The sequence below is a fragment of the Pseudopipra pipra genome, chromosome 1, assembly GCF_036250125.1.
Source record: "Pseudopipra pipra isolate bDixPip1 chromosome 1, bDixPip1.hap1, whole genome shotgun sequence".
In the NCBI taxonomy this organism is placed as follows: domain Eukaryota; kingdom Metazoa; phylum Chordata; class Aves; order Passeriformes; family Pipridae; genus Pseudopipra; species Pseudopipra pipra.
Window position 1 is genome coordinate 11,879,430 of NC_087549.1, and position 71,376 is coordinate 11,950,805.

Sequence of the window (71,376 nt, forward strand, 5' to 3'; positions counted from 1 at the left end):
CTCCTGTAAAGGCAGCCTGAAGACAAACTCACAGAGCACTTCAATTACAGATCTTGCCATATGTTTGATAATGGATTTCAGATGCGTCCACACTGAAGAGTAGGGATGAAAATGCAGTATCTCCTTCCCCCTTCTGAAATATTATCACACGTGTGTTACCATGGATAAACCTTTGGTTTTGTCACTGACATCTATTCAGTCCCCTTGCGACACATTCTGCTTAGCTGTAACATCAACTCTCTAGGAAGAAGGCAAGAAATTTTCATCTAATGAAGCATTTGAGCCAACAAAAGCACACTTCTGAGCCAAAGAAACTAGTAATTTAGAAACCGCCATTTTGAAATTCAGCTCATAATACTTTCTTGGACTGCAGTGGAAGCCAAGTGCCAAGCAGAAGAGCTCTTCAGTAATTCACAAGGTCAGAAACACAGAGACAGCCTACACAAATTGCTGGCCAGGATCAATGGAGAGCAAGAAATGCAAGGAATGCTACAAAACTGAGCTTCATCAGTCTTCCAAATACAAATCCCAAATGTATTTCTGAATCAAATGGCTACACTAACACCATCAGATTTGCCAGGCAGCTGGCTGAGGACCAAGTCCAAGGGAGAAGATGCTCCATGTCAATTTTCTTGCTATGCATTAAAAAAATGTTTCAATTCACTCTACCATCCTTCAAACCACAATTATAAAATAAATCTCATGTAAACAGCACTGGGCAAAATCACATTCCTTCTCCTGCTTCTAAGGTGTGTCAGACCCAGGTTCTCCAGGTTGCTCAGACACTCGAGTCACACACATTTACTCAGAGCTGAGTCACCTTTCCAGATCTGGACTCCAATACTAGGAAAGCTCGGGTACAGTAAGCCTGCCCTTGTTGGTTTACAGCACACAAACAAATGTGAATATGAACCAGTTGCATGTAAGAAGTAACAAAGTCCTATGTACCATCCCGAGGTCCATGACTCTGTTTCAAAAGTCGGAACTCTGCCAACCTGAAGCTAATGCTTAACCCAAGAGATGCTGTCACATATGGCAATGCACATGGAATCAGCAAGCTCATTACAACTGATGAATGTTATTCATATAAGTATTTGCCAAAGGCTTAGTCCTCTTGTTTAGATAGGTTTATAAACAGCTACATGATATCCTGTAAGTAACATTTTAACCAAGTTTATTTTCCAAAGCCTCTTTATACAGTAAGAAGAGTCCTGCCTGTTAATTACATAAACTGCCTTACTTCAGTAGTGCTCACTAGCAAAGAACATGCACTTGAATAATACTTTTAATTTAAAAAAGAACAAAAACAAAAACCCAAATCCACTGTTTTTTTCCTGATGCTGCCTATTGTTAGAAGTCGGGACAATAGCAAGAGAAGTGCTGACACCTACAGGGCAAGACACTTCTGTGTCTAGAAACCTCTATCTGGTTTAGTCCTATTACATAACTCACACTGTGCAGTACAATTAAACAAACATATGGCTTCAGAGTATGACAGCTACTTGATCTGATTTTATTTACAAATTACTGGAGTAATACCTCGTGCATTTTTGGAACAGGTTTTTGGTTTTTTTAATACATCTAGTGAACATACAATCCAGGCCAATTCATGCTGCTTGAAGCTCAGAAAGATGAAAAAATAAGCCATGAGAGTACTTTCCAATTCCACTTCTACTTCCCAGTCTGGTCACACCCTTGGAACTTCTCATTTCTGTGCCTAGCTTCTTTCCATTTTTTTTTTTTGGGGGGGGGAGTGGTGTAGGAATGGTCCCTGAGGACTTGTAATTAAGAGGTCGGTTTCCTTTTCTCTATTCTGCTAAGAGTGAACTCTAGGACATAACAGGTTGAACAGATGCTTCCCTTCTCCCAGCATTTTTTCTAGACTATTATTCCTGCCCCCTTCTCATCATTAGGTTCTTCTCATTTCTTTTTGTTTCCCCCAGCTGAATATATATATTTAATATATAAAAGCTGTTGTAAACTAGTGTTTCCATCACTCTACTCTCAGTGGTACTTTTGATTCACTTCCATGCAGCTCTGCAGAATCAAAAGGCTCAGAACACGAGGAGTTCCCTGCAGCCCCACAGCCTGTGCTGCTGAGAGCAGCTACTCAAGTTCACACAACTGAGCGAGCACATGGTGCCACATCACTCAGCACTGTGTGCAAGGTGGAACCCTGAGCTGTGCACACCACTGCAGCTCCAGAACTACTTTTATGTTCCGTGCCCAGTCCAACTCATATGGCCTGCCCTATTCCAGCTCACCAGAAGGCCCATTTCCAAAAGGCATCTTGCACCAAGTAGCTCCTAGGCAACTGATCTTGATTATCAGTCACCCTTTTCAAGAAGCATTAAGAAGCCTGGCTTTGTACCAGAGGATGGGGGGGGAGGATTAATTTCAAGTGCTGAGCAATAAAACCAGATACATTTCATCTGTGGTCCAAAAGGAGCCTTCAGCACTATCGTGATGACAAAGGTAGGCACATGGATTAGGAGTTTTTCAAGGGGAACAAATAGACTTGGGATCAAGGGAAGAGGGGAAAAAAGAGAAAAAGGTAGTTACATACACATTCTCAAGAAAATCCAGGATAGAATAAAGGAAGATTTAAACACAAGGAGGAGGTTATTAGGGATCTTTCACCATCTCGGTCTGTATTTCTTTTTTATATTGTCATCACACGCTACAGTTATACTGCTAAAATGAATCCTCAGCCTGCATTACTTCATATAAACGATTTTGGACTCATTTCTTCCAAGTTCCCAGTCAAAAATGTCTTTAACCAAAGCAAACAGATAAGACACCACAAGTGCCTTCAAATATCCAGTATCCAATATTACAAGTATAGATTGCGGCTGAAGGAGGTAGAGCAGACATCATCATCTGGTACTTTCCCTTCTCCTCAGAGGTTAAGATACTTTGATGACATTTGGTGGCTTGAGCACTATACTGACAGAGTGATATTTTAGTGCTGTGTCCAAGAATAAAACTACTGCATGAGAAGGATTCTGCACATGGTTTGACCTACACCACAGTTTATTTGTAAACATTTGTTACATGTGTCAATAATTTAATTGAACACAGACTTTGTACAATTCAATTTATAATATTAACAATGTCACACTAGAAGAGCACAACTGTATTCGGTTACAGTTGTACTTTAAAACTTTCAAAATACAAAACATTTGAAACACTGAACAAGAAAGTAAGGGAAAATTTGAGAACAATGAAGGAAAAGAAAAAAAGAACTGTGCAATAATAAGTCATGATCAAAAAACTGAAAATAAACATAACACACTTCCTAACTGGCTCCTGAACATCTTCAGGTATATCCATCTGGCTTCAGTACTACTTGGGTTGTGTCAGAGCACAAAGCCAAGCTCTCTTCTGCAAAGTAAAAAGCTTGCTGAAACAGAAACTTAAAATGGGTTTACAATGTGTAATGCATATGATTTTCTCCACAGTCAATAAAACTACCTGAAGAAAAGAAATTGATTTAATTTGTCTTTATTTGCAATACAATATAAAATAGATTCTTTTGGTATGAAGATCTTTGAGATCTTTTGGGTTTTTACACCATATTTAAAACAAAAGTCACATAGTTTGAAGCCTCTTGACCATCCCAAGCACTGGTGCTGTAGTAGAGTTTCAGGTATTTCAGTGGACTTCTTTGGTTGCAATCTATTCAGTAAACTTCAGATATGCAGACTTGAATATTTAAGCTCTAAACTAGAGTTGAAGCCCCTAAATTAGAGTGGCTTGAGTTCTAAAAAACTGAAACGTATCTGGAATTCTCACCAGAAGACTTATGGGTATTAAACAACTCTACTTTTATTTAGAAACTTTACTTTAGACCACCTAAATAACAAAGGGCATCCTTCACTTAGCAACACTGAAGAATATGCAGTGAGAACAATAAGTTTTCATCTATTTTCAAACTTCCATAAAACTGGCACTATCATCACTTTACATACTAGTATAGACAGTGCATGGCAAAATTCAATACAAAACAGCAAACTAGCTCACCTACTGCAGCTTACTGTAGCACTTAAAGTAACATCTATAGTCCTGAAAGTGTAAGCCATCACCTACTGCTTAATTACTCTGCAGTGCTAGGTATTGGCTTAATCTCCCTGTAACAGTTCTCACAGTAAATGTTTGCCATTTCTAGCAGACTGACATCCAATTCCTCCTCAATTTCATTTGAAGGAAATAAGGCAACTTAAAAACCACTATGGAGAATATGCATGTCCAGTACAGAAGTCACTGTAGTATAAATGATCAACTTCATATGGATAATGTAACTGTAATATATGCAGAATTGTAAGTTCAGCTGTTGTTGGTAAAATTCCAGAAAAAAACAGATGTAAGAAAGCAGCACTGAGTAAACCGAAGTACTACAGACTTCCAGTTTTTTAGAGCACAAGTCCTACGCTTACACTAGGAATGTACATAAAGCAAAGGAAAGAGAATGGAATTTTCACAGTTGTAACTGAAGTCACTGCACTATCCTATTGTGGTGCATTTGTCCTTTTCCAGCTTCTGTCCTGATTTTTCTTATAGCCATGCAGAACAGGATACAAACCCAAATGTTGCCATTTTCCTCCTTGCTGCTGTCCAGCATCATCTGTACCACAGATCCTTGGCCATTATGTATTGCAGGCTAGTAGTGACAGGATGGTTAAGTCCCATTTTTAATTATGACTATTTAAAACAAGGCAGCTCTAGTAAAGAAGGGAGTTGGCAAAGAAGTCTTTAACATACTACATTCTCTTGTTCTCCTTGTGTGCTAAACGGGACAGACTTTTTTAAGCTGGCAAGAAGTTATTACCTAATATAAACAAAGTAAAATCTTGTTACATAAAATCATCCCCTACAAACAGAGCTAGAACATGATTTTAGCTGAAACAGCTTACTGTTAGTTTTTGTCATAATCAATAGTTAACGGTTCAAGGAACACAGATTCAGAGAAGTCTCTGCCTATACATCCTCTGCTGTTACCTTTCTTTGCTAATGACTGACATGAAAAATCAAGAGCTCTGTTCTTTCAAACATTAATCAATAAGACAGAACTAGTTATATCCCTTAAACTCAACTTATGACAACAAGAGTTTGCCCACAAACAGAAATCATCAACAGCTTCAAGTTACAGCAGACTAACTCCCAGTGTGATCAAATCTCATACACTCCTGGTTTCATACAAAGAGCAGGATGAGTCTATTATCACTATGAACTCTGCAAACAGAGATGACCACCTCAGACCTTCCCCAATTCCATACCTCCATCAAATTCTGCCAGAGATGAAAGTGCAGCATCTTCAAAGCGGCCTTAGGTCATCAGCAGGACTTTGAGTCTGCACTAACTCAGTCTCCTCTTGCCATTGTACTGATTTGTCAAGATCCCACTGTTAAGCTGAATTCAACAATTCTTAATGCCCCATATCACCATGATACTTTTTTTTTAATCACTTGGTATCACTGAGCTTTCAGAGGAAGAGACAAATCTCTTACTTTTATACAGAAAGATTTTCAGTAATACAGTACAAAACTAAACAGAATTCATGTCTGAGTAACGAACATAGAAAACTACTATTGCAATTTTGTGGTGACAGCATAGAAATTTAACAATCATCAGAAAGCCTAGAAAGGGCATGTTTAATTATAAAAGAAAGATTGTCTCGAGATAAAAATAGTGCTGACAGCTAAAAAGCTCTCTGTTGCAGCAAGATATGCAGTAATGAGTAACAAGTTCTAGACAGTTTAAGTACTTCCCCAATACTGCAACACAACACATTTTTGTAACACTAGTTTTACATGGGTTATGCTGCAGCAGCAGTACAACTTCTTAGTGGTTGGCACTAGGAATTAACCATAATAGAAGAAAGGCATTTAGTGATCAATGCACAAGAACCTCTGTTTGACTTGTTCCTTAAGTGTGGTTGAAAAAAACTGAGGAAGGGGCCCATCCGTTCCATTCAGATAATACACCTTCCTTGAACATGAGATTCTTGGCAGGAAGAGGAACACCCACGTCTGCAGAAATTGGCTGCAAAAGTGAACTTGAAGAACCAGCATCATGGAGCTGATCCAGTGTTGAAATACCTTCCTAAAAGCAAAAGGAAGAAAACCGTGTCTTAAAAACAAATGAAAGACTTAATAGGAAAAATATGACAGGCTAATCTAATCTGCAAATACACTTCAAGTTTCTGAAGTATGTTACTTTAATCCAGTAAATTCCAAATAATTATGGAAGTAAAAACAAACAAAATTAAATAAGCATACAGTTGCCTCAGCTGCACCTGTGCATATATTATTTGGCTTCCAATGAACCTTCAGGGAACTCTGAGGCTTAAAAATTAAGACCTAAAAAGAAATGAATTGAAAGCTCTAAAATCTTCAGGACATCTTTTGAACTGCTATTTATCCCATACCGTGCTAAGATGTACACAAGTATTTGGAGGCAACAACTTGATCATACACTGGGGTATTATTTCCCAGAAGTTTCGTTTGCTCAACTTACAACTCACTTCAGCACGTTTTTTTTTAACTCTGTGATCATCAGCTAGAAAAGTGTTATCTCAGACATAACACCTAACACATTAGGGCAGGAGTCCCTTGAGACTGACAGATGAGGGCTTCAAACCTACTAGGAATCACCAACATTCTTATCAGGACACAATTCCAGGATCACACTATCCATCCCTGGTTAAGTAACCTGCAAATTTGTTACCTTACTGAAAAGATAAGAATTTTACAGGAAAGTGCCATAAGACAGAGCAGCTAAGCAGAGTCCATGTTACGGGTGGACATGCCTTGCTTGGATACACTCGCATGCAGAATTAGAGTAGGCTGCAGACCTGGCATTCCTCTTGGCTTGCTACACAAGACCCTATTCTCTATCTAAACTCTTGAAAAATCCTCCCAGAGTATGTAGTTTTACATATTTATTACATATTTATACTCATTGAACACCAAGGTCTAGGAGCAACCACAACAGAATTGAGTCAAGTATTAAATCAGGCTAGGAAAGGGACAGGGAAGTACTTTTTTTTTTTGCTGCCAGCAACATTTTAGGTTGATAGTGCTCTTAATGCAGTTATCATTTAAAGAAAAGGCAAATAAAACAAACCATATGTTTCCATACACTAAAGAAAGGCAAGTAAGAGGGCAGAAAGGGATGACAGACTATACAGAAGGATTAACATCTGGATTATTGCTCCTTACCTGGAATGAATGAACAAAATTAAGGACCTGAAGAGACAGCTTTCTACTGGAATGTAAGAGTTTTTGAAGGCTGTAAAAAAAAAAAAAAAAAGAAAAGAAGCAATGTTCAAGGTGCACAAATTTTTACTGAAGTATCCCCATAGTAACTTGATCCCAAATAACTCTAGTAGTACCTAACATCATATAACAAAGTTAAAAGACTTCACACAGAAGGCTTGGTAATTCTGTCATCACTGAAGAGGTGCTTGACTTATCTGCTCTTGAGTCTAGTCAGGTAAATGCTATTTTCCCTATCATTTACACTGCATAAAGTGGAATCGTTGCAATTGAGAAATACTATTTTACATAAGACATTAATATATTAGACATTATCATGTCTCATTCTTATCTAGGACAGTCTGGTAACATGACTTTTAAGAAGTTACATTAGTGAAACTCTGTTAAAAAGCAGAGGATTTACTAGAATAAAATCCTTAAGCCATATTTTCAAGCAGCCTCATTTTTGGTCTCCAGAACCATGCCTTAGGAAAAAAAAAACAACAAACCCGCAAAAATAATCTACAAAAAAACCCAAAGGAAAGAAACCCAGAAATCCCATTGCTGAAAGTATACTCCTTCATAAAAAAAAAGCTCCAGTAAAAAGCATTAGACAGCTTGATCATAAGCCATGACTAAATTTATCAAGTATGATACAAATACTTGAAAATTTCCACAAGAACTTAATGCATTTTACATCAAAGCATCACCAGCAAGCTTTCCTCCTGCACTCCAGAACACTTTAGAGGAGGAAAAAAAGCCTGTACTAGGCTAGGAAGGGAAAATGTGTAGAAAGGAACCCAAATTTACTTTTTTCCTGATCTGCTCGCAGACAGTTTACAACAAAGAATTAATTTTTGCCTAAAAGAAACTGTAAAAAAGTTTAATCTTACCACAACTAAGGACTAGTTCTACATATCTAGGACCCAAAACCCAACCCCCTTACATACTAGAATTAGGTATTGAGCTGAAACACAGCTCAGGTCTGCTTTATAGTCATTAAATTGTGGGTATCTCTTCTTGCAGAAGCTCCAGACATAACACATACCACCTGTTAAACCTGCAGCTGATAAGTTACAGCTCACCTTTCTTTTCTACATAATCCATGAGTGGCGATTTTTCTGCAGACCTTCTGATTCAATTCAGAGCTGAATAGTGGAATGCCAAAGCATAATTCCAGTGGAACCCATTCCAGTTCATTTGTGGGTACTTCAGAAAGAAAAACAAGAGATAACCAAACTGTAAGAAAAAGCAAGAATGTTGACCCCAGAATCAGCTATCTTAGATCAGGATCCACCAGACAGTTCATACTTTTTCAGACAGCTCATTTACTGAACTGCTCAAATATTTAAGGGAATCTAAAGAGGAAGTTAGCATTGCACTTGTCCCAGAAAATAATCAATCAACTGGACTGAAAATGTTTAGTATAAGCCATTTGTCATGTTTTCACCTTCAAGGCTTTGCTTGACTGCAGAATCCACTGAGGTTTCTTCTATTACCATCTCAAATGATTCTGTGCTCCCATTTACATCAGATCCTGATGTTAGTTCAGTCTCTCCTAAAGGAAAAGTAAACTCTTAAATAAACATGTACATGAATATAAGTTTAGCTACCTTTGCCCAAGGACTAAACAGCCATAAAACTGGAGGAAGGGATATGGAGAAACATAGGGCCTGACTAACTTCAGGCCTAAAGAGTTATTTAGGGAACCTCAACACTTATGAAAGATTATGTTCTGGAATAGAAAAATGACACAATTCATTTTTAATATTTTAAAGAGTATTCTTTTTTCTTCTGTTGACTGTTCTAGTTCAGTGATTTTTCGGTCTGTATTTGGTATTTCTGAGCTAGTCTCAAAGAAAAATTAGAAAGCCTACTGCCAATAGATCTACACTCAAAACAGGTTTGTATCTGTGTCGGACAGTATTTTGTAGAGTTACAAATCAAGGAATTTAATCCTTTGTTCACTTTTGCTCAAGTGATTATATGTGAAATTAAGGGGATGCAGACAAAAGAGAAATTACTGGTAACCAACCTCTTCCATCAGAAGTATCACTCAGCTTTCTGTTAGCACGTTGACTTGAAGGATTCAACATTGTGACATAGCCACAAAAATGCTGCAAGTCCACTTTGTTTCTCAATGTTTTTAAAGCCGTATGAATGCCCATGTTCACACGAGAGAAGTCTAGTAGGAAACAAAACATATTCCAGCTTATGTTATAAGAAGCCTCCCACATAACCATGTAGTTCAGCTGTAGGCCATGGTAAGTTTTTTATTTGGATTTTTCTCTCTTGTAATGCTCCATCTTAGTGATGACATTGTTAGATCTGGAATAATACCAGGTGCTAATTGGTATTTTATAGTACAGTAACAGAGCCAAGGAGAAAGAAAAATACAAACAGAAGACAATCTCTCTCTTGTGTATATTCAGACAGCAGAGGTGGCAAGGTTCAGCTAGGAATCAGATGTCCAGCTCTTTCAGTGCCAGAGTCTTCTATGACAAATTAATGCAAGATACATGTTTCACATATCTGAAATCCTGAAGAATTAGAATACAGTACTAGAAGTTAACAAGGAGTTTAAACACAGGAGTTTATTAATGTCAGAACTTAAAGAGATGCAGGATTTCTTCAAACTTAATGCTAGATGAAAAAACAGACGTGTGAGAGAGAGCGAATATAAAAGTAACTAATTTTGAACCTAGTAAAAACTAAATTAGGAAGTTAGCTTTATTTCTAGTTGTCCCAGATTCTTCTAAGTGGTAGCTTAAATAATTTCAGATTTCTGGAAATTCACGCTTTTATGACAGCTCTCATTTGGGGAGGTTAAGGCCTCAAAATCAGTTGAGGTAGGCAGACTTTGAAGGAATAGATTTTGCAAGCAAAGCTCTTCCTGGGGAAAAAAACCCCTCCATAATTGTTGCTAGTGCTAATAATCAAGGTAAGTTTATTCAGTTTTGGTCTCACCTGTCTTACAATTAAGAAATGCTGAATATAATATATGGAAGATTTATTTATGTACTTAATAAATACACTAGTTAATAACCTAGTATGCACAAAGAAAGATTTGAAAGTGTTTGTGGAAGTTATTGCTTTATATATGTCTTAGGAGAGAAGAGAGACCAGAAAACTCATCCTAGTTAGGTCAGAGAAGATAGAAAGAAGATGGTATCTCTAAGCTCAGTACAGAGTTGTCAACCATTTCCATTTTCTCATCTGACTCAGAAGCTCAACAAAATTTGTATTAAAAGGATTACTGCAACCTTACTGCTCAAGATAATGTGCAACAGATGTGTAACGTAGTGTAGAAATTGCATTAAAGACAATCAGTTACCTCCCTGTTGCTCAGCTTCATCAAATGGGAAAGGTATGTGCATTGTTTCTCCCATTCCATGCATGCCATGCCCCTGAACATCAAGAAATTAAATTAGGAACAGAAAAAATACTCATCAGCTTAGCTTAGTCCTACCTGTGCTCCCTTTTAAGGAGTACCAGCCAAGCTGATGAAACAAACAAATGGAAATATTTATACATTAAGGCTCTTGTTTAGCTGAAATAAAGTACCACACCTTTCCCCTTAAAATGCACGAGTAAACACCATGAAGTTAAACTTCAGTGAAGAGAAGCTATTTTTCTCTCCAATAACTGGTTAAAAAAGTATTTGAAAAAGGTTGAGCACTTCTGGAGCAAAATGGAGTTTCCACCCCTATGTACAGAACATTTTTATGCAGTCACAGGCTGCTCACAAGTTGGCCTCTGAGAATGGTAATTTTATGTTTGTTACAATATTAAACATCTATTTATTTGAATGATTAATTCTGAGAGTTTGTCTAAATGAAAGAAAGTGAAGAGAAACCTATTTTACTTCTCCCAAATGCAAAACCCCAATCTATTCTGCTGTTTGTGATAAACACCATTTTTTGCTCATACTTTACGGTATGTATGAGCTAAATACCAAGCACTTTTTCAAAGTGCATTTCTTGAATAACAGTTACCTCATATCACTGTCTAAAAAACTTGTGGGCTCTTCATTTTCACTCCAGTTTCCTATCTCCCCCACATATAACTAGGAAAACTCTGCTTGCCTATAATACCATAACACATGCATAATGTGCATTCAGTTCAAAACCCATTATCTTAACCACCACTGAATCACAGCAGCACTGGCTACAGAAGTTAAACATATTTTTCAGCTTTTGACAAAAGTGTAGCTCTCCTACATTGTTAATCTCCTCAACTCAAAAAATTATGCAGGTTTTCATCATTTATACAGAGCACTCTGTACCTGAATTAGAACAGCAGAATGTGTTAAAGCATCATTCAACATTGTGAGCACATTTGAAGTAGGAACTACTCCTGGGTCGTGACCCCAAGACGTTATTAGTAAGCGATCATAACCCTGGAAGAGAAAATTAGGAGTATTTATAGTAGTAATGAACTAGCTAAGCACATAAAGTGAAATAATAGAGTTATGCATTAGCATATTGTTACAACTCAGAAGTTATCAAAGGTAATTGCAGCTCCACACTGTTATACTCGGTACCAAGGATCACTTTTGTTCATATTCCTGGTAAAGACAGAAGTTTGCCAACCTCAAAGTTAAGATGCTATTTTGAACAAGAAGTATCTGTCACCAATTCCTGTAGAGCTGTGTGGCCATCACAGCAGACTCCTAGCAAATAGGAGATTAAAGTAATCCCACATAAATTTAAAAGCAAAATAAAAGATGGATAAACTAACGCTATCAGCAGAGAAAAAAGATTTATCAACCCGTAAAATACCTATCCAAGGGTGGGATGGGGAACAGGAAGACAACAACACTGAGTAATTTCCTAGTTTTTCAGTTTCCAAGATTGAACTCCCTAAAATTTCTAGAAATATCTTGACAGTTTCCTAATAAAATGACACTACAAAATAGCAATAAGAGAGAATCAGTCATACATGCACGCAGAGGAAAAAAATGTCCAATAAGTTTGTGATAGTGCAGAATGCGAGATCATTTAGTTCATCAAAACCTGTCCTATCAGCAGTATTGAAGTTTTCCAGGGCTACTACACTGAATGCTTTTTACTAGTAAAAGTGCACATTTACAGGTAGTTTCAGCTAATGACACTAGAGTTTGAATCAACTCATCACCAATGGCCTTACAAAATGCCTTCTGCTCTAGAAGACTTGATTCACTTTATCCAGTAAATCTTACAGGTATCTACAAAATTTTTGCAATCATAAAGGGAAGGGAACACATGAAAGGTTTGAGGAATGGAAAATGCATCTACAAATCCTAGTGCTAGAGACGACTGCCAGTGTTGGTACGCCAAAGCATGCACTCCCTCTCTGAAGGTCTCTGTACCATTCTAGGATATTTAGGTCCTCAAGTATCTACTCAGAATGTAGCTGTAGCTGAACAATATTATTTTATAAATTCCACTGTGAGGAACAAGACTCAAACACTGCTAAATGTCTGTGGCATTTCAAATCAAAGTCAACAGATACAATGATTTTTTGATTTTTGATAAGTTTAAAAGTTGTCATGGCCACTCCCACCTACATCTTGTCTAGTATACAGAATACCCAGCAGTACTCCTTTGTGGCACATTTGTCCTTATTAGCATATCAGAGACAGAATGGGAGAAGGCAGCACCTGAAGTTTTTCAGGCAAAAGTTGATCATCTGTGCTGCTTTGTGGGACTCCTTGCCAAAGCACTTACGGATGCTAAAAAATTCAGAATGGAAGGAATTTGGGAGATCAACTGATCACTGCAGAGACAGCAATTCAAGTCACAATCTCTGCATACACAGAATCCCATACAGCTCAGGAAGTTCCAGACCAGAGCACATGGGAGAGCAGGAAGGTCTTAAGTGGAAGTATTACATGCTGTGCTGCTTCTTCCTACTTACAGACACGGCTAGAGAGAGGCTACTGGGCTAGGAAGACCTTTCTTCCAACCTACTGCAACCTTTATTAAATTATGCTGTCATTTAAACTGCAGGAAGAATTACAGCCTAGAATTTCAAAGTCTTCATCACAGATTTGGACAAACTAAGTGATCATGTTAGTCATCTCTGTCTTTTTCACACAGCTCTTCTACATCTTTGTAACACACCCTAGGGATGGACTAACAAACAAATTCAAGACTGCAGTACCATATTTTACACTAAAATTGAAAGAGGTGGCATCAAATATACTGGAGCCACATTCTGACAATGGGAGAGACATAAGTATCATTCCTTTTTCAGGACCTCAAAAGAAAACAAGCCAAGATGCTACATAAAACTTGCTTCTAAAAAAGGAACATTATTCACAATGAACTGTACCTCTGACTTCAACTGTTATCCCTAAATAGCATACAGCATATCTTTGAAACATTTGGAGAAGGGAGGGAGAATAAATTCATGCACAGACTACCTGAAAAACGTCTGGAAGTTTTCGAAGGCGTGTTCCTTTGGAAAGCAACAGAGAGGGTGGTCCTTGTCCAGTTATGTGGTAAATATAGAGTTTGAACCAAACTGAACTGACTTCTGGTATTGCAGGTCCAATGTGCTGAAGAGAGATTATTCCAGAAAATAGAAATATCTTAATATTCAACTGTCACACATACAGATATCATTTAAGAATCAGCAGTTTTAAAGAAATATAAATCTAGTTTTGCAGTATTGGAGTACAAATGTATTACTCTCTACTGATGATATTCTAAGTATTTAGTGAAGTAACAAAAGACGCTTCACAGTAAGGTACTTTCTATGAATCTAACTCAAGAATAAAATATCTGTCCTTGACTCTACTTCAACAGATAAACTGATCACAAATTCAACAAAGTTTATTTACTAAATATTCAGTTTTCCTCAACAAACATTTTTAGATCTATTACAATAATATTCTACATGCCAATGATTTTGTCACTTTAAAAGGGACAACACCTAACAAATGTATCCAAACCAAAGCTATTAAGAAGATACTTTACTAGATGAGGGGGAAATCCTTCAGTATTTTTTCACCTGGGGTGTGCAGCTACTAATCGGTCGAATTTCATTGGTGAGTGGTGCCATGGAAACCAGCAGAGTGTAGTTTTTGTTGAGAACTCTGCTGCAGGTCGCTGGATCCAAACCGAGCAAACTTTCGCATCGTAACAGGTCCAAGGGGAACCCTATGTTCAAAATGTCAGATTCTTAAATTATCACTTAGAATGGAACACAAAACACAAAATGTGATTTCACATTTTCCATTTTCCCCTGCTAAGCTGTAAATACAGTATTTTCCACACTGAAGTTTTAAATAATTGGGGTGAATTTTAATAATTCTGTACATAATTTTAGCAATTCCAGGCATACAGGGTTGTCTGACACAGAACTATAGTTTGTTCCTCTCTAACTAACTGATCCAGGAAATAAGCAGAGATACTGAGGAAATTAGCTAAGATTTACCAAAAAAACCCAAACCAACCAAAAAAAAAAAAAAGCCCCATTAGAAGAATACACTCTCTTTCAAGACTTGAAAAATGTCTTTGACAGAATATCTCTTTCTCAAGTTCAGCTTGTCTTGCCACTATTACGCTTTAATCTGTTGCCCTGGATGTTAAGTTTAAGCCTTGGCAAATAAATCTGTCATTCAAGAGGCAAACCCAGTAACATAAACTCAAAGGATGATGAGAAAGTGATGCCTTGGTTTCAAAATATTGCTAAACACGCAGGATACAGACTGCTTTCAACAGCAGCACAGACAGAAAGCTGGGTCCATGGCAGATAAGTAACCAACTCAGAAGGATTCCCAAAGCTGCCCCCAGTACCGTTGTTTGGTTGATCAGGCTGTACAGCTTGTGCCCCCAGGTCTTTGTTATGCCGCAGAAACAGTATCGTGTTTCTCAGCGTAAGTGCATGATCGAAGTACCGCTGTGCTTCCCCTTCACCTGTGCTTTGAACCTAAACAGCAAACAAAATAAATCCATGGTGGTGGGTTGCATCAATTACACAAAAGGAAAGATGAACAAATTAGCATTTTAAAGCTTTCTCATTGAGTAACAACCTTGCAGTTTATATGCAAAGCTGATCTACAGCAACTATTAAATGAAAAGCGAGTCTTGGCCATGCTAATGGAACGGTCAAACAGTACAAAAGACCAACTCTATAAATCAGAACCATGACTCAGTCTTTAGGTGAAAGGGTTTAAGTGTTCAGTCAACCTGACTGGTATAAAATGATACAGCAATTAACAGCAGTCCTCCTACACCATTCTACAATTGTCCTTCTAGAATTATCTTTAAAATGTGTATAGGCTAAGCATTCCAGCACATAATGGTCAAATTTTCCTACAAAAACAATGTGCAGCATTTCAGAAACATTAACACCCTACTAAAAGGGAAGTGACATCCATTGAACAAGCAGGTGTGTGTACACAGACTTGGGCAAATGTAATTCATGAACTCACTTTGCTCACCAGATGCACCACACTCATACACATACACGGCGTGTCCTTGAAAGTCACTAGAGGTATATATGCAGTGAATATCAATATGATAAGGTCTTATTTTCTTGGTCTTATTGCTAAATAAGCAGTTTTAAATGATGAAAATACGGTGAGGAGGGAGTTGGCCCCTTTAACACTTCAAGGGCTGAAAAAGCATTTTGGCAAACATGTAACAGATTACCTTTTCCAGCTCCACCAAGAAGCTGTCAAGACTCTCATCTGACAGTTTCCCAACTTCAAACATAGTGACTGCATGACTTTTCAAGTTCTGGAACAACAAAACAAAACTGTCTTAATTCTTTGAGAATGGACTGGCAAGGAGAAGTTTTATTAAGTAAAAACAATCCTTAACAAACAATACAGAAGCTTTTTTACAAATATTTACAGCTGCGTTATCTTGATATCAAAGTAATTTAAAGCTCTACATATTTATTCTTGGCATAATACATTGAAGAATTTAGACATACTGGTGAAAGGTTTCCCATCATTAAAAAGGCAGTGAGAGTAGAATCAAACAGGAAGGCAATGCGCTTTGTGTGTCCACTAGACAGGTTCAGGCTGCTCACGCTGGCTGTTTCAGCTAATAGAAAACAAAAAGAAAGCAGATGATCATATTTATTTTATTTAAAAATAGTGTCATCATATTTAAGTCAAATCTAATTAAAAAAAAAAAAAGAAAAAAGTTAGTTATCACCATACCAAATAAAACAGAATTCCCTTATTACTACTAAACTGATTGACTTAATTCAAAATTTGGTATCTTTCTGTCAATTTATATCCACACTACAGATCAGTTTCTTCTTCAGAAAAAAGCTATGAAGCTAAAGAATTTTAAACCAAGTAGACACAACCTCCCCCACTGAATATTCCATATGAAAAAAAGAATCTGCATAATCTGTGTTTCTGCACCCCTTTACAGTCTATGCCACTCTAGAAATATAAAAATAATTGATCCTAATGTATTAAAATTTACTGTTAGTGCTAACCTGGATCATCTTGACTGTTGGTATCTGTATCTGTGGCTGATGACCCAGCTTCCTGTACAGGACTTCTGTTTTCCCCACTGTCCCATGAAAGCAGCATCTTTTGAGGATCCAAAGTACTCCTATTAATGTGAATTAAAATCCACATCTATCGGTCACTGTGACACCAGAGAAGTATCTCTGCCTTCCAGTGCTAGTCCATGCACAGGCATACCCAGTACATGCCTTTCAACACTTCTAAGCCCTAAAACCAGTCAAGCTTGATATCCCTCAGACTCCTGCTTTAGCTTCTGCAGAAAAGTTTACTGGGGGTTTGAAAATACCAGATTGTGAAAGAGATCTGAAAAATCAAATCACCATCACTGAATAAGAATCCAATCAAAAAAACCTAATCCACTTTGTTCTCACAGTCTGAATAAGCATCAAAGAAAACAGGCAGAACAGTCATTTTACATGGCTTAGCAGATATTGAATTAAAAGTGCACCAAATGTAGTACACTGAATTTACAGGCTAAATTACCATTCCTTATTCTCAGATTAACAAGAGGACCAAGAGTTCTTGCCATTATATACATTAGAAAGCCAAGTGAGATTTGTTATTGCAGAAGTCAAAGAAAGCAATCAATAGCTTTACAATCAGATTTTGGTTCTAAGTTTTCCCTTCAATGAGAAAAATAAGCCCTGTGAAAGGGTGAAGACACTTACTTCAGTCTGTTTACTGAAGGAACATTCTTCCACGATGGATGAAGATTATCCAGGTTTATTACTTGGCCTTTTTTATGAGCAAAGCCTAACCGACAATACATGGACACAGCATTCTGAAGAAACACACACACACATAATAAGGAACTGCTGTATGAAACCAGGCTGCAAGACAGTGAACTTTCTGTATTGAGTTCAACAGATGCATTACACACACATACCTTTACTAAAGATAAGTCAATCTCTAACACGTTTGCCAGCTGAAAAAAAAAAAAAAGGACAGGTCAGCAATACAATATTAACAATGCAGAGTAATTCACCATTTGTGGGATCTGGTGTCTTTCTGTTGGTTTTCTTTACTTTTAAACCCAGCCTGTATTGGTAGGAGCAGTTTTGTCTGCATCAAAATGATGAAAAAAAGAGGATGAAATCTCCTAATTGTCCCACTTGAGAGCATGCCAAAGAAACATGAGGCTATCCTCCACTGCGTAATCTCTAGGTTAATCATGTGTATCATTTCTATGTTAGTTATGTATATCGTTTCTAGGTTAGTCATGTATATCAGAAGATACACAAAGAGGAAAACAAATCCTGGATATATTTAATGGGTATTTTTCAGATGTTTATTAACAAAGTTTTGAGAAGACCTTATGAAAACGTATTTCTCATACTGAAACCATCCTTAAGCGAAAGTTACATTCCTGCTTTAAGCCAACATCCTGCATGCTTTCACTGCCAAAGAAAAAATTACTTGAATTTTTTTATTTCACACTAGCAAAACAGACTATGTTCCAGTTCTAGCTGTATAAAAGTCTAGTTTAGTCACCTTTGAATAAATTCATTCCACCTGATGGAATTGTTTCACTAAACTGAAGGTACTCCTCCAAGTTTAAAGTACTATAAAAGCTACAGGTTGAACTTAAGCCTGGCAGTATCTCTAAACAAAATCACTTGATATGAATCCATATCTCTGCTTTAAGTATTTTTAGCAGTGTGCTTTGGGCCATTTTCAAGTGTTCCTATCTCCCTGACACAGGTTAAGTTTTACTTACCTCTGCCACATTAGTGTGTTCATCTATTGAAACAAATATCTTGTAAAGGAGTGTTTCAAAGTAATCACCTTGCACTCTGTTCATAACAAAACCTTCAAGTGGTGGCACTGAAACAAGAATTACTTTCAAAATTACAATTTGGTACTTACTTTACTAAACTGAAACTGCACTAAAATGGAAAAATAAGTTTATACTTCTTTAATTTTCATTATACCTGCAATTTTGATGATTTCCCAGGCACAAAGAATAAAAGCCTAAAGATAGCATATGCATTATTTAAAATTCTCCCACTCCTTAAGAAAAGTAATGCTTGTCAACATGTTGACTTATAAAAACTAAAGCCACTCTAGCTTGCATCACAGCCTTGCACTCTCCAGCTCATCAACTACAGATAATTTCCAGTGTCTAGCACATAAAATGACTGCAATGGAGACTAAATCATGCCTGCGTTTGCAGTAGGACACAAAAACACCGCCCCACCCACACACTCCAGAACTGAGACTCCCAAAGTGATTCTCTAAGCAGTAAGTCTTTTGTATTTAGAGGACTTTCACTTAAATGATCTCTACTACAGCAATGACTGGCACTTCTGCATGACCAGTTTCCAAACAATTTATGTCTTTGCAGATCATACTGAATTCACAAACCCCTGAGACCTATCACAGCATAATGAGTTTGTCCAAAGGGCACACATATGCTGGGCTGGTTTAAGCTCCTACATAGTGCCCAGACACAGTCCATGACTAATCAAGGTGACAAGACCCATGAAGAATAGAACTGGTATCTATTAAAACATTATATCTGTCTGACAAGAAGTCAAAAACCTATGACTTTTTGGTAACTACAATTCTCTGTGCTATTCTTCCTTTTCATTACAAACTTATAGAAGGATACTTATTAATTCATACCATGACTCCCATAAAAGAATTTCATCTTACCTAACTATGTGTTCAAGATAACCTAAAAAATTCAAGTTGAAAAAATCCTATATACAATAAAAACAATGTTTTAATATGGTTGAAAACATTTAGTCAGGAAAAAGTTTCGTAGCTCAAATGTTTTGTTTCAGCACTCTCATGTACACAGACAAGCAGCTTCCAAGAGAGAGAACTACAGGATAACTGAAATTAAACTGAGAAAACATAGGTATAATAGTCATGAAATATTTACTTACCTGCTATACAGCTATCATCAGATATTGGTACATCAAGGTAAATAAATCCTTTGTTATACAAACCTTTATAAATAAAAGGACACAATTTTAGAAGAAAAGAAACATTTTCCAGACTACTGAAGACGTAAAGGAGACTTCCCCATCAGCCAATTTAGATTTTAAAGTAATTTTTCCTAATAGCCTCCACAGTAGAATATTTCTTTGCAATGCATGGACCAATAAACCCCACATAATACTGAAGAGGCGTGGGTGTCCCCCTAAACCAGAGTTCCTCACTCACACTCTGAGCTCTACAAGTCCTTTCAGGACAGCACAGCAAAATGACCAAAGAAGCTCCATTTGACAAACGTGAGCAGATCTCTGCTTAAATGTTAACTTAGTTTTCACCATCATCACTGTATTGTCAAGAAGTGAGGGTTTTATCCTTAACTAGCTTTGTCAGCTACATTTGGGTATCCAGGCCAGGACTCACACACTTGATAGCAAGGATACAAACTAAATCACATCAATTCTGATGGTCCTCACATGTCCTTGCCACACATCTTTACAGAAAGTCTTGCTTATACAGCTGCAAAAGTAAATTCTGGTGCATTTCAGCACAAGGCATCTGCAAAGCTGCAGCAGATAAAGACGGGCATTGCATACAACAAGGACAATAATATAGTAAACACTTAAATTACACTTTCCCCACTTGAAACTGATTTGAGCACTGAGTTCTGCAGCGAAGATAAGCCAGTGAGAAGTTTTTGAGGAATGGAAAAAAATTACAGCATAGTTATCTTTAGAGTCCAAGTTTTGTAACAGCTATCACAGAATATGCTGAGTTGGAAGGGATCAATAAGGATCACTGAGTCCAACTCCTGGTGCTGCACAGGACACCCCAAGAATCATGTGCCTGAGACCATTGTCCAGATGCATCTTGAGCATTAGCTATCCTTTAATGGCAAAGCATAAAGCCAAATTACAAAGTATAAATAAGCCAAATTTATAGTCCACAGTTCCTTTGGTGCTACCCAAGATCAATCCATCTACACCACATTCGTCACGGTGGGGGTGAGGTGTACCAACAACCCTCAGGTGAAGTGTTACAAAACACCTGAAGTAGAATTGTCAGGATGTTTCATGCACACACATTGCTCAGCCCAGCTGCAAAAAGTGCCTATACACCTGTAGTGTCTCTAGTTAAATTACTACCCTCAATCACATCGTAAAGATCTTAAATAAAATGCCTGCATTAACCCATCAACTAACCTGAATTCACGTCAGCTAAGCAAAAGAATGTGTATCAACAAACCAGCTTCAATGAACCATTACAAGTCATCAAGATGCTTAAGGTGCTTTATACTGTCTCTCCTTCAGATTCAGTTCTCATAGTTGATATATCCTTACTTACATACCAGAAATGTACTGGTGGCATCGTAGTCTGGACTAAACAGTCCTCTTTCCCCATAACATACAATCCTTCTTGAAGTTTCATTACATTAATTGTCTGTATATTCTTTTTCCATACATTAGATCTTTCTAAACCTACTAAACCTGAGCTGTAACCCTCTCCAGAAACAACACCAGGCAATATATAAAGATCATGAAGTGATTTTGGAATTCAAATTTTATTAAGCTCTATACTGTTCAGATCCCTCCAGAGCATGAATTTCACCTACCTCACCTTTTTATAGTTGTTTTGTTCTGCTCAGTAACAGGCAGTGAAATTCTGCCTCAGTTTCTTATAAAGAACTACAGGGCAGGTTTGAGTGTTTGTAGTAAGCCAAGCACTTACAGGCAGACTTTTCAAGGAGGATTTTGTCCGTGAATTTTTTACTTCCTTGCCTAATATGATTTGTCTATACCTATTACTTGTCACACTGAAATGCAAAGACATGTATGCACACCGTTTTTCAGTAACAGCTGCAGACTTCTGGGAATCAAAACAGCCTCTTAGATTTGAGCCCCATTTTGATGTTGTTAAAATAGTAGAAAAATAAAAAGGACTTTCCTTTGAAAAGCAAGGAGTGCAGTTTAACCATCCAGGATTACCAATTCTGACATTTTTAATTTTAGCTTCCATTGTCATCTACATCCCCTTCCCCCACAATCTTTACAGGCAGTTTCTAATGAAAGAATTTGTTGACTCAAACAATAACAGAACAACAGCTGCTAATTGCTCACCATTAAATCATTTACAAAATCTAGACTGCAGTCTGTACAGCTCTTGAGTATTCTCCTTCAACTCTTCTTTTGCTTCAGCTTTCTACATTCCCTTTTATTCCTAGTTTTGAGACACTACTCTCAAAAAATTACTAAGGAAGACCTAAAAACAGAAAAGGAATGTTCATTAAAAACTTACTGTGAACTACATTGAAGTCTAATGAACCAGCCAGCTGAGGACCTGAATCAATTATCTTATCAATAGCAGACTTCTCTGATGTAGTACAAATCTAGGTAAAAGAAATCATATTAGTCTTCTGTAGAAATTAGTCTATGCAACTTTCTTAATACTACTCAAAAGATCCCAAACACTTCAGTCTCAAATTAGTCTTAAGTAATATAAGAATACAGTAACTCAGGCTCTTAACCAAAATATTTGCACAGAAGAATTCACTACAGTTCCTGTTGAAGTCTTAAAATTTTTTAGCTTGTCCCCACACAAAATTATTCATGCTCTAGGAACAGTAATTAATTGCGCAAGAATTTGGCAAGTGAAGTCCACAGTATAATAGGTTTCCTCCTTAAAACTTGCAAATCAAATGTTCAGCCACACAAATGGATTCACTTTAGAAAGAGGCCCAGTGCTTCAGGTTAACTACCCTGGGCTGCTGGAATGTCAAAACATAAGTAACCACTGCCTAAGACATTCCAAATAGTAGCCAAAAAACAGATTCCATCACTGCTTCAAATATGTGCTAATCTAAACAAAACAATTCTAGAGAAGGAAATAAATCCAGATCAAATGACTAGCTGACTGTAAAAAGACGACTGTGAGAATGAAAACAGAATGAGGATGAAACATTAGGTGATCTCATAAGTTTTCCATGTGCAAACAGTGAAAAACTAAGCAGACACAAGAATAGAAACAATGAAGATATGTGTCAAATAAATCCACTGCCATTCTGATTCTAATTATAGAGAAGATTCAGCCAAAGCTGCCCTGTCAGGGTTCAAACATGAAATTTAAGAAAACATTTTTTTTGCTTGTTCCCTACAAACCATATGATCACATACATTAGTTACCACAGATTGGTTGATGCAAAACCACCTCAGCACTGTACATAGTGCAGAAAGCACAAAAGAGAGAGAGAGCAGAATACGTCAAAGAAAACATCACAATCTCCCTTAGTTCCAATCTTTATTTCCATAAGAGAGTTGCTATAAATCTGCAACATAATCTTTGTGTATTCCACACAAAAGAAAGCCCTTGTTTTCAGGGACTATCACTATTCAACCACACTTAAGAGATGCAACCCCTACTCCAATACCTTGATGTCATCCTCAGTGATGTAGCCAGCCTGCACGACCCACCACGCCTCTATAGCAATCTCCACAGGCTTCATGGGTAACAGATCATGAGCAGTTTTCCTTCTGAAAAATTTCTGCAGTGGTACAGTCCATTTGAGATAGTAATAAAGAGCACTTCACATGCACAGACAGCCAATTACCCTTACAGAAACTGATCTGTATAAATATCTATTTTAAAGTACATTACATTCACAGACTGGAGACACACGAGACACAAACATACTATTAGCTCTGTCATTTAGTAAAAGTTTCCCTTCTCTCTCAAATCACATGGAAATGGGAAGGAAAAAAAATTATTTACATCTGATATTGTTAAATCCTCCCATAAACTCATCCATATTGTTGGTGTCACTAATTAAAACGCACACTATTCCAACATATTAGGATCAAATCCAAATTTTAACTATGATGTTTTCTAATGTGAACAGGTAAGAGAGCACAGCAAAAAAAGTATACAAACAGGATATTTTAAAGAAGCTCAGTGATTTTAAAAACACATTTTACAAACATATTTTATTTACTTTTAAGGACAAAGTACCCCAGCAGTCTCAATAAGCTCAGTGCTAAACATGTACAGAGAATGTCAGTCCAAGAAAGAAAAACTGGAGGACACTGTTTATTTATAGACCTGAGTACCCTCTCTTGCATTTCACTGCCATTACTTTTCAGTTCACTATCAGCTGCATGTTTTGGTAAGCTCACTTTCAGTTGAAGGACTGTGAAGCTACTTCAAGAGGAGTTCCCTGAAGAAAGGAACTAACTGCTGCAAACTAAAGGCCCTCCTTCTATCAACAGCCATCACAATGTTTTCTACATGTTCTGTTTACATCCAAGGAGGGGGAGGGTAAAGGGAGGGAAAGTCAAAGACAAACTTACTTTTGAAGACCTACATTGGTTCATTAGATCAATATACTGGTTTCTTCCTATGCCAAGAAGTCTTAGACCTGAAAAATAAGTAAGGTTTTATTTCTCTTGAGACACGTTTAAGCTGAAGATATCTTAAACATTCTTTAAAGAATCAGAACTCATTACATAATAATATTTTAATTACTCTTATCCAAAATAAAAGGATAGTTATAGGAGCTAAATTCATTTCATAATCCATACCCATTCATTCACTGTGTACAGGTTAAGAAAAAAAAAAAAAAAGAAGAAATCCCCTATCACTCAAGTCACAGGGTAGCAGGGAATAATCCTTTTTTCCTACACTCACATCAATAGCTTCAGATTAATAGTTATAGTTTTTCCTCCAAAGCCCATACCAGACACTGGATTAGAACTCTAAGAATTAGAGCACAAAAGGCTGCTTAAGCTTCTAAGGAAGATGATTAAGATATAGTTGAGTTAAACTGAATCAAAAGTTTATTTCTATAATCTTTAGCCTTCAACCATTAAGAAATGATGAACAGATATTAGAAAACTATTCTTTAGTTTTAGCTCCAACTTTCTGGTTTGACACTAGCTTTTATGATAAAATGTAATTGAAGAAGTTTAAGTTAATTATACTGCAGTCACTAATTTGCAGCTGTGCTAAGATAACAGAATTGTTGGTGGGGGAGAGAAATCAAACAAAAAGAGGGAAATCATTCCTCTCTTCACACTCCTGACTAACACTAGTAGTGCTGAAGAACGAAGTTTTATCTGTTTCCCTGCTGTGAACATTACATAGAGGCAAACCAGTAGTTAATTGACAATACCCTTTTAAAAACAAAACCAACTCTTTCCAAAATCTACAGGCTACTCCTCACCTGACCATACACTATCCTTAAAGACAACTTTATACATATATACCAAAGGTGAGGAATTAAGTCTTTAACTATAGGTAACTTTTCAGTGGCAAGTTTGATTAACACCATCCCTGTGCCAGCAGTTTACACTTACTCTATAAGACTTTTCAGTAGGCTGTTGATCTTATTCTGTTCTCCTCCACCAGGTTCAAGGTTTTTGCTTTCCTAATCTCCCCATCTCATACCAGAACAGTGTAATAAATAAAACATCTGACACATCCATGAGTGTCATAAAATACCAGATTCTCTTCCCTCTCTTTTCTGGTACATCATCCCTTAATTCACATTCACTTAATTCACATGCCACTTCACAGGAGTGAGAACAGCCTCTCAGTGACTTGCTAATGTCTTCAGCCCAACACGTGCCAAAAAACACACTAGAAAAGGACCAGAGCTCATTTTGCTGGATGAAGAGTACACACTCCTCAATATCATTATTTAAACGCCTCTACACCTTCGTTCACATGCTGATGTTCAAGCAAACAGATGCCTGCAAACCCATTTTCAGAAGCTCCTTATTTCCAGCTCACTGAAAGCAGTAATGCAAGTAGGTAATACTTACAATCAGCTGCAGTGAAGTTGGGTAAAGAATCATAGCTTTTTTCACTATTCATTATATCCTTAAAAAGATAAGAAAACTTTTAGTTTGCAAGAAGAAAGTCATTGTTGCAAAGAAGCAGGACTAAAAACCTGCCTGTCCTTTTTATTTTAAGAACTAAATGAAATTTAAACAGGTCTATTAAAGTCAATTACCTCAAACTTGCCAATCATTTGATTAATCATTACACAGTAAGTTAAATACATAAAAAGTGAGACTTCTGTTTAATGTTACCTTTGCAAAGAAAAAAGCTGACTGAAAGACTAATACACAAAATCCTGTATCTCTCTTCACAAAAAAACAAGCACACAAAATTTCTAACTAATAACAGAATAAACAAACAACTAATCCATTATGTCTGCAATCACTATACACACAATAAAATAAAAACACTTCTAATATCCAACAAAAATAAAAGAAGGTTGCCAGAGTGCTGATAGAAAACAAACCATTTTTGTTCTGAAACAAACCATTAATTAAAACAGATCTGCTTCAGGCTTTTCAAAAAGCTTCTAATATGGTTAAGTGTCCTTTTTGAAAAAAAAATTAGAAAACATTCAAAGTTCTGGGTTTTTAAAATGGTAATTCTCTTTGTTTTATTAATCTAAAAAAAATGGGGTATTCCTTTTACAGATTGAAGTGAAGACTCATAAATCTCAAGCATCAAAAGAGAAAGTCTGGCCTCAGAGTGAGTCCCACCCCAGCTCCACATGACAAAGTCCAGCTCTTTAAAGGCTAATGGGGCAGAAACGAAAAAAAATGCAGGTACAAGTAGTTCTCTAGAAACTTTCCTTACTGTCTCCTTACTTCTTAGAAGAGCTTACACAAAACCAAACAAACTTGTATGCATTACAGGGCCATTATCAACATCTCTAGACAGAGAACAACAAAAACACACTCTCACCACAGTTCTGCACTCACCTCCATTATGCCCGTGTAATAGGAAAATGGTGTTACCCTCAGACCTTTCACCATGATGTCAGACAAATGATAAGGGTACAACATGAGATGATCTCGACTGTATTTTAACAGTTCTTCATAATATTTACGTTCATCTTTCTTGACATGCTTAACTAAAAGGGGAGAAAAAGTTGCACTGTTCTATGATGTTCAATTTAAAAAAAATAAAAAAGCATTACAACAAAAGGATTAAAAATAGCATAATGGCAATTGACAGAAAACTAGGAGCAAAATAAAGCAGTAGTGCAAGGCATTCAGCACCCAAAAATTCTTACATAGGATACAAGTAGTCTCAGAGTTGTTAGAGATGACACCAAAACAGGGCAGATTTATCTAATGCGTTACCAGGAAGTGGCCCATTGAGATAGAACTCATGAAGGCTGTAGAAAATTCTCTTTTAATTTGTGAAACTATTATCTACTTGGTGAAGACAAATGGATGCAGTCAGTGTGAAGTAAATTGAAGTTCTGCAAGCAAGTCATAGCCAATAGTCAACGTGAGTCAGGGCCACTGCATCTCATCTAGTGACAGGCTTTACAAGTAAAATCGTCTCTTAACATCTCCTAATTTCTTGGAAAATGGCAGCATAACTACAGCAGGAATTCAGTTCCACTTGGCAACTCGGTAACCTTCAAGAGTGCTTTGCTAGAAAAGTTACCAAATGGACTCAAAAGTCAAGATTTTTCTTGATGTTTTATTATTTAATAGTATTTATTTTTAAGGAAACAGGCTTGTTCTTGCCTTTTTTACAGTAAAGACAAGCTTCCACACAGAAGGACAGGACAGCAATTCGAAGTTACTTTGCTCCTTTACTCACCTAAGTTATTCCGGTATCGTAACTGATTGCGGATGCTGTAGAGTACAACTTGCCTTTCATATTCCCTCTGGGAGTTTCCAAGACCCTTGAAAACATAAAAGCCTTTTAACTGACTTGCACAAACCCCCTTTTAGTTAAACCACTGCAGTGTCTCATGAGGAAACCTATGCAGGTATTTGTCATTGCTCAGTGAGCTCCCAGTTCAACAGCGACAGTATCTTTAGTCTCTGTAGGAGTTCAAACATATCTTTAAACAGGTTTCTACACAAGATTCAGATTTAAGCAATCATCTTCAGATATTTTTTCCCTAATACCACTGTGATAAAAAAAGGGAGCATCTGATTTTCAAACCAAGCACATGATGCATCAAACATCTACCAAGCATTCAGCATCTTTCAGCCTTGAAGAAATACCCAGAATTAGTGTAGCAAAAACCAAGCACAGTGAATGGCACGCGAAGCTTCAACTGTTGCACCCAAGAAGCTTATAATCCCCAAAAAATAACATAGTGAAACTGCTCGAGCTGCAGCTTCACGGAAGTGAAGCAATCAAGTGATCCTAGGTCACAAGATTAAGGAACAAGCACAGCACATTACTTCACTATCAGGAAAGAAGATAAAAAGAGAACTTTGGTTTATGCTTCAAATGCCTTACTTCAAAAACTGTCCCCTCAATATTCTTTAAATTACTTGTCTACTCTGCATCAAGTCATTTGGGTTGTTTGGTTTTCCTGTTTCCTCTCCTGGTTCCCTCACTGATGCTTACACTAGAAGAGATCCTCTGATGAAAAGGTACTTTACTGCATATATGGGATAAACAAGAAAGTTGCACTGTAGAATCAGCTATTAGAAAAGCAACCTCTGATATCACAGAGAGGGTCTGTAACTGAATAAATATCCAAAGAAGGATCCAAGTATTTGCTCAAAGTACAAAAATATTAAGGACTATGTTTACTGAAGTAAACAAAACAGGATTCCAGAAGCTACACTGAAGTAAATAAAACATTAAACACTGGTATATTTTCTATCCTGAATCACACAGCCAAGATTATGGCACTCATGCTGGGCAAGTAAAGAGAAAGCATCATTCATTCCACTCCTACTGCCCCTGAAATCTCAAACTCAAAGAATTAAATTACTCGAGGCCTGCAACCACTACTCATCCTCTCCATCCTTCCTCTGTGCAAGAGAAGGAATTAATTGTTTAACAGCATCTCCTTTCAAGCAGCATAAGACTTTGGAGACAAGAACCTCCTCTCACCTGGTCACAGTACCTCCCCTCTGCTATCGGAGCCCCATTAAATCCAAGCAATCAAAATTTCATGAGGTTTTGTTTTCTAGGAGCCATTCGCAGCACAGACCTCCTCGGCTACCGAAACACGGCGCTGCACAAGCCTCCGAGGACACCTGTCCTGGTTCGGCTCACACAGCCAGGGGTTGGAGAAGGGACACCCAACTCCCGTTTTTCCATCCGGAAAAGCTCAGCGGGTACCCTACATCTCCCTCTGGCACCCTGACATCTCTCAAGGCACACCTACGTACCCCTCCTCTCCCCGAGGCCATATATACACACACATACACCCCGCACACAGAGCCCACACTGCTTTCTTATCCCGTTCTCTCCAGAGGCACCACACACACACACATACACCCCACACACACACACCCCTCTCCACACAGGGGGGCCCTGCACACCCCCAATCACCTCGCTCTGCATATGCGGGCCCCCCACCCTCCTCACACCCCGCTGTCCCCACGGAGAGCCCCACACCCTCCTCACAACCCCTCTCCCCACAGAGAGCCCCACACTGCCGCCCATATTCCCCCTCTTCGCACAGCCACCTCCCCCCATCCCCGCAGTCCCCCCATGGCCCCGGGGACCCGCCCGCCTTCCCCCGGGGCCGGCAGGGCCGAGCCCCGCCGTGTCCCAGCCCGCCGCTGCCCCGGGCCGGGCGCTCGGCCGCCCGCACCTGCCTGACGCTGGCGGGCAGCCGGGCCCAGGGGTAGTTGTGGCGGATGTGGAACTCCACGTCGATGTTCATGGCGAGCAGGCCGCGCCGCGGGGCGCCGCCGCCGGGAGGCGCTCCGGCCCGGGGAGGAGCCGCTCCGGCCGGGGCCGCCCTGCCCTGCCCGGCCCTGCCCTGCCCGGCACCGCCGCCTCCCGCCGCCGCCGCGGCCCGACCCGCCCCGGAAGCGCCGTGCGCGCAGTTCCGCGGGCGGGTCGAGGTGACCCCGGGAGGGAGGGGAGGGTTGGGACCCGGTGCCGGTGGGTTGGAGGGGCGATTGCTCACCTTGGCTGCGGGCTGGCACCGACCGGGAACGGCTCCAAGCCGGAAATGCCCCTGTTGCCTGCTTGGTTCGGGTTAACAGCGGTTTCCTTCTGGTGCAGCTCGCGGCACGCCCGGGCAGACGGGGGGGACAGCTCAGAGCAGGGGCACAAAGGAGCATTCCACAGCATGGAATCACAGGATCAATTAGGTTGGCAAAGACCTCTGAGATCATCGAGTCCAGCTTGTGACCGGATATCACCTTGTTAACCAGACCACGGCACTGAGTGCCGCTTTCCATAATGTCCTCCAGGGACGGTGACTCCACCACCACCCTGGGCAGCCTGTTGTAGCGTGGAATGGACTGAATGAGGAAGATCATTTTGCTGAGCCGTGGCCCTGGGCTGCCCCAGCTGAGTGTGCCCCGATATGTGCTGTGCACAGGGAGGGCTGAGGGCTTCCAGCCCTGAATGCCAGCAGAGCCCATCCTGGGTGTAGCACTGAGCGAGTGGATTAGTGTCACCAAGGAAGCTGCTTCAAATAAAACAGCGGCAGGTGCCCCTCCTGATCTTGGGCTCTGGGTTCTTGTGAGTCATTTATAGTCTTAACCTATGTCAAAATCAGTGCCAATTTCCAGGCAGAAGCATTTTCTTATGGTTGGGGAATTACTGATGGGGGGAAGGGCACTATATATTTAACCCTACACAGCATTTTAGTGGATAATTTTATGTATAAGAAGAAAAAAACAAAGCAAGTGAGGCCCTGATTTCCTGTGCCATTTATTTTTTAAAGCTCTTACCCTGCATGCTGGGTAATAACCTTGGAGCAGTGGTGGCAGCTGAAAGGGGACCAGCAGCAACAGAAAGAAACTCAGTGCTCTGTTGTCTTCGAGCAGTTCCCCAGGGAACTTTGGACCCAGTTCTTCAGCATCACTGGTATCTTCAGGATCCCACTTACGTGTAACTGCAGAGACATGAAGCCTCAGCCAGAGGACATGCCATACAGAGAGATCCCTGCAGCTGAGGAGCAGCTCACATGGCCTCCACAATCTATTATAAGGCCTCCATGCTCATATCACCAACAGAATCCAGTCCAGGAACAGTCACAGCCTGCAAATCTGACCTCATCCTCCAATTCTTTTAAAGTCAGTTGTCAGGTTTCTTAGGAGCCCTTCTGTGTCACACCCCACAATGGTTTATAAATAAACTGTGAGAAGACAATAAGAAACCCTGTTAGCCTTGATCATTCCACATAAACCAGATGGTATGGGTTGTTGGCTGGTACTGTCTGTTTGCTTTTGATATCAGCAATGAAGACACACCTCTAAATAGGTCAGGACAATTTTTTTCTTGGATGGTTCTCAGATAAAGTATCTTGTTAGGGGCACCAGCACCTGAACAGTACTTTTAGTTAGATGCATATGTGAGAATCCCCAAGCTAAAAATTAAGGTGCTCAGAATAACAGTAATGTATTCCTATTCTATTGTATTCCTATCAGCTGCCTCAGGCTTTGCAGTTATAGCACTGGCAAAAGGGAAGAAAAATCAAGACAAGTAGAAACTATTGACACAGGGTAGATTTTCAAAAAGGCAGCATAATTGAGCAGAGCCATGATTAGAAATGAACAGTGAAAGTACTTGATTTTTAACAGGATTTTAATTTATTACCAGGAAGGGTGCCATGCAACAAAATTGTTCTGTATTTATTAATGAGTTGGAGAATTTGCAGACAACTGATTCAAATTCACATTCTAAATGAAGGTCACAGATAAACCAGTCTGAACTCTTGCACCTTCAACTGAGGTCTTTGAAGTTATAATCACATGGGTTTTAAATCATGTGTGTAAAATGCAGTGAACACTGAGGATCAGATTGCTGATCCTTTTTTCCAAACCTTAGGATATCATTAAAACCACATGTACTCCCAGGTCTGCTCCTCAGAGATAGATATAGATTATAGATATAGATATACAGATATGTGCAGGATGTTGCATAATTTACAGTTTCTCCAGCTGACCTTTCAGGCATTTGCAACAATGAACAGATTTATCCTGGAACACAGGCACTATGTGTAGCCTTTTGTTTATGACTTTCCCTGACCTGCATTAGTGGTCACAGGAAATCAACTCTGGTGTAGAGATTTCTATGTGCTGTTGACTATATATAATGACTGGTTTTTTTCCCCTATTGATACACAAGACTACTTACTCAAAGGCATTAATTTCTGGCAGAAGTAATCTTATTGCTACACATTTTTCTTACTATACTTCCTGTCTTTTCTTCATATAGAGAAAATTTGCTTCTTGGGTTTTAATGTATTTGCTTCCAGTTTCTCTCAGCAGCCTTCATTCTTGAAGTCACCTTATCAAAAGACATTACCTTTTTGTTCACTGACTTTTCAAAAGTCTACTTTTTTCCTTATTCCAGGTACCTGTGCTTTTTCCTTGCAACAAGATAACTCTGTGTATCATTACCACTTTCAAACAAACTGCCTTCCTTTTCTGGATTTTCAACCAGTTCCTCCTTGTTTAAAAACAGAAGTAGCATCTTGGCTTCCTCTAGTCCCTTCCTTTATTTCCTGAGACAGAAGTTGATTTTCAGTGTGCTCAACAAGCTCTTTGGACTGGTGGGGGCCTGCCAGTAAAATGTAGTGCTCTGAAAGAGTGAGCTGAGCTGAACTCCTCTGAACTGAGCAGCTGTATTGCGATCTCTTACTCGCATTCCTTCTGGTCCTGGCTGGCCTGACCAGCTGCACACCACCCTCACCAGCAGGGGAAGAACATTTGTGCTCCAAGATGACTTTTGACTCTTTCTTGTCAGTGACTTGTGCAGCACCCCTGAGCTGCCTATTCAGATGAACAACTGTTTATCAGATCCCTAGACTGAAGAGTTTGCAGGGAATTTTCCTTAGAAATAGTGGGGTTTTGCATATCCAGTGATTTCCTTCAAGGGCACTGACTTCCAACTGGAGACAATTTCATTGTAAATGCCTGGTTTTAGCCAAGTTTATTGACAGGCTAAATTTTTTATCTAGGACTTCCACTCCATTTTTCAAGCCCTTAAATTCCTCTCCAAAGTGAACATTTGAAAGCTTCAGTCCTTCCTGCATCTCATCCCTGTTAGTGAATGTCTTTGCAAACCTTTGTAAATATTTTGGTCCCTGATAGTGCCTGATCAGTCTCCGATCAACCCTCTGCCTGATTTGTCTGGTCTGGATAAATCCCCAAATACTGTCCAGAATTCTTGTGGTTGTCTTTACTTTCTGAAAATTCTCAGTCTCACAGAAGTTCACAAAAAGTCAGCAGAGTTGAACAAGAATGCCAGGCCTGTAAGAGCTATTTCACAGCTCATTCCAATACTGTGGCCAAGGTTGGTGAAGGCATTAATTCTGTTTCCTCTGATGTAATCCAGAAGCTGTATTTCTCTGTCACGGAAATCCAGATGTCTGTCTCTCCAGGGAAAGTTCTGCCTCTTCTTGCAGACAAAGCACCATCCCACTGCCCATCCATGAGGGCACACTGCTACCACACACTGCTTTGTACCCTCTGCAAGAAGGGCAAAGCTCAGCTTCACTTAGTTCTGACCTGTTACTACATTGATGCTTTACTGTTTCACTTACTTCACTAGACTGAAGATTTTCATTGCCTCTTCCATTTAGTCTCAGTTAAGACCCATCAGCTGCAAACAATTCTGTGGTTACCTTTAGAATAAAGAGTAGCTTGGTGGCTGCCAGCAGTAATCTCCAGAGTGGCAATGTTATCAGTTAACAGTTACACACTGCAGTGTGTGGCATTTTGCACCTGAGATAATATTTCATCTCCTTTTCATCTTTTTGAATTCTCAGAATGCCCCCATGTCATTGCCTGGGGTATGTCACCCACAGGTCCTCATATCTTCTTCAGGGAGTCAGCCCTGTTACTTACAAAGCTGAAAAGTACCATACAATCCTTAATTTCTGTTAATTGTACAAACTTCTAAACTTTCAGAACATAAGCATAACATAAGTCAACCACATTTATCAGTGAGAGTAGCACATAGTTTTCCTACTGATACCGCATTTGCATGTTTAGACAGACCATTTGCATGCACAGCATGGTATAGTAGGACTCAATCTGCTGTTTGTTTTAAATCCTTAATGAGTCACACCTTCTGGGCTGCTGTATTTCATTCACAACCAGTAAAAGCAGTAGGAATGCCAGTCTGTATTTCAGCTTATGAGTGCCCTCATGCTCAGTTGCAGAGAAACGTTGCGGTTGCTTTCTCTCAAACTGTAGTGTATTTTTTAGTGTCAGTTGGGGTGGCTTTATTCCCAAAAATATTCTGAAAGAAGTGGGTAGTTCCCACTTCATTAAAGACTTTGAAGATGCATTTGAGACAGTATGTTACCAAGATCATTGAATCGTTTTTTCATACTTGCATTTGATTTTTGCATTGCTTGTGTTTGAACACCATAATCAAAGGTGATCATTTGTTTTTAAGTGTGTTTGAGTAGTAATAAGGTCTTTGCAGAAGGTATGTCAAACTATTTTAAACCTAGAATTTTTACTGTACTTTCAGTAACACAGTGATTTTCTTTTGCTTACTTTTTACAGAATCACATAGGTTTTTTCCCTGAACTGCTATAAATTCAAGTGTACTTGTTTTGGTCTCTTATTTTTCTCTGGGTATCTTACCTGAGGTCTAAAGGAGGACCTTGGCTGGCTGTCAGCTGTCCACAAAGCTGCCCTCTCACTCCTCATTCTCAAAAGGACAAGGGGAAAAAATTAGGCAAAAAAGCTTATGGGTTGAGATAAAGACAGGGGCAAGATTCACCAATTACTGTCATGGGCAAAACAGGCTTGACTTAGGGAAATTAGTTTATTTTATTGCCAATTAAAAATAGAGTAGAAGAGTGAGAAGCAAAGACAAAAGTAAAAAGATCTCTTTGCCCCCACCTTTCTTCCTAGGCTCAACTTCACTCCTTCATTTCCACCTTGTCCACCTCTTTTCCCCGAGCGGTGCAGGAGAATGGGGAATGGTGGTTTCAGTTAGTCCATAATACTTTGTCTCTGCCGCTTCTTCCTCCTCATGCTCTTTCCATGCTCTAGTGTGGGTTCTCCACAGGGTCTCAGATCCTGCCAGAAAACCTGCCCCTGTGTGGGCTCCACTCCACTCCAGGCTATCATTCCTGGCCTGCTCCAGCAAGGGCTTTCCACGGCCTGCAGCTTCCCCCAGGGCACATCCACCTGCTCCCATGTGAGGTTCCCCATGGGCTGCAGGTGGATCTCTGCTCCACCGTGGAGCTCCATGGGCTTTGGTGGCACAGCCGCTTCACTGTGGGCTGCACCACCAGCTGCAGGGGAATCTCAGCTCTGGCACCTGGAGCACCTCCTCCCCTCCTTCCTCATCAACCTAGGTGTCTGCAGGGCTGTTTCTTTCAGGTTTTTCTCATTCCTCTCTCACAGCTGCTGCCCAGCATTTTTTACCCTTTGTTAAATACATTACCACACCACCAGCACCATTGACAAGGCTTAACTTTGTCCTTGGGTGGGTCCATTTTGGAGTCACTGGCTCTGTCTCTGTCCAGCATGGGGGCAACCCCTGGTCTTTTGTCACAGGGATGCCCCTGAAACTCCCCACTACCAAAACCTGACCACATAAACCAAATAAAAACAGTGAGATTCTGTTCAAAATATTTTGTAGGAGCTGAGGTCCTCAATGACATATTAAATACCCCTAAATCCCATAAGATCCAATATAATCTCTTCAAAGGAGGCATCCTTCTTTCTAAAATGTTTGGAAGGTTATTGTTGGGTGGTACAATAGTTTTATGTTTTAAATCATTGTAATAAAAATAGATAAATTAGTATGTATGATATCGAGGCTTACATTGTGAAATCCTGATTTTCCTTAGAGAAACCAGTCAGCTCCATGACACAACAGGATATGACATTTGATAGTGGGGATAATAAAGCCACCAGGTAATAGTGAATACACCCCACCTTGCAATGACTAGAATTTAAATAGTCATAAGTTATTGATTAACCCAGGGTTGGGTAGGATTTAGCTGCTGTAGTAAAAGTTGACTATTCCATCTGCATGCTTGTTTTACTGAAGAGCAGAAGAGTTGCGTCTTCCATATTCAGGCTAAGCCAAAATGGGCAGTTCACATGTAAGTAGTTATTTAATTTGGATTGTCAAGAATGCAACAATTTCCTTGGTTTATTTTTGTCAATTTTCACTTTAAATGGCATTAATACAGCTGCAAGTGAAGATTTAACCTCAAAAGTTAAAACCTCAGCTTTAAGTTTGTGTGGTGAACTTGTGTGTAGCTGGTAACGTTGCTTCATTGCAGTATATGAATAATGAAATTATTATAACACACAGGTCCTAAGTGTTTTAATGTTCCTTGTGGCTTAGTTAAACAGGGCAGCACTCTCATTTTGATAAAAAGAAGTGATGTGTCGGATGTCATGGGAAAACAAATTTTAGTTAGTTTAGAAAATTTGTATTGGAACATTTTGAATGCTAAAATAATTCCTTAAAGAAATATGAAAACATTCCTGTCCCAAAGGCCAATACTTTGAAAATCTGGCTGTTTATCACAGAACAGTAGGGACAGGAGTAATCTCAAAGTGTGGTGCTTGCAGAAGGGCCTGATTAAAATCCAGGTGTCAGGATTTACTGCGTTAAATTACTATATGAATTTTGACTGAGACCATATTGGCTAACATTTGTGTGTCTGAATAATGACATTTAACCTCAAAAAACCATGATTGTCAAAAGCTTGTGTGTGATAGTAGTGAATGATTGGTCCCTCTGAAAGTTAAGTAGCTTGTGCTAAATAAGCTAAGGAGTTTTAGCTCCAATTTTAAAACCAATGGATAAAAGCAATATTTAGTCAGCAATGCATTTTCTCCTTGAATGCTGAAAACCTGTAATTTCACAGTTTATATCAATAGAAGACAGCCTAATTGCTGATACAGGCTAATGTGACATTAGTTTCTCTAAGATTTATAATACTTTGTCATGTGACTATTTTTTAATTCAAAGTCAGCAAGGCCTTGAAAGATGCCAAGGATCTGGTGCTTGTGGACCAGTTCTGCGGGACATTTTCTTTGGCGGACTGAGCAAGAGAACCCATACATACCATTTGCACAAAGCTCCAGTTACTAATCCAAGGAGCTTTTTGTCTCCCTGTGAATGGGTGGATGGTCCCATCTTGACACCATCTTTTTGCTGACTGGCTGTTTGGATAAGGGGAGAGAAGGGAGCAGTTTAGCAACCTACCAGTGCATAGGAGAAAAGGCGAAGCCCCAGGTGCCCACGTAATCACACTTCACAGGGTTGTTGGCAGGTGTCTCCTGAGGGTCCTGGCCCTGGAGAGCCTTTCAATGGACTGAATGTACACTGAATGCAGTGTAGAGCAAGCGTAGTCAATTCAGGTTTAAACTAGCCAGCCAGGGTCTATCTGTGGTAGGAGTGATCACAGCACTGCATCTCAGGCAGGTTCAGCAGGTGTATGAGCTCCGTGCTGGACTAGGTAGCCTTGGATGTAGGTGCAGTACAACAGAGTTGTGCTGTAGGCTACGTTGGGAAGATGTGTGAGCCCATGTTGAAAGAGAATCCCATGACTCATCTGGGAATTGCACCATTCAGTTGTTACTAGGATGTTACAGGTAATCTTGGAGAACTACCTGCATCCGTGTCAAAGAACCACTTCTGGAACAGCCTGAAAATAAAATAAAAGAGTTTTCAACTGCAGTTTGTTCTTTCTCCTGATCTCATATTTTGCAACCGTAGGCTCATGAGTGTCTTATGCATTGTGTTTTCTAAACCTCCAGAGCAAGTCTTACAAACTCACAGAGGATATACGAAAACCAGCCATAGGGACCACCAGTTTGTCAGCAGATGAGCCAGTAAGCACTGTTTTTATGAAGGATGAAAGGGGCACCTGTTGCTGTTGGATTATGGTGGCTTTGGGAGGCACTGCAATGCACAGGGGCAGCTCCTCTTTTGTGGTCAATACTGGCACTACTGGCTGGGTAAAAATGGGTTGTTTCATTCTGTTGAATAACACATCTCTCCAAAATTTCATCTGCTTTGAAATTTCAGAATTGAAATTCTTATCAATAGCTTCTGCTGCAAGAAATATAAAATTGATCATCTATATCAAATGAGATATTTTACTTGTTTAAATAGATTTAGGTTTTAAAACTTCTTTTTTTTGTAATGTCATTATTAAATGAAGTTTTCATTGAAAGCTAAGCATTCTTCAGTGAAACGTTCCACTATGTGGATGTTAAAATGGAACTTTTCAGCTATGTCATTTTAAAATGGAGCTTTCATCACAATTAGCATCTTCCTGAACATGTTATTTTGAACAAAAAATCAAATTTGACTGAAAAAAATGCTTTCAGTAAAAATTTTCCAGCCAACACCAACTGTTAGAAGCTGAGTTCCCAACTGCACCTAATGCAACATTATAGCTCCAAATCTGCACAGTTCCAAATCCTTTTTGATCTCTGAACTCAGTCTGGTTGTTTTTTCTACAATAAAGCAGTGTTTTTGATGGCACACCCCTAGAGATTTAAGTTCTCTAATTATTTTATTTATTTTCAGTCTTGCATTAAGCTTATCTATGCTTCTGCTGTCCTTAATATTAAAAGTCAATCCACCTGAAAATCTGGGTTGCTGCTCTGCTATAAGGAGGATGCTTTGGGGACATTTTGGGAATAGCAGCAATGGTTTTTATTATATGATTTGGAAAGTTTGGTGGATTTTTACTAATGTGAAATGGTGCAATTTTTTTAACTTTCTGTCTCTCAAAAATACATGAAGACTCTTTATGCATTATTCTATGATTTTAGTTAGTCTGGGGAGGGTGAGTTCTTTGGTTTTAGTTTAGCCATTTTTAGAGATTCTCTGGCATACCCTTGAGTTTCATCTTCTCACTAAAGCAACCTAAACCTTCTGCCAGGGAGGGCTCTGTAATATATGAAGGGGATGGCAGGTTGTTGTGGTTTGGGAACTTTAAGGTAAAAAAGTAAGTATAACATGGAGAACATATTTGCCCGAGGAGTCCTCTTGGGCATAAGGTCACAAACATCACAGGGACTTCTCTGTTGCCTATGGACATAACTGCCCTTGTAGAAATGTTTCCTTAGTACAAGTATTACCACAGCGAGATTTTATTGTCTCATCACGAAGCTCAACAATTGCTCTTTGTTGCTTCCCCTGGCAGACCAGTGTTCAGTGACAGTCGATTCTTGTTTGGTCCCTGGCCATAAGCCCACAGTCAGCAGAAGACAGAAATAACTTCTTGTTCAGCCACTCAGCAATGGGGAAGAGCTGTGGCAGATTCTTTTCATTCCCATGGTCCCTTTTTACCCGGGATATTTGCTGCTCCTTTTAGGTCTGAGGCTGTCCTGTGAATGCTGTTGTAGTAGGTGTTAACAGGCATCTACACATGAAAAAATTATGATGCATTTGTGGCAAAAAAAAAAAAAGAACCCATCTGAAATATCAGTCATTACATTTGTGTTTTACATGATGTAAATAGGTCAAGGAATTATGTTTTACAAAAATATAAAAAATTCCAAAGTGTCTGGACTCTAATGCTCTTCTCTGTATACAACAGTTTTAGTATACTCTACTAAGTTCTGTTGTCACTGTTTAGGAAATTTTTGTCACTAGACTCTCATCTCCACTGGATAGGTTTATTGGCACAAATCAGTTATGATATCTGGTAGCTCAAGCTTAGATGCCTCAAAAGAGGGACCCTGAACAAAGAAACCCATTGGGCAATTAAACCCTCACAATCTAAACTCCCCATTCCTCATGCAATAGTCCAGACCAGTGGTAATATTATGGTCTGGGGTCTTGTCCTTTTTTATTGGTTCACTGTTGCATTACCAGGTGGTTGCCACATGGTCATCTTCATATTGGTTTTGGTCAGTTCTGTAATCCATGTTGTAATATGGTTGGTACAGCTCATATACCACAATATGTGGCTGTCCACTCCAGCTATTAATTTTTCAGTAATATTTAAGCTGCTAGGTTTGTCTATTCTAACTATTATTAATGTCCAGGTTGTTCAAGTTTCACTACAATCCCTCTTTACTATTATGAATGATCAGATTATCACCTCCAGGTTCCACTATAATCCGTCTTTGACTTAAACAACACAGCCATACAGTTTAGATAAGGTTCAACTTGCAGCCCAACAGTTCTAGCTACTCATGTCAAACAAGAACTCAGCCATTTTCAAAATAATATAAAATTTTTAACAGTTGCTATCCAGAAAAATTACTCTGCCTTTATGTTAACTATGACTACTGGCTGAAGCAATGGATCGATTACTGCTGCTTTAGGTGACTCAGCTGACCTAAATGTATCTTGAAACTTCCTCCACCTCCTTCCTGTGATGTAGAAAGTTGTTAGACACAGAAATCTCCAAGTTTCATGGGCACAGTTGCTTTTTTGGACACTAAACATACATATCTGCATAGTAACAGCCCTTCACGTGTCTGTGAATATGTAGATGGTGTTTAGGTAATGCATATTGCAGAGGAATATTTTAGAAACAATAAAGGGCCAAGGGGAGAAGCATGTCATCTTGGGGCTTCCCTGATGGGGTGCAACATCCTTGTAAATAATTGAGCTTTAAAATACATGAAAGAGTCAGCATGATGTTCCCAAAGATTGTGCCCAAGTATTTCAGCCCTCTCTGGGTATACTTAAGTCATGTTAGCTTTCACGCTGGCATACACAAGAATTTACTTCAGTTTCATCCATGTTAACCTACCAGAACTCATCACAAGTCTTAGTTAAAGTAATGAGTGTAAAATTTTTAGTAAGACATAAGAACACTTGAGCCAGGGATTTGGTATCTCAGCTGAAAAAGAGACAAAATATGCCAGTTTCCAAGTTTTTCCCAACCAGGTATTATGGTCAATAAAATAATAGTAGACAAGTCTGCCCCAGCATAACAGAGACTTGAAATACTAGATTTGTCCAAGGTGAATAAAGCCATTTGTTTGCTTTTTTTATGGCTTCCATTTGCAAGGTAAGTATTAAAAGGAAGTGATGTGAGGCATGAATCATGACTATCCATAGGCATGGTGTCTTTGAAGATTTCTAGCATCCTTTCCTGCCTTGGCTTCAGCTGCTCCACCAGGTGAGTCAGGTCCTTGTCAGCCCCATGTCCCCTCTGCCAGCCCCATGCAGGTGCTGGGTGTGCTCACACGTCTCAAAGGTATCTGTATTTAAGTATCTGGCTTGAACCCTCTAGAAATAAAAGCTGCAGTTTTGAAACATTGGCATTCCCACTGCATGGTGTCCTGGTAGCTAACTGATTTTAAAAGTACTCCGTATTAAGGTATTCTACCAGCTACAGAAATGTTTGGAAGCATTTAAAACTGGACAGTATAAAATTCAGCCATGAGAGAACCACCCCAAACTTATTTTTTTCTCTTAATTGTGAACTTCTCTGTCATGGTGATGAGCATGAATAAATTGGATAAAAAATTAGTCATCAAGTATTATGAGATGATGTATTAAAAACTACTAGAAACAGGAGGGACATTGTAGGAGAAAGATGGTTTTAATTTTGCAGTTTAAGTGTCAGAACATTACCTTCACTGTTGCCACTTGTTTGTAATAGGAAAAAGTAAATATGATTAATTCTATTAGGATCTCATTGTCACTGTAGGTTTAGTCTCAGATATAGAAAACAGGGTTTGCACCTCTCGGTTTGGAAAGAGTCACAGAGTCATTGCAAAGGCTGTTGAGTAATGAAGTTTAATCCATAAGACTTACATATATTGTATCATCCAGTTTAGATTCATATAGAAATTGTTTTGATCTTTATAGCAAATAGACTGTCAGGAACAAGCCAGGATGTTGCTGTCATACAGCTGTTAGACATAAAACAGCTGCAAGGATTTGGGAGAGTGACAGCCTGGCCGGCAGATGGTGGATAGCATTCAGAGAGACTGATACCATTCTCTGAGCAGGCAAGGAAGCAGATGGCAATTTTCCAGTTGCATATGGTGGTTGACAAAAACGTGGTTGAGAAAAATGCTCGAACAAAAAAAAATGACAGGACAAAAATGACAGGTATGTTTTACAAACTAGGAGAAGAAGGAACCGTGTGGTCAAGACACATGTTGTCTCAAGGTAGCACTTGCTAATTGATACGTCAAAAAGGTGTTTGTCAACCCCGCCTCTTTATTACCACAGCACAAGCCCTGGTGTTTTCTGATATTGCCCTGCTGCAACGTGCTGCAGCTGTTTGCTTCTGTTTGGTTTTAAATGTTAGTGCCTATTGTCGTGGTTTGAGACTCTTAAAATCCAATTTCCAAGTTTAAGCCCCCCTCCCACAACTCACCCCAGCGTGAGATGGGTTTTCCAGACACAACACAAGACTCAATATGTACGCTCTCACCTGTGTACTAAAAGCTTTCACATTTCACATAAATTCCTACCTGAATAATTGAGCCCAATTATTTGAATTTTACTGAAGAAAGAGCTTACAGAAGAACCTCTTACTCTGATGCAAGGATGATAGGAGATGGTGAGCACACCATCCACTAATGATGAGATATCCTCACTCTGAATGGCCTTTCCCAGTTAGATGAGACCTGACCCTGCCTACCAGCAATTAATTTTGGTTTTTTTGCTTCTCCGCTATATTAAAGAGCTCTAATATTTGAAAGTTTTTCTTATGGGAGGACCCTCACACTGAAATGAAATGAGTTTTATCTGCTTTTCTGCCCTTTCTGGTTGGTGGTCTGGAGCTTTCTGAGCAGGCCAACCTTTTATCCCCCAGGAAAGTTTGCAGCCCCACACCAAGCTGGCTAACATGATCACGAGGCACCACAGATCATGAGGCACCAAGGCCCTCATCCATCCCATGGCAAAGCTGGAGGCCCCTGCTAGAGGAGCGATCTTCTGCCTGCTGACTCAGAGAGCTCTCTCATCCACAGCTCTGAGATGTGTGATATGTTTCTCCAGGCTCTTTGCCATGGGTGAGGCAGATGTTGCTTGTCAGGCGGGCTGGATGCTACCACTGAACTGGCTTGTCCTCCTCTCTCTTGGTGTTGATTCCAGTCTCGACTGCATTGTTAGCTGACACAAGGGGAAGATATACTTTCTATTGGAATGCAAAGGTTTAAATAAGGTGACATTATTATTTTTATTTAAGAATAATACACCTTATCAAGTGGTAGAAGACTGTGACTATTATAGAATCATAGAATAGTTTGAGTTGGTTGTGCTCATACCTTCTGCTGTGATCCAGAAAAATTGACCCAGGTCAAAGGGGCCCAAGGTACCACTGTGATAGGGCGAAAAAAATCTTTACGACTGGCAACATCTGTCTTAGTAACTCAGACTATTGATGAAGTACAAAGCATTAGGTTTTCAGTCCATCTATAGCAGTAGATCAGAATTAAAATACAGCAGCCTACTCCCATGTTTGTTCTTGTGTTTTATTCTTAACAGACAGAAATGCTTGAAATGAATGATGAGGTTTGGGCTGTCATTAAGAGTATAGCTTTTGGTGGGAGTTCAGAGTTTGTTCTGCTTAACAGGATGTTATCTTGACAATGTGTGATGTACTAGAAGGTTTTAATCATAAGATCTAAGACAACATGTCCTTTTTTCCCCCATCCATTTCTGTTAGTCTAGTTAATCTTGGATTCCAGTTGCATTATAGCTCATTAAAGACTTCTGCCAGGATAAATAATTAATCTTGGATATGTGTGTGTTGATAAAAAATTAATCATGTAGGTGTTGATTTGCCGGAAGCTGTCTTCTGTGATCCTAGTGTATTAGGTACAGTTTAACTAACGAGGTGCACACCCTGGTATTGTTGTTTCTTATGCTACCAAGGCGACTACATGGTTTGGGATATTTCCTGGTAGACAGAGAAAACAAATTTTTCCTCTCCACACAAAAGAGAAAGACAGAAAATCATAAAACTGGAAGGCACCTTGAGGTGTCAGCTCACTTATCCATTGCCTACAGCAAGAGCAGCTCTGCCTAAACCAATCCTGACAGCTCTAGCTGTGCTAAGCTGGAAGAGAACTGGTTCATTAGTGTGAGACTGGACTCCTTGAAGGTCTTTGAACTGGTGACTCAATGACTGTGCATAGTGAGAACCGAGAAATCTCAACAGGTTCCATAGCTTCCTTTCTGTGATGGGTTTTCAATTGTTCTGACTTGTCTATTTGGTTTTCTGGTGTTCCTGTCCTTACCTTTGGGATATTATGGATTGTTTGGGGGTTGGCTTCCTGAAGAAACAGAATGCAAGAGGATGTAGAGGAATGGAGTATGTATGTATCCGTCACCCTAGCTAAAAACACTTGAATCCACTGGATAATTTTAGATTAATTTACCAGCAGGTTGTTAATCTCAAAACTAATAGTGCCTGTTATGTTTCTTGAAAATCTTAAGAGAGAGACTATATTAGAAATCCCCTGAACAAAAGACCGAGGCATGAGCTCAACCCTTATAAGACACCGAAGAATACACACAGTGATAGGCCATTATGCCTGTGTCCATCACAGGAATTGGTTCAGCTGCAGTAGGTGGTAAAGGCACCAAAATGAGCCAGTCAGGAGATGTAAATCTGTCGGAAACCAGGCAGAGGGGCTGCTGGTGCTCGCCTGCTTGGTAGAGAAGAAAGCTCAGATTGTTGCACATGGAACTAGTTTATGTCATTCTTTTTAAAACCTCGTTTTTCTCCAATGCATTTTTGTGAACATAATTAAATATATGTGAAGCATGAGAAAATGTCTGGAAAAACTCTGGTGTGATTGTGTAGCCCACCTCCAGTATCCACTGGTGATGCTCTCAGGTATGTGAAACATCCACACCGCGTTCATGGGTGCAGGCCCAGAGGAGACCACACGTCTGATGGGCAGCAGGCAGCTTACCCTGGGACATCTCTAACAGCACCAGAGGCCTATGTTTAGACAACTGAATACTGCCCAGAATTTTATTCCAGACCCCACTCAAGTGCATGAGTTAATGCTGTAAAGAGCATGGCTGGGTCAGTCTGCCCTTTCTGTGAAATTTAATTTTTATTTCTGTTAAAAAAAAAAAAAAAGAAAGAAAACAGCAGCAAAAGAGAAGCTTGAAGTTAGACATCCACTAAATAAAGCACATAAAATGGACCTGGCAAAAATAAAGAGCAGGGGTAGGCACTCAACATGCCTGGATAAATCCAGCCCTTTTTAGAGCTTTGCCCAAAGCTACTTAAGCCGCATCTTGACTGTTCTGGTCAGCAGTCACATTCCTGCTGGCTCTTGCTAGTGATTTTCTTGTAAGGGTCTGCATCTGCATATATCCATGTACATTATCAGTTCTGATCTGTGTTAGAGCTGCAGTAGGTGACCAGCATCCCGAGCAGCTGCTCTTTCCATTGTTCTGAGAGTACTTCATAAATCTCTGTTCCTGAGCATGCTTTTGGCACCCACATGAGATGATGGAACTGGAAAAATAGCTTTGATTTTTCAAGCTGCATTATGAGCTGTTTTCAGAGAGGGCACATTGTCTCTCTTTTGCAGTATGGGAAGTTACCTGGCATGTTCATGATAGCATTTCTTCTGTTCTTGTCTACTGACAGATGAGCATCTACTGCAAGGTTTGTTGTCTTTTGCTCGAGGAAGATATTAGATTTTGTTTTCAGAAATGTCTGCAATGTATTGCAGTATCCCACCTATTTGAAATACTGATGCCTTGAATCCATCAGAGTTCAGTCCTGCCCTCCACTCCTCTGTCTTTCTTGGGTTTGCTGACCTTTTCGTTAAACAGTTTCTTTGTGCTCCATAAGGACTTCACATGCTAAAACATCAAAGAAAAATCTCCAAATGCTTCTCTAAGCATTTTAGACCATCTTCAACTATAAACTCATCTTACAGCTCCTTAAAGTGAAATGTAGAAAAACTACTTGATGTGCTTTACAAGTTAGAAGTGTTAGTTTTAGGTCAGCTATAATCTGTCCAGTTTAATAGAAATAAATCTATGGCAATTCTAGCCAAAGTTTCAAGGGAAAAGGATTATTGTCTAAAATGTGCCTGAGTGAGGCAAAAACTATTCAGGTTAAGTTAAAACAAGCCTAGACACAGGCCAGAAATACAGCTATGCTGGAAGTGAAAAGATTTCTTACCAACAGAACTCTGGTTGCACTAATTAATATAGAACTACTGGAGAGAAATGAGAAGAAAATTAAATCAGTAGATGGAGCCGGACTGATTTTTGAAAGCGGGTTCTCTTACATCCTGTGTCCAGCTGCAAAGTCTGAGTTCAGACTGTCCACCTAATATTTCAGACTCCATGTCATGCTATCACCAAAATTGCTAGAACAATTTTAAGTCAGTAAACACTCAAATCTAATCTAAGGTCCTAACTCTAAAACAAGAACTATACTAAAGTGATTCTGCCCATGTTTTTAAAAGAAAAATGCCTACAAGTTACAAATGGTATTAAACATTGATTTATTTTCCCATGTATCCCTTACAGGAAAATCCACCTGTCAAAATCCACAGGGTAAGAAGTAGTACAGTTTTGAAACAGCTCTCCCTCTCCTGCTTGGGAACAATACGTCAGTGGGAAAGGTCAAGGCCGGGACTCAGCAAGTAGTGGATATTAGCCAGGGCTTTTCAGTGACCCAGGCATTGGCCCTGACAGTCACTTACCCAGAGTATCAGATTTCCTGTCTATACAGCTGATGCTAGTATTACACACAGTACTATAAGAATGGTAACCCCCAGACACACCACTTAATATCCTTCAGTGATTTATTTGAAGACAGAGGCTTTAGCAGAGCTTACTCAGTAAATTCCTCTGGTGCTTTAAAACAAACATGTCCTGAACATCATTAAGAAACAGGCCTTCCTTCCCTTCCGCATGATTTTTCCCTTGAAATGTTTCTATATATATATCTTTATGAATCCTCATAAACCTACAATATTATTTCAGTCTCTGGTGTTACCATTTTCCTGCCTGCTTCACCTGTGCTACACACAAACACAACACCTACAATGACAGGTTGTACCCAGGAGTTAGGGACTCATCAACCTGAGGATAACTGACCAGCCATCAAGACATAAGAGAGCAAACCACTCTCTCAGTGTCCTGCCATGACATTACCAGGACCAGGTGCATCTGTGGTAGGGTTTGAGCAGTGGGAGCTGCAGCGGCAACAGCACTGGCATGATAAGGGCAATTCTCACAGCCCAGCACTTGCTGAGGGGCAAGGCAAGGCAGTACAAACCAGCTCTTGCCTTTCAGTGTTTGTATAGGTGTTTCTGTCCAGGTTGAATGACTGAAAAGTGGGAGTGAATGCCAGATGAAGTCTCTTTCTTCTCACCAGTGCATCTCCTGCCCCAGGTCAGGAGGCAGTGAATGTGAAACAACAGTTCTCCCCTCGTATTGATGGAGTGAATCTGAGAGTATATAAATTAGAATAGCACTTCGATAATTGCAAAGTAGTCAAATGTCTACATTTGATATGTTAGCACTTTTGTGCCACAGAACTTTTTCTTTTTTCCTGGTTTTTCAGCTGCTCCCTTGGTCCTTATGCTTACAAAGAAACTCTTTGCAAACAACTCTAGAATAACTTCAGAAGTGGCTGCCTAACACAGACAGCAAGATCAACCATAAGCATATTGACACTACAGAGCCAAAATAATGATATCTCCCTGGAACCTTGTCTGCTCCAGGCTGAACAACCCATCTCTCTCAGCCTGCTAGTACATATATTTTGTACATGATGCCACCAAAGGAGAAGCACCTAACATCACAGAAAAGTGTGAATGTAATTAATTTTGTATACTCGGTGCCTCTCTTTTCTAACTTTGTGTTTTTCCCTTTCCATTTTGACCAGTTTCCTGGGAAATTTGAAGACTGTTAAATAAAATCTCCCATTAGAAAATATTGATTACTTATAAGCATCTTATTTCCATGTTGTTTGAAAGGTTTAAAGAAGCTTGCGTGTGAGCATACAGTAGGATACATCTTTAAAAACAACATTTGTCACAATGATGTGGGAATTAAAGTGTTAGCTTGTGCTGTAGAGATGAAGAGAAATTATTTTATTGTTGTTGTACCTTACTAATTGTTATAGTTGTAAAAATAACTTTCAGTTTCAGTGTGATGGCTGCACTACAGCAGTAAGTTGTATCTCAGCTACTCACTGCATTGGAAAAGCCAGGTACCCAAATGGCCTTTAGTCTATCACAAAGGTAGATCGGTAAAGCAGTGTAGGGACTGGATTTGGGTTTTCTCCTTGAGAACTGACCCTGAGGGAGGACCCCTTTAGCCAGAGTTGTAGCTCTTTCACCAGAGCTACAAGATGACAGCATGAAACTTTTTCAGAATGCCAATAAACAGACTTTCAGGCTGTATCTATACTTGTAAATAAAACATGTTTTCTGGCCAGATGGGCACATGGCAGACCATGGCCCACAGCCACATGGCTAAATTCTCTTTATCCCACAAGCTTAATGATGTTGTGCCTAATGTCTTTCAGAAATTGTCTCTACCCTGTGCTATCTCCAAAGACAAGGAGGTTAATCAGCCATTTAACCTCTTCTGCTCCTCAATAGGCCTGTGACATTTTCAGGAGGGCTTAAAAGCAGACTGCCATGCCCTGGGGTATCATAACCCTTTATTAACTGTGGTGGTGCCAGTGCCTGGCAGCCCTGCCAAGCAAGTAGCCTGATCCTCATGTTGCCATTTGAATAGAAATGCCAAAGCACTTGCAGTTCCCATTTAGACCCCCTGGAGTCCATGGTCTATATATAGTTTCCCTTGATTTCCAAGCCTAGGACCTATATTTTAGTACTATTTTAGAGTTTAGGCATTTAAGAGATCTGATTAATAATATTACAGTGGTTGAAATTGTTGCTGACCTTGTGGTCTCAGAGAATTCTACCCTTGTCTGAGAAACAGCAGAATAGAGGATATAGGAGCATTTCAACCTTTGTGATTCACAGCTTGTCAGATTAGAAGCACACAGAGTTTTCTGTTTACACTGATATGTCAGGCTGTAAACTGCAGCTATGGCTGTGGACTTTGAATTATTTTCCCAAACAGATTTAGCTGAAGGTAGCCACATGTCCTAATTTTCCAAAATAATAAAAATACAAATAAATAAAAAATTTTAAAAAAACCAAATAAACAAAACCCCCAACAAAAAACAGCTTGAGCATGTCATATATCTCCAATTATCTTGTTTGCATCAATGCATCAACAAAAGAAAGGTTTTCAGGACCACTTTTTGTTCAGAGCCTGGTTCTGTACGCACCTGCCAAGACTTTTGTATTTGCCTGTTGTTAAAGTGGTACAAACAAATAATATTTGATCTGGCATGAAGACGCCTAATATGAAGTTATTACCCTTAATTATTTGAATTAGCCAGAACTGACAGAACAAAGTTATATAAGTTCAGCACTGTGTGTCACATGGTGACAGCTATTTGTGGATCCATTCAAGGAGCCCTAGTGACAAGTATAGTGTTTCGTCAAAGCCCAGTGTGAACTTCAAGGTTTAGATGGTGTGAACAAAGATCAAGCAAAAACCAGGCCCAAACTGCTGTCATTCTCATGCAAAATTGTTTTCCATGTGTCTGTTGTGCCTCTGTCTTTCTAGTCAAGCCATAAACACCATCATCATGGTTTTGATGCAGAGCGAGATGCCAAGAAAATACACAGTGCCTGCAAAGGAGCAGGTAAGAAAGTTCTTGGGTTTTGTACAAAGGGCAGTTAATATTATAAAGAGTATGTACATTAACTTAAGGCAAAACAACTGTTCCAATGAGTTTAAGGTAATCTTTATGCTTTCTGTCACTTACTGACTCAAAGAACATTCACACCCATGAAGATAAAAGGGAAGGGAAGCCAGCTTGTTTCTCAAAGACTGGTAAGATCTAGTTTGTTAATTACTTGGCTCTAGAGAATTGGGGTAAACATACTATTTGTATATATATCCCTGTGCTAGGAACATGAAGGTGCCAAGATTGATATCACAGTCGTGAGGTCCTGCTAGTCAGGGCAGATTTAGGTCATGGTTATATGTCCTTCCCAGGCTTTCAAGGAACCTTGATGTAAAAAACATCACCACCTCTATCTTCACCACCGTCAGTGTGTTCATCAGAGCCCACTGCAACTCTATCAACTGAAAGGAATATACAGTTTTTTCAACCTGCACCACTGATTTTTAACAAAAAATATTGGCTCCCACCATCTTCTGAGGTAGTTTGAAGTAAGCTGCCTGACTGTGCACTAATGTGAGTGAGGAATGCACAGCGTTTCATGGCATCCTCAGGTCAATAGAGGTGACAATGTCCAGTAGAGGATAAACATCCAGGCAGCACATGAGATCAATAAGTTATTAATTCATTCCAGGTCTTTGCAGAGTAAACATGTATTTAAGCAATTCTTCCTGGTATAGCACTGAGATTAAGAATCAGCTAGTTAAGTGCTGAATTTCAGGAACTTTTCCTGTCTTATCAATTGAGCCCCTTCAAGACAGTTCCCAGAGGACTCTCCTCCAACTGAGAGCTTAACCCCACACTGTCAGAGAGGAGTATACTTCCTTCTAAAGTTGGACCATATCTTCTGCCTCAGTTCTAAGCAGGAAGAACTGGGCAATATGTCCAACTGGCAAAAGCTGTCCTGCATGTACCTGGTGGTGATATGAGGCATGAAAATGCATCAGCTGTTGCTGAATGCCAGAATAATTTGTAATTTTATCCTTTGTACTGGTTGCTACTCAGGCACCCTTGTTGGTCCCTGCTCCCAAAACACTGAGGCACAGCACAAAGTGCAGTAGGTGGGTGCAACAGATGGAAAAGCACAAGGAGAGCATGGGGTAGTGTCCACCAGCAGGATGTGCATCAGCAGACCTGGCATATGGCTTGATGCCTTTGATCTGCTATCTAAACTCTTTGCATACTATAGCCATTTTGGCACTGCTGGGTCATATGCCTCTTCTGATTCAAATTCTCCGTTTCAATACTTGTCTTGAAGAAATAATGCCTGAGTCAAGCTGCTGGCCCTTAAATGGAAGTGCACCAGGACACCTGTGTTAATGCAATAGCTGCTCTATTGAGTCTTTTGGACATCCAGGTAACATGACTGTCTCTTTAGCCACAGAATGCCTTCCAGAAGCTCTGTTCAGTTCAAACATCTGTTTATATGGCTGAGGGCAAGGAAAGTACAAGAACAAGGTCATTGCCTTTAGTAAGCTTCTTCCACCAACTGCATAAGTTACAGCTCAAAGCTGACTGAGGGCTTTTCTCCTGGAGGAGTGCTGCATGTTCAGTTCCCCTGTGTGATGGGGATCACATCAGCTGCATCTCTCTGGGCATCCCGTGAGTTGCACTCTTTTTGCCAAGCAAAGCAGTTTCAGCAGACTCAGACCATCAAGGCTGGTTCTGGCTCCTCTTCCTGACTCCATTTAACAAAAACTGATTTTGTACAGGCTGTACATCCAGGCTGTGGGTTAATGAAGCTGATTCAAAGACATCCTCCTCTACCCCAGCCTCTCACCCCACACCCCTCCTTCTGTTGTGCCAGCACAACAGTTCACACACTTAAACTGGATCTGATGACTGATTCCTTGGGACTACTCAAACAAGTATTGTCACCAAAAACATGTATGCCTATGGGCACTGGCATAACCCTGATTTTAGGAGCAGTGTCTGACCTTCTCAAACTGAAGACTCAATTTCCCTGATAAAATATGAACACCATGAGATGGTGAATTTTTATTTTATGGTCTGAACATTGTATCTGACTAAGTTAAATTTATCCTCAAAAGAATGTTAGATGTTACAAATCCTAAGGGTGGAGCCAGTGGGGATATATGTACAGCAATTTCTTTTCTCTTTAGAGATCATATTTTCTTTCTTCTGCATTAGATTCCTGATAGAATAATTCCTATGCACAACTTCTTTTTCAGGAACTGATGAAAAGAAAATTATTGAAGTCTTGTCAAGTCGAACATCGGAGCAGAGACAACAAATAAAACAGAAGTACAAGGCTCTGTATAGCAAGGTATTTTGAAATAAATGGCCTCTCTGCTTCAAACCTCATGCCTGTAGAAATACATGGTATAGGCCTCTGCTTTTGAAAATACCAAGGGCACAGCAGATTTAAGGAGGACACCAGTTAGTTTCTGATTCAGCAATTTATTTTATCTCCTAAAATACTGATTATATTTCTAATTTTATGCCTCAGTCTTCTTGAAATCAGCCTTAACCAGATTAGAGCATTTTAATCAAAGTTGGGAGAGCTATAAAATAATTCATAGCTGAAATACAAAATATTTCAGCTTGTGCTCATCTTCAGCACATTCAGAAAAAAAGTTAATGTAAAAGGGAAATTTTAAGTCAGAGTCCCACTGAGACCAGATGCAAATTCAAAGAAACTATTTGATCTTGTACAATTATATTTTATTCCAGTCTTGAAGTAAAACATGTTGCAAAACTAAGAAGTCTCATTAGGCACTTGAATTCTGCAGGAGGAAATATAGACTCCCTTAATGATTTTGCGTGCAAGAAAATTAAACCTTCCATAATATTATTTCAGGAAACAGCTGAATCCTGCAGAGTTCATTATTAAATTGGTATTTTCCTAAGGTCTGCTTGCTCATTAGTCATTAATCAGTGTCAATAAGACAGTCAGCACTGAATCTGAAGCCTTCTATATGTAAAATTTACAGCAAGCATGATATAGATTTTCATTCCATAACTACTATGGATTTAGTTCTATAATGAGGATTAATAAAAGTAAGCATCAGAAATGAGCAAATGTCTTGAGACTTCCCAGTTACATCAACATGTATCAACCCTTCTCCCTTGCCTGGGCATCGTGAATCTCTCAGGAAGGAGACACAAGTTGTACCATTTCACTCTCCTGATTCTCCAGGAACTTGCAGGGTTCATGGTGCCTGCATTGATGGCAGCCTCTGACTTGAACACATGTGTTCACTTGGGGTTGTGTAAGAGGGAATTTAATAACTTCTCATTCATTGTTCTGAACTTGTCAAGTGCTTCCCATACTACAGGAAATGTTAACTGCAAATACATTGTCAGCAGGCATCCTCAGCTTACACACTGGCTAGTTCTTTTCCGAGGTCTCTAAATTTTGAATTAAGTAGATCACATCCAAGAAGGTTGATTTTTTTTTTTTTTGGATGGGAAAAAATGCTGATTGCTTGGCACCAAAGCACTTTGCAAAAATTTGTTGCTTTTTCCAATAAGTTAGTTTTAACCAAAAGGTTCCTAAGTTTGAACCCTTCTGTGGCAGCTCTTTCCAAGCAGGAAGCTTCTGTGTTTTGCTTCAGTGTAAACTTCTGCTAAGCTTTTAAGAACACTAGTTTGCATTTGTTTAAACAAATAAGAGTAAAAACTGGGCTGATATTGACTGGTGTTTGAAGATGGGACAGTCATTTCATTCAATCTGAAACCAAAACTTCTAGGGAACTTATTTTGCAAAAAAAAAAAAAGTGCGTATTTTAAGGCCTTGTTTTAATGTTTTTGTCCCTTTGCAGTACAGAAGAAGCTTTTAAATCATTAAATTTCCCCAAACAAATAAAGAAACCCTCTAATCCCACCTCAGCTTTTGCGCTAACCCTCCTGACTGTCCCTGCAGGAGATGGAAGAGGACCTGAAGGGAGACCTGAGTGGGAATTTTGAAAAGGCTGTGCTGGCTTTGCTGGACCTGCCCTGCGAGTACGAGGCCCGAGAGCTCCGGAAGGCGATGAAGGGCGCTGGGACGGATGAGTCGCTGCTGATTGAGATTCTCTGCACACGAAACAACAAGGTTGGGACACCGTGTGTCACCTTCCTTAGGTAGCAGGGCAAAGAGCTCGCCAAGAGCATCCACCTGGGAGGAAAAGGAAGGATCAGCCCAACTTTTACGGATGAAGTGCCTCTTGTCAATGACTGCAGTAATAAGATTGCCACACTAGAGCCGAAATTCCTGCAGGAGTTAAGAGCAATATAATTTAAATTTCTTCCTTGGTCCTACTCCTATCTCCTGTGGGTGGCACGGAGGCAACACTGATGAGAAAAAAATCCCTGGATATGTGTTAAAGGCAGCTTTGGCACTGCTCTAGTGGTTCAGAGGTATAGGAATGAAATCCTACTGAAAAAGCCCTTTAGCTCTCACCTAGATGCAGGGGAAAGCAGAGGAACACCTGCATGAGTCAGGTATCCCTCAAAGTGCTGTCCTGAACCAGGGAACCTATGGCTTCTCCCATCCCCATGGTTGCTACACCTCACACAATATGGGCATGGTAGTGATTTGCTGGTGTTTTGTTTGCTTATTTATTAATTAATAACATTTTTTTATATTTCTTTTTCTTTTTTTTTTTTCAATTTGCCCAGGAAATTGTAAACATAAAAGAGGCCTACAAACGGCGTAAGTAGTTTTATCTTTCAAATATCTTCATTTAAAATTTTTATCGCTGGGTGAGCCCTCATAGATTTATTTTTTTTCTTCCCAGTGTTTGATAGGGATCTAGAGTCTGACGTTAAAAGTGACACAAGTGGCTCCTTTCAGAAGATATTAGTCATGGTACTGGAGGTAAGGCTGGGGGCTTTCCTTTTATGCAGCTACCTGACAGAGGTATTTCCTTTTTTTGATCCTGTCTTCCCTAAGTAATCATAATAAGTATTAGCTGGTATTTATAATACTGTAGTTATGATGTGTAGTATAATAATGAGGTTATTACAATAAACAGAAGGCATTCTTCAGTGTAAGAGCCTTTTATATCTAGAGCTTTTTAATATATAGCCAGAAGTTATAAAGCCAGAAGGAATTTTATAAATTTTGATACTTTGAAAATAACAGTATTGTTTTATTATTATTTATAGCATAGTAATGGCTAGAATACTCATTTGAGGTCATGGCCCCATTTTGCTGATTTTTTCCCCAAACCAGCAAAATCTTATTTCCATCTCAGATAAGTATTTTAGAATTCAGATAGATACAGAACAAGTAAGATAGAGATTGCTGTTACGTTAGTTTTCCATTCACCAAAAAAGCATATTTTCCATTAGAACACACTTTATTTTAAAGCCGTTTCATGAAACAAAGCAAAAAACCAGTATCTTCATAAAGACACACTATAACTAAGAAAAATAGGATCACACCTAGAAAGGCAATGTGGTAGCCAGTCAGATCTGACAGCCCTGGGAAATGAAAAGACTGGATAAATATAAGAAGCTTTAAAGATGTAACAGTCACATCACTAAATACATGACAGTTAATATTCTCATTCTGGAAAGTATTGATACAGGTCTTTTCAATCTCCTGGAGTATATTTTCAGGAGTGGCAAATACATATTATTCATATATTCTTTTTCATAGATCAGTCCTTCATATTTTCTCCCAGGCTTTACAGTACTGGTGAACACTTAGGGTATATAGGTTAGTCAGGAAAACATTTTGCAGTTATTAGGGCATATCCAGCACTGTGAAAACCGTCTGCACTTCACTGCAAGTGCTGGGAACCTTCCTGCTCCAGAGACATCAGCGTTTGCAATCTCATTAGGGCCCAAGCACACAGCAAATAAAACTAGGAGATAAACCCTATCACATAGGCAACAAAAAGTCAGCAAAACCGGGAGCTGTGGCGAACAGGAACGGATGGTTCAAAGCAGCAGCACCGAGTCCCACCGTGCCCATCACCAGGCACTTGTCAGCAGATGGCAGCAAAACTATAACCAAAGTATTCGTGAGGCCCACAAGTCTTCCCTTCCACTAAGATATGTAACCAGCACTTGTTTGGTTTTTTTCTGTAGTCATCTCTTTTTCTCTAGGCAACCCGAGATGAGACTGAACAGGTCAATGCAGAGCTCGCTGAGCAAGATGCCTCAGATCTGTATAAAGTAAGTGCACTTGGGGAAAAATCCCCATTTGCCCCATGCTGTGCAGCAAGGGCTGCCCCAGGATGACTAAACACACCAAGCATGGGAGCAATGACAGTGTAAGGACATGAGAAAGGAGGGCTCAGGCTGGAGCTTGGTGGATCAAGGGCTCTGGCTGACTTCTTGTCTCTACTGTGAATAAACAAGTGCTTCAAAAAAATAACATGTGATTTTGAAGGCAGGAGAAGGCCGCTGGGGGACAGAAGAGCTGGCTTTCAATGTGGTCCTAGCAAAGAGGAGCTATAGTCAACTGAGAGCTACTTTTCAAGCCTATGAAAAGGTGAGTTATTATCTTCTGCAATGTGGGTTGCACAGGGCCTGACATGTAGGTGCAGACCCTAAAATGACATTTAATGATCTGAAGGGTCTTTTTCAACCTAAATAATTCTGTGTAGAGTGGACAATCCATTCTTTGTCATTTTATAACTTCTTGAATGCTTTAAGAATTTTGGAAAACATTTTTATACAACTATATCCTGAGTTTACAGAAATAATGGATAAAAGCTGAATCTTTTGCCACTGAAGAACCTATTCCCCTTCATAATCTACACAACATCCAGCCAAATAAATGTCACAATGTTGTTTCCTTCCCACAGCTGCACGGCAGTGGGTATCCCTATTCCTGCAGCAAAGGGACAGGTTCACAAACTGCTGCCCTGAAGCAAGGTTTTGCTTTTCTGGTCTTTTCCTCTCCTTCTCCTAAGCAGAACCTGTCAAGGTCTCTCCTCCTGACCCCCACACTTCACTCCTCATATTGGTTGGGCAGAAGCACAGCAGAAGCTTCCTCTCGGCCCACGCTGGGCAGACAGCCTGTGCAGGTGCTTTGCTGTGCTTTCCTCTGTCTCCGAACATAAGGCAAAATAGGCAGCAGGATCCTGGCTGTTTGGTACTTCTCCTGATGTCACCCACCAAGGCATTTTACACATGCTTGGGCCTGGACCTCCACTGAGATATCTTGCCTGGAAATTACCTCAGAAAGAAAAAGCTGTGGGAGATCCAAGGTCCTTCTCCTGGCAGCGAGATGGAAGCTCAGCAGTGATGTTTATTCTTAGGAAAGAGTCCCCCTCCAGCCTCTGGCTCACAGTCCTGAACTTCCCTGGGATGACTCAGAGTTCATCAGAAAACTGTAACCCTGGGCACTGAAGATGAAAAATGCTCCAGTCAAGGCCATATTTCAGTGTCAGCATAATAAGGAACCAATAGTTGGGAAAATGTTTGCAGCTTAATCCAAGTTTTGGTTTGTTGCTGGCAGGAGAACAAACCCAGTCACAAACTAATACTCTCTCCCTCAGAGTGGCCCAAACCCTGAGGATTCATTTAAATGCTCCAATAGCCAAGCTACCTTGGCTTTTTGATTCCTAAAGCCAAGCAGATTGGGTTGCCCAAACCAATTCACCACATCCTGCCTGGCTGTACTCGAAGTAGAAGTGGGCCAAGATTAGAGTAATGCAAAAATCAGTCCTCCTCTGCAGTTGCAGAGATAAATAGGGCAAGATCTAAACCAGGTTGGTTGCCTGCAAAACTTTAACCTAAATCCTCAGAAGGTGTCCTTGCTGTCTTGTATGCATGGTGTCCCAGCTCTGACCTAAAAGTTCAATGGAGTCTTGAATCATGCAGGGCCATCCTGATAAGCAAAACAGAGAAAAGTAAAAGACTTTGAGGTTCCTGAAGTTCATAAATGTCAGGATAAACTCTGTTTTGAAGTGGTAGTCTGCTTTTCCCCTTTCCTAAAGAATAATACAAAAACTTGGGGACAACTGCAGTGCTTGTAAACTTTCCCTGGGAAGCCAAAGACAATAAGTAACAAAACTTCATAGAGCTGGTAAAGCTCCAAAAATTATCTTATTTGTGTGGGAGCCATCCAGAGCCTTTGACAGAGTGGCTGCACAAAGCTCAAACAGTTTCTCCTGACCGGGGGTCACTCAAGAAGAAGCTGCAGTTTCTTTGTCCTAGAAGCTGCCAGACACATGCGACTGATGTAGGTTATCCATCTCTTAACCACTGTGCCTTGCCTGGCTGCATAGACCCTCTCTTGGTGCCAGTGGCTCTGTGAGCACTTACACCAGAGAAGAACTTCATTTGCCCTTGAATTACTCCACTGGAAAGACTGTAAAGGATCTGAATTGGCCTTTTTCCATTGGGTCCCAAATCTGATGCTGCTTTTATGGCAGTGGGATGACATGTACAGACAGCAGCTCTTATGGCTCCTTTTTGTTGTCCTTGTAGGTGTGTGGGAAGGACATAGAAGAATCCATTAAAAGTGAAACGTCTGGAGACTTGGAGAAGGCTTATCTGACTCTTGGTAAAAAACCAAACAAACAAACAGTTTCAAGACCTTTCTTTTCTAGTTCTTGCAATGACCTGACATTGCTTGTTGGGGGTCTGAGTACAGCTTGGCAACAGCCATTGAGATAGCCCTAAACTGAGCTGATATATCTGCCAGGAAAAGAAGAGGCAGTTTTCAATAGTGATTTGGACTCCTTGGTTTCAGAAATAACCAGCCAGATGGTTCTCTATCCCCACAGCTAAATTATTTGCCCTCTAACAGAGAACAGCCACCTCCAAGCTGCCCCTGAGACCTGGGCTGCTGATAATTTCCAGCAGATTCCTGGGCATCACAGAAGAGTGCTGGCCGACCACAGAAATGTACAGGGTCCTCAACAGCAATTTAGTACTAGGGTTGACTGTGACTGATATTTAAACCTGTGCCCTGTCTCTGGTTGGCTTACTGGTTTTGCTGTTATCCATCTGGATCTAGGATTTCCCGGATCTTCTCCCTGTGATCTACAGAGTGAGCAGCTACCCCAAGAATAGATGGGCAAGAGGAACGTCAGAGGGGAAAATGCTTGTTCTCATTTATGTCATTTTCACTGTGGAATGGCAGAGTACTCAGTGCTGATCTCCCTGTGTAACATATTTTCCCTGTGGAAAAATTGTATGTCCCCATTCCGACTCCAAGATTTCTCCTTGCATACTGATAGAGGACCAGTCTCAGAACTAAAGCCCTGCCAGCTCATATGTCTGAGCATAAACCCTAGAGAGTTTCCTTTATTTCTTCCTTATTTATTTACTGCTGCTTGAAGATGTATCACAAACTATAAATACACAAGTATAATGAGGCCTCTTACTGTTTTCTCTAGTTAGCTGTGCCAAAGACTGCCCAGGTTACTTTGCCACACTTCTGCACAAGTCGATGAAAGGAGCTGGGACTGATGAAGAGACCTTGATTCGCATCCTTGTGACCAGGTCTGAGGTAGGGTATCCTGCATCCTGTAGTGCCTCACATCAGTTCTGGGAGAAATACAAATGTAGAGGGTATGGAGTGAGTCCTGATAGATCATGTGCTCAGTAAACCCTTTTCAGCCCAATGACATCAGTGGTCACACTCTGCTTCTGTACCCAGGCGACTCTAGTTTTGATATTAAATCTATTTCTGTTTTCAAAAGAACTAAACCAGGAAGCATGCAGGCAATTTCAAGTGGAGTCAACTGTACCTGGTTAAAACTAACCCATGGGGGGGTCTGGCCCCAACAGAATGTATAAAAGTAAATTCCTAGTTAAGTAATGATGAAGCAGCAGTTCCCAAACTGAGAATTGCTTATAAACATATGCTGCCAATTTTCTCTGATTCCAGCTGGGAAAAACAGATGGGGAGGAGGGAGGAAAAATAAAAAGCCAAAAGAGTATAACTGTCATTTTAAAAAGCACGAAACTTCACAAGACATTTGAAATCTTAAGCACAATCTTTAAGTCTTCCTTGTAAACTCTGTAGGTTGTAACTTCAGGTCTGTTTCAGTCGACATAGAGGAGGAGCTCCTCTATGGGAGGGACAGGGAGAGCATATTTCCCAATGATCCACGCTGTGAGAAATTAGGCTCCAGGGTATTCTCTCTGTTAAGGCACAGCCCAATCATTATAATATTTAAAACCTGCAGTGACAGAGATCAGATCTGTGCCCTAGGTGCCTTTTCACAGGAAATCTCAAGACAAGGAGTTTTCTTCTCCCCCCCCCAGTAGTAACTAGAAAGTTACTAAAACCCTCTTTTAGCCATACTCCTGGAAGTCCCTCTTTCCCTGCTTGCCGCCATGGAATGGCCTCAGGAGTTCACAGCAACCTGTGTGTGTTTTCCCAGTACCAACACTGTGCCAGCACCTCTGGGCAGAGATTCCCCAGTCACCTGGCATGGCTTTCCACACAGGCCCTCTTCTCAGTTAGCATCCCCTCACCACACCATCTGATGTGAGCTTACCTCAAATCTGAATGTCAAGCTGAAAGTCCTCCAAGATTTTTAGACCTCCTGCTTTCTCCTGTCCTCCTCCCACCAGGTGTGGTGGACCTTGGATCAGACCCCCAGGATCCTGGTAGGAGCAGGGCATATTACTCAAAGCATGCATTTCTCTTCTGAAGAAGCTCTTCTTGTCTCCTCAGAGCGACCTGCCAGCAATAAAGGAGAAGTTCCAGCAAATGTACAAGAAGCCATTAGCTGAAGCTGTCCGATCCGATACCTCTGGGGACTTCAGAAAGCTGCTCCTGGCAATTTTGCACTAAAAAGCCACCAAGAATGAAGAGGCATGCTGAGCAGCCACCTCTTGATTAGTTTCCAAAATAGCATCCAAAAAATGTGGCATTAGCACAAAGAAAAAATCCAATTTATTTTCTTTCCAACTGGGAAATGTGTTGCCAAGTAATGTTGAACGTGAGGTTTATGTTATGGCTATCTTGCCAAATGTCCTTAAGCAATAAAGACATGTTTAAAAAAATGGATCTAAATTGACCTCTTTGTGTTTGCATATGTGAAGGAATCTTCTGTCATTGTTTCTTCTGGGTAGATTTTCTGTCTTTCTCTCATTCTGAATATTATCCCTATTCTCTCCTCGATTCAATGGATGGCATGTCATGCTGTTACAGTCCTGCCAAGAGAAAATGGATAGTAATTTCTTCTCAGCTCATTATCACAGCTCTTTAAACAACCTGAAGGCTGTGAATTAAGGATTTAAGTCAGGACCTGATTAAAATCCTGCTGTCAACAGGGAAGGCCAGAATGATTTCCCTGGCTGTGAGTTACCCTTTCAGCATAGTCACCTCCTAAGTTTTTCCATGAAGGAGATAAGGACTTGCGGTCCCCATCAGCACCACCTCCTGGGATATGGTGCAGGAGAACAGCAGGGAAACAGATAGGGCTTTCATGAGGTAGATCTGTCAGGCAGGGAAATCTGTTCCCAAAACAGCAGACATGGGCCATAGGACAGCTGCATGGTCTTCATCCTGGGACATTTCCCAGATCTGACTGGATAAAACTCCTAGCAACCTAGTTTGATCTCATGGCTCACCCTGTTTTGAGCAGGAGCTTGAACTATAGACCACTGGAGGTCCCTTTCCTCCTGAATTACCCTAAAATCCTATAATCATATATAAGAGAAGATGTGGTTGAAAAATAATACGACAGGGCCTAACAAATAAGAAGAGGAGAGTGAGAGTTTTGGTCAAGGAGATGGGCTTGTGAATTTTTTTGTGTATCTGGCCCTTTCCCCCTTTTGAGTGTACCACTCTGCAATGGGAAGGGTCTTTCACACCTAGATCCTCAGAGACAGGATGTCTGATGGCATCAAATTCCCATGGAAAACAGTATTTTTGAAGCACTGGACCTGTTTCTCCCCGCTTGGATCAATGTCACAGCAGCAGTACATGGCTGTCTAGTTATAAGATGGGGCAATATAAATGGGAGATGGGAAAGACAGGTGGCTTTGAAGAACAATGATTGGTGTGTCACACAGGTGTAACAGGATGTTCTGGCATTTTAAAGTCCTGTGCTCCTTTGCAAACATTTCTAGCCACCTAAAAATATCTGGGAGAAATCCTGAATCTGAATGCCTAAATGCCTTTAATCAGAGACATTTTAACGTTCAGACCCAGAAAGAACAGAGCAATGTAAGATCTGCGTATCTGCTTGTTGCTGTTGCCATGGGTCTCTTGTAACCAGAAACTATAGAAAGGATAGATGAATAATCTACTTCGGTGTCCAGTGTTCCTAGTGATATTTTATCCTCCAGAGGTCACATTGTATGTTCAGTCCAAGATAAGCTGGCAGATACCCGCTCTCAAATGATGCAGTTTGAAGAAAAAGCCAACAGGTGTCTGAAACACACATGAAGTAGCTGGTTTGGGCAAAGGATTTGTTTTTAAATATTCCAACAAGAGTGCCCCAAGCTATATGAGTGGTTTCTGTGGAACCTCTAGAAGCTCAGCACTCTTTAAACCAGCTATGTCCTTATTTAATGTGAAGCACATAACTTTGGCAGCCAAATATATTTTTGCCTGAAGACTGTTTTAATTAACACTAGTAGGTCATTCTGACTAGAGAATGAAGACTGCAATTGCTTTCATCCTAATCTTTTACTCCTTAATTAGAGATTGGCCTGAAACCAAGCCAGGAGCCCACACATATTCACACCCACGTATATTGGGCAAAGTCATTATTGAATTACATGCTTTATCTTCTATCTGTACACAATACAAATAGTGATGGCAGTGACTCTTGGGAAGTTGCTCTATAACTCCAGTGTTGTAAAACATGGAGACTTATATGCAACTATAAGATTAGGTCAGGGGTTCAAAATTCAAGTTTCAATTTCAAGGCCAGTATCTATAGATGTAGCCTGTTACCTTGCCTACAAAACCAAGCCCAGATTCAGTCAAGTCTTAAAATAAGCCTTAGTTCAGCACTAAATATCATACCAGTGAGAATGACAGCTGTGGTGATAGGGCATTCAGTGAATTCTGTTTGTTGAGCAGCTAAATAGAAAATTAATAATGTAATACTTACAGAGGAATGAGAGAGAAGGATCATACAGATATCTGGACTTAAAGAATAGGAAGAAGATCAGATAGTTGGCAACTAGCAGCAGCAGAAGGAAGTTAGCAGACTTTTCTATGGGTGAGAGACAGCGTTCACAATTGCAACAAAGGAAATTCCTATCAGATATACGGGAGCAGGTATGCAGAGAGGTTGTGAAATCTCCACCTTTCAAGATTTCAGAACTTCAACTGGACAAGTTCCCGAGCAACCTAATGTAACTCTGATGTTAGTGCTGCTATGAGCAGGAGGTTATACTAGGTGAGTTCCCAGGGGCTTACCAACACAATCTTCCTGTGACGCTAGGGGAATTTGGTATTTGTAAGCAGGAGAGCACTCCTGGCAGTGCTGTGTGGAAGTGCCTGAAGTAACACAAAGGATTTCCTGTTATTGCCCTGTATGATCGTCCATCAATTCCCCACATTCACAACAGACATGGTCTTCCCTACTTCCTAGCTTGGGGAGTTTCATTGCCTTCGGTGAACCTGAAACGTCAACCAGGGAGGTAGAGGACAGGGCCAAAGGACTGTTTTCCCAGTGCAGCAAATAGTAAATCCACACTCGGCTCTGGCTGAGCACAGACAGGACTCAGGGAAGCTGCTTCAGTGGAAAGTACCAGGATAAGTCCAAAACCAGACTGCACATGTGGAGTTAGGTTTTCTGATGGTGTTATCAGCTGGGTGAGAGACAGATATACATATCAAATAGAAAGGTCCCTATCCATGCTGTATCTTCTTAGTAATCTGCTAGTATAGACATATCTTTACACTTTCAATGCACATATTCATTATATACATTTACATTCATGTGTAAATATGCAACACATAAATCTAATAATTCCCCAACACATTAGTCTTTCTTTCTGCTCCCATATTTCTCATCCCTCCAGCTTATAAGTAAGCAAAATGATGTTAAGCGCTCATCTTACCCTAGTCAGGTCCCACTGACCAAGCTCCACACTGCCAGGGCACGCAGCATCCCAGGCAGACTGGCTGTGCTCCCAGCCTGGGCTGAAGGCTGCCATCCCAACCAACCACCACTGGTGCTCGGGGCATTCTTCCCATCCTCCCCAACTCATGGCATCTGATTAATTATGATCCCCGTAATTGTCTCTTTATACAATGAGGAGTGTTAATCTTCGGTTTTGTTTTCTCTCCCAGTTTTATTAAGATCATAATAAAGAATATTTTTTCTTGTCCCCTGTCAACTTGCACTGCAAATTTGGCGAAAGGGATGATCTCTCTCTTGATAACTGTGGGGGCTGGTAGTCATCGAGACAGTGCACGTAACACTGAATAAGCTCACTGAAGTAAATGCCTGGATCAGTTCTTTTTCTTTATCCATATTTGTTCATTTTCACCTGAATTGTAATAGGATCAGTGTATGAGTTTTAGAAGTTGTCTGACATCACCAATCTTCTCTGTGCACCTGCTACTGGCCGATCAGATTACAGCTTTTTGCCACTCTGTTGCTTAGTGCATGATAATAGACCTTTCATGATCCCATTACATTAAAACATAAGAAAAGCTGCTCTGGGTCAGATCAAAGGTTCAGTGATCCTAATTCCAAAACTGAGCAACCTCAAACTCTTGAGAAAGAACAGAAGGAGAAGGATGAGTGTGTAGCACTGCAGCAACATGTGCATTCTTTGGTAGACGTTTCGATTTTCTAGAAACTGCCCTGGACAGAGTTTGTACAGCAGTAGTTGTAAAGGGTCACTGTTTTTAACAGCCCCCAGTGGCTCCAGCCCATCAAGGGTTTTGGGAGACCTGCAGCATCACATCCCACAGTGCTGCTGGGTCATACACCCTGCAAATGAGCCCACTTTCCCATTTGCACACGTTGTTCAGTCCAGACTGTGATCTTTGCAACATCCTACTTATATAGTAACGAAGAATTCTGTTCTCCCAAAAAAAGACCACTCAGGTCTGGTTTGGTCAACAGCATGTCATCCTTGGAAAGCTGCCTCAAGAATTCATTCAGAAACAGATTTTATCAGACAAGTTTGACTGTCCCACAGCAGAAACGGCTCCACCCTCTCACCAGGGCTCATGCTGCAGGGCTCATGACCCCACCAAGCAATGGGACATACTATTCTAAGCTATGCCATGAAAAATGATTTCTAACTTATTTATATAGAAAATCCTAAATAAGCAGTGCTGATGTGCCCACTTAGTTGTAGATGTGTCTGAAACCACAATCTCTGGGGAAAAAAGAAGACAGAGTCGTAAAGCAGGAAGCAGGAGCTCCATTGCTCAGGAGCCTTGGCCCCAAATTGGCAGGGACCTGTGTGAGGACTCAGCAGGGGGAAGCAACCCCCCCGAGAGCAATGAGCTATTTAAACAGCACACTCTGTACTCTGGGTTAGCAGGAATTTGCATAACTGTGCAGAGCCCTCGAGCCTGGGATCTTCTAAATAAAAGCCACATTTATAACTATCTAAAGCAGAAGAACACCCCACCTACTCTTCCCCAATTCCATAAACCAGTGTCATTAGTGAAGTCAGATAGCATCATTTGTTTCTTTAAGGGTTAAAAAAATAATCCATAGCCACTGCCAGGAAAAGGCAGAACTAAACAGGCAGCAGAGAGTTAGAGCCAGAACAGAGAGATAAATTTAAATCAATCATCAAAACGGACCACAACAAGAGCATATACATACAGAGCAAGAAAGAAAGCGAGAGAGTGTTTTGTTTGGGTAGCTAATGTTCCCTGGACAAGAAGAGAGAGAAATTCTCCTTTGGGTTTTTAATGCCACTCTAAATATTTATAGTAAGATCATGGCCAGCTGGTGAGGCAGCGGCTGGGAGTAGGGAGGGGAGGGCGCATTTTCCTCAGTGCCCCAACATCATTCTCCAAGTCGTTTCTTTACTTAAGAGGAGGGAAAAGGCTGCACATTGCCATGTTTACCCTCAAAGTGACTCATCTGCAGGAGTCAAGTCCAGTGGCTCCTGGTCATCCCCTCTCTCATCTCTCCTGGCCATTCATGCACATGTGCACACACACATGCACAGATTATGTGAGAAGCCTCCACCCTGTCTATAGCATGGGTCTGAGTCTTCAGGGTTTTATCTGGCTTTCAGGCATTTGACCACATCTTATGCTGCACTGAAAAGCCTTTCGGAAAGGCCATCTACAGCACAGCCCATGATGCAAAATTTCTGTTTTTAGAGGAACAGGCTGCCCCCATCTCCATAATCTGCTGGTCCATGGACACAGGGTTAGGAGCATATGGAGGATTGCAAACACCAGCACAGCACGGGGGTTGACTTAAGGGCATTGTGGCTCCCAATGATTTTTGCTCATCTGCCTCGCTGTGACCAGACGCAGACATGACTCACTCATGAGCTTTGGCTTTGAAAATATGAGAAGGAGTTTTGCTTTAACCTTGTGTTTCCCTGTGGTAGAAATCCTTAGAAACTACATTTTGGATTGAATCCCACCCCAGAATAAATGGAGAAATTTCAGCAGAGAGGAGGGACCCAATCCAGTTATCCAGGCGTGGGCAACCAATTCTATTTCTCTTCAATCACCCAGGAACTTGGCACAGAGCTGGGACACATCACACTGGGGACCAGCTGGGGTTCTGGAGGATCCTCTGCTGGCACAAGGTGTTCAACTGATCCCAGCCCTGAGGTGGATTTAGACTCACCATCATAGATGATGGGAGTGTTAAATATGGACACCTTCACATGATTGAGGCAACTGAGCACTTGTGGACATCTAGCAGCACCTGGAGGACTGTCCACCTGCCCAAATACAGGTGGTACATACTGGTGACCCGAATAACTTGTCAGACTCAGTTGTATTGACTGAAACTCACTGGCTGCAAAAGGAGCTCAGACACCTTGTTCATCTGCAGTCAGAGACCCCATCCAGGTGTCTTCCCTAGGAAGCTCAGTGCCACCGTGGGACTTGCCACTCTGGGACCCACTCACTGCAGCAACCTGCTCCAGTCCTCCCACTCATAACACCAAACTTCCTCAAGCCACCTGCTTGAGCAGTTCTTTGCTAAGGGTTTCAGAGAGCTGAGGTCCTTATACAAAAGGCCACAACCTGGTATTTTCTATATGAATTATCAAGCACCATCAGAAAGATAAACTGCTCCAAGGGTAAACTTCATTCTCTGCTTGTCAAAGGTAGTTGGGCTCTCCGGGTCCACCTTGGAGCAGTGCTGGATGCAGCGGTCCCAGTGCATCAGCATCTCCCACCACACTGCGATGGGCTGATGCTCCCCAGATCTCTCCATAAGGTGGAGACACGGTCCATCTCACCCAGGGAGCCCTTCTCTCTCCCCCCTTCTCCATGAAACTACGGTATTACCTAGCGCAAGGCATGGCAGACTGTTTACAGCCTTCTAGAGTTCCCAGGCACTTTAGGACAGGGTCTTGCTGCTGTTTCCAAAGGGACAGCCAGGACTTTTATAAGTGAACTTTCCTCTCCGTGTCTATTTATTATATGTAAACATTTGCCAGAAAAACACCACTCGGGCATGCTCAGAACCAGCCAGGTCATTGCAAAAGGCAGCGGCGGCGTCACATGTGATAACAGCGAGCAGCCCGTGTGCTCCTATTCTTAGCGCTGGAATGTGCACAATGCCCCGCCGCCCCGCCGCTCCTGCGCACAGCGCCCGGGAGCGGCAAAACTGACTTCAGAATAAACACATCCAGAAATCACCCTCTATGAATCACCCTACCTACTGAAAGAAACGTCCTTTGGGTTTATAGGGTTTTTATCCAGGCTCTAGCTATGGAAAATCTCAGCAGAGAATAAGCGACAGAGAGTAAGTGCATGCAGGGAAGGACGACAGAAGGTAAACGTTTCTACCTTATGGTTCCACTGCAGGTTGAGCAGTTAGTCATGACAGTAGATACTCATCATATTGTTCTGCCTGGCACTTAATTTAGTCATTGTGTGTCTGATTAACATAAAAAACCCCACAGCTAAGCAGAGTTAATAAATAACGGTTTTAATGCAGATTCCCAGTCTCTAGGGTTCCGTTTGCCCTGCTGCAGAGTTCAGTTCTGCCAGATTTGCATTCTTTGGGAATGACTAACTCTAGGGGAAAGAGGCGCAAGCTACTAAACTGCTAATACTTTAAAATAGTGAATAAATGTCTAAGTGCATTTATTCAACGTGATTAAAATGGACAAACCAATTGCTTCAGCCATCCAGCTTTAATCCCAAATCAGTGAGATAACTTCAGTGCTTTTGCTTCTTGCCAGGGACACAGGCAGTGCTGACCTCAGAGCTGCAACCTATCTGATAACTTTATGAAAATTTTAAAGGGTCTTAGGGACCTTTTGACTTCTTTATTATTTTCCCACTGTGCTTAACCAGTGTTCCATTTTTATGCGTAACAGCGAACAGATATTTAGAGGAACATCAAAGTCCCGATTTGTTCCCTTGGAGCTGGATATTTCAATAAAAGCTGCTAAGAATTCAGGGGTTTTTCTGCCAAGTCCAGTATTCATCTCTCTCCTATTTTGCTATGGAGGGGGGATCCACTGAAGAGTTTCTCTTCAAAGACCAGGACTTCTCCTCTGAACTGCTGAGGCAGCTGAATGCTCTGCGGCAGAGTGGGATGCTGACTGATGTTGCCCTCTGTTCCGGGGGTTTTGAAATCCCCTGTCACCGAAATGTGCTGGCTTCCAGCAGTCCTTACTTCAAGGCAATGTTCTGTAATGACTTCAGAGAGAGTCGCCAGGCTAAAGTCATCCTGAAGGGCATCGACGCCAACATTTTGGATCAGATTATCCTTTATGTTTACACAGGGGAGATTCTTATATCCACTGAGAATGTCCTGTGCCTGTTGGAGACTGCCTCCATGCTGCAGTACACTAAGCTATTTGAGGCCTGCTCTGCCTACCTTCAAGACAAGCTGACTCCTGACAACTGTCTGAGCATGATTAGACTGGCAAAAATCTTGAACTGCCAAAGTCTGAATAAGAAAGCCAAGGCTATGGCTTTGAAATGCTTTCCTGTGGTGGCCTCTTCTGAGGACTTGAAGGACCTTTGTCCCTTGGAGCTCATCGACTACCTTGGGGACGATGAACTCTGTGGGGAGGAGGAGCAGGTCTTTGAGGCACTGATGGTCTGGGTCCGGCACGACCTCCAGGCACGACAAGGCTACATCCAAGAATTGTTCAAGAAAGTCCGGCTTCAATACGTCCATCCAACTTTCCTCTTCCACTTCATTGCCAATGACTCACTCGTTCAGTCCTCACCCACTTGCAGGAGCATCCTTGAGTCAGCCTGGAGACATATGTTTTCCCTGTACAGCACCAACGCACCTGACATCAAACCCATGATGCATGTTCCTCGCCGGTACTCCAACCAAGAGTTCCTCATCATCATTGGTGGCAGGAAGGACAGCCAGCAGACGAGGGATGTCCTGCTCTATGATGACAAGACAAACCAATGGCTGAGCCTGGCCAAACTTCCCATGCACCTGTACAAAGCCTCTGCAGTGAGTTTACACAGCAACATTTATGTGCTCGGAGGGATGCCTGTTAGCAATAAGAAAAGCCTGGTCAGTGGTAATATTTACATTTACTCCCTAAAACTCAATCAGTGGAGGTTGATTGAGCATATGTTAGTTCCACGTTACTCCCACAGAAGTTTGGCATATAAAAATTATATTTTATCATTCGGTGGAATTGGTGAAAACCAGGAAATCCTGAATTCTGTGGAAAGATACGATAGTGTCTACAACACCTGTGAGAGCATGGCAAACATGCCTGTTGCTGTTCTTCACCCTGCTGTTGCTGCCAAAGATCAGAGGGTCTACCTCTTTGGGGGAGAAGACATTATGCAAAACCCAGTTCGGCTGATCCAGGTAATGATCGGTCCTGCTTGTCATAGGCAATTTCTTCTAAGGTATTCAGCAGTCCATCACCCTCATGAGAAAATCAAACCACCTAGAAAACTTTATTGTGAGTCGCAGCAAGGGGCAGGTTGAGTTGATACATGGCTTCCAGGACCATTGCAGCCATTTCATTTTCCCCTTCTGAAGGTTTTTCAGGCACAAGCCCTGACAATACTTCTTTGGGTGTCAGTCAGCTGTGCCTCTGGTGAGCACTAAGGCCAGGGCTGCTGCAGATGATGCTATGGCAGGCAGCAGCAGCCCCCCCTGCCCAGCTTCATGCCTGTAGCCAGTATCACCAGAACCAGTGCTTTCTCCTTGGCAGCCGAGCTGGGGTTTCAGCCGCACACCTGCTCGCTCGCAGCGAACACGAACACTCGCCATCATTAGAGCGATTAGATACTCACTCATCAAAGGGCCAGGACTTAAACTGACAGTCATTTCATATAAACAGTTGTGTTAAAAACGTAGCTTCTGCCACATGTTGCTGGCTTCTCTGTCTGCTTTCAGCGGTTACACTCTATTAAGAAGAAAAAATTCATACAATTTTTTCTTATCTGATTTGATGCTTTAGTAACATTGTAGTGTTTCTATCCCCATAAGTGTTTTCCACTGGTTGAGGTGCTTTAACTAAGAATCATTATGAGCTAAGATGGCACCAGGACATGAGCAATACTTTATGATTATAATGGTACTTGATTATCAGGGGAAGGAAATGTATTTATCTGTTAATGGGGAGTTGCCCTGGAGATATTTACTATATTGAGAATCAGATAATATGGCATAAAAGTTTGTGCCACCCAGATATGGATGACTGAATGATCATCATCTGGCAACAGCTCTTTTTGTCACATAAATTGATGACTTAGATACCACTCTAAGTCCCTTTGCCAGCCACCAGCACAAATATAGCAGCTGGGCAAATATGGTGGCTGCCAGCAAAGCTAGGTGAAGTTGAAATTTGTTTGCCCAGGAAATTGCTAAGACCAAGGCAGGAATATACAGAATAACTGGTAAATGAAATTAATGGGCTTGCACTTTGGGAGAGCAAGTTACAGTGATTTAATAGCTGTGCAAAGATCTACAGCCAAGAAGCTTGTATATGGCAGACACACTTCATCTTAGTGTGTGTGCTAGCATGTCCTGAGCAGACAAGCTTGGGGAACTAGAATGCTTTCCAAGAAGATATATTAGGAAAAAAAATGGGTATATTCTCAGATTTCCAGGACTTTGAGCCAGAGGATTGTATTTATTAGGGCAAAATATACCCCTTAAGTTCCTCTGTAATTACAAATGCCAGTTGAAATACAACATAAACAGCTGTGTGAGTATCTTTATTTTCTTGTCAGGTTTACCATGTGTCCAGGAATACATGGTTTCGGATGGAGACTAGAGTGGTGAAGAATGTCTGTGCACCAGCTGTCACAATTGGAGACCAGATTATCATCATAGGTGGTAAGAGTTCTGTTTCACCTTCCTTCTGCCTCCCCCTACCCAGATCTTGTGAGTTTTCACAGCCTTCCTGTGGCTTTTGAGGGGGTGGTCCCTCAGAAAGCACCTGGATCTTGGGAAAGAAAGGAGGAGTGTGCCCACCCTCCATCCACTTCTCTTACGGCAATGGAAGCAGAGACAAGTTCTCCATGAGGCCCCTTTTTACTCCAAGTAGCAGGACCTAGGTGGGGAAAACTAAGGAAAAGCCAATGCAAGTTGCTGGTCTGCAGAAGGAAGGATGCCAAAAGCACGGGGATCCTGCTTCTCCCCTGCTGACTCACATCCTGGAACTCTCTGTCTGCTCTTCTTGGGATAATAGAGAGCGTGGTTACCACAATCGTTAGGATGGGTGGGCTATAGGTCTATGAGATGTTGGTTGGTCCTGTAGCTGCCTCCTGGGGGTAATTGTGAAATGTCCTGAAAGGGGTGTGACACACCTGGAAAGAAGAAACTCCACAGTGTCTTTTTCAACCTGAGGACCAGCCTCTGCCCATTGGCACTTTGGTGTATTATGTCGTTGGTTTTGGCACTCTACAATCCTGAATGCAGCTCCCCCGATCACGGACTGGCAAGAGGAAGCATGTGTTAGACTATGTAAGAGAAAATGAGACACATAGTAGTTTTGGCAGAGCAGTGAACCAAACGCAAATCACACGGGACTCAAAGATG

The 71,376-nt window shown here is 40.6% G+C and overlaps 3 protein-coding genes and 1 long non-coding RNA gene across 8 annotated transcripts in view; 2 read left to right on the forward strand and 2 right to left on the reverse strand.

The window, feature by feature from the left end:
- Nucleotides 1-3,015: 3,015 nt before the first annotated feature.
- On the reverse strand, nt 3,016-29,623 carry FAM91A1 (family with sequence similarity 91 member A1). Of its 3 annotated transcripts, none has more exons than XM_064645507.1 (24): nt 29,594-29,623; nt 27,304-27,388; nt 26,448-26,599; nt 25,491-25,548; nt 24,018-24,085; nt 23,102-23,215; nt 21,973-22,063; nt 19,629-19,691; nt 18,455-18,561; nt 17,624-17,662; nt 17,406-17,518; nt 16,704-16,822; nt 16,185-16,297; nt 15,899-15,985; nt 15,041-15,173; nt 14,253-14,401; nt 13,663-13,797; nt 11,542-11,655; nt 10,591-10,663; nt 9,292-9,441; nt 8,707-8,814; nt 8,342-8,465; nt 7,221-7,290; nt 3,016-6,102 (listed from the first exon to the last, which is right to left on the reverse strand). In XM_064645507.1, the coding sequence occupies exons 3-24, from the start codon at nt 26,529-26,531 to the stop codon at nt 5,926-5,928; spliced, it is 2,289 nt and encodes a 762-aa protein (XP_064501577.1). In that variant the 5' UTR covers nt 26,532-26,599; nt 27,304-27,388; nt 29,594-29,623; the 3' UTR covers nt 3,016-5,925. The 3 variants fall into 3 exon arrangements, with proteins under 3 accessions (XP_064501577.1, XP_064501558.1, XP_064501567.1); XM_064645488.1 differs by lacking the exon at nt 29,594-29,623 and adding an exon at nt 29,273-29,450; XM_064645497.1 differs by lacking the exon at nt 29,594-29,623 and adding an exon at nt 28,564-28,816.
- Nucleotides 29,624-35,598: 5,975 nt separating this feature from the next.
- Nucleotides 35,599-60,251, forward strand: ANXA13 (annexin A13). 2 transcript variants are annotated; one of them, XM_064645520.1, is made up of 12 exons: nt 35,617-35,719; nt 37,392-37,466; nt 49,210-49,288; nt 51,523-51,617; nt 53,217-53,387; nt 53,954-53,987; nt 54,073-54,152; nt 55,391-55,459; nt 55,677-55,778; nt 57,725-57,800; nt 58,639-58,751; nt 59,928-60,251. In XM_064645520.1, exons 1-12 carry the CDS (start codon nt 35,705-35,707, stop codon nt 60,045-60,047), a joined length of 1,029 nt encoding a protein of 342 aa, XP_064501590.1. In that variant the 5' UTR covers nt 35,617-35,704; the 3' UTR covers nt 60,048-60,251. The 2 variants fall into 2 exon arrangements, with proteins under 2 accessions (XP_064501600.1, XP_064501590.1); XM_064645530.1 differs by lacking the exon at nt 37,392-37,466 and having other exon boundaries at nt 35,599-35,719.
- LOC135409663 (uncharacterized) lies at nt 55,778-59,932 on the reverse strand. Of its 2 annotated transcripts, none has more exons than XR_010428301.1 (3): nt 59,749-59,932; nt 58,627-58,789; nt 55,778-56,637 (listed from the first exon to the last, which is right to left on the reverse strand). It is a non-coding gene; the product is annotated as an uncharacterized LOC135409663 (long non-coding RNA). The 2 variants fall into 2 exon arrangements; XR_010428300.1 differs by lacking the exon at nt 55,778-56,637 and adding an exon at nt 56,647-57,122.
- A 6,715-nt stretch (nt 60,252-66,966) lies between the features above and the next one.
- The window catches only part of KLHL38 (kelch like family member 38), a 6,982-nt gene continuing 2,572 nt past the window's right edge, over nt 66,967-71,376 (forward strand). The window contains exons 1-3 of the mRNA XM_064645559.1: nt 66,967-67,164; nt 67,715-69,189; nt 70,566-70,671. Coding sequence (XP_064501629.1) covers nt 67,843-69,189; nt 70,566-70,671 — 1,453 coding nt within the window. The 5' untranslated portion in view covers nt 66,967-67,164; nt 67,715-67,842. The remainder of the gene's footprint in view (nt 67,165-67,714; nt 69,190-70,565; nt 70,672-71,376) is intronic.

Excerpts from the sequence above, each read along its gene's own strand:
- FAM91A1 (XM_064645488.1), bottom strand. The coding sequence starts at position 29,344 with ATGAACATCGACGTGGAGTTCCACATCCGCCACAACTACCCCTGGGCC. Across the intron at positions 22,064-23,101 it reads TCACTGAGGATGACATCAAG|ATTTGTACTACATCAGAGAA; the intron begins GTATTGGAGTAG and ends TCTTTTACCTAG. Across the intron at positions 7,291-8,341 it reads GGATTATGTAGAAAAGAAAG|CCTTCAAAAACTCTTACATT; the intron begins GTGAGCTGTAAC and ends TTTTTTTTACAG.
- ANXA13 (XM_064645520.1), top strand. Across the intron at positions 55,460-55,676 it reads ATGCCTCAGATCTGTATAAA|GCAGGAGAAGGCCGCTGGGG; the intron begins GTAAGTGCACTT and ends GTGATTTTGAAG. Across the intron at positions 57,801-58,638 it reads GAAGGCTTATCTGACTCTTG|TTAGCTGTGCCAAAGACTGC; the intron begins GTAAAAAACCAA and ends TGTTTTCTCTAG.